The sequence below is a fragment of the Magnolia sinica genome, chromosome 19 (assembly GCF_029962835.1).
Source record: "Magnolia sinica isolate HGM2019 chromosome 19, MsV1, whole genome shotgun sequence".
In the NCBI taxonomy this organism is placed as follows: Eukaryota; Viridiplantae; Streptophyta; class Magnoliopsida; order Magnoliales; family Magnoliaceae; genus Magnolia; species Magnolia sinica.
Genome location: NC_080591.1, coordinates 15,256,333 through 15,328,421, shown reverse-complemented (window position 1 = coordinate 15,328,421; position 72,089 = coordinate 15,256,333). Strand labels below are relative to the sequence as shown.

Below are 72,089 nucleotides of genomic sequence, written 5' to 3'. Positions count from 1 at the left end.
CCCATCGCTTTGTCGAGCAAAACCCCATCACTTTGTCTATGGAATCTCATTACTTTATTCCACAATTAATGCTGTTACTCTACCTAGTGGAACTTTGTCACTTTATCTAGTGGAACCATATTACTTTGTCTAGCAACCCTATCACAATCTGGTTAAACCCTATCACTTTGTCTGGTAAACCCATCACTTTATTTAGTGAACCATGTTGCTTTGTCTGATAACCCCATCACTTTGTCTAGTAAAGCTTCGTCACTTTATCCGGCAACTATGTTACTTTGTTAAGTAAAACCCCGTCGCTTTGTTTAAACGAACCACATCAGTTTATCCAACAACCACATGCCTTGTCTTGTGGAACTCGTCACTTTATCCGACAATATCGTCACTTTGTCTAATGGAACCCGTCACTATGTCTGGAAACCCTGTCGCTTGTTTAATGGGACCCAACACTTTCTCCACCAACCCCTTCACTTTGTCTAGTGAGACATGGTCACCTTGTCCAACAACACATTACTTTGTTTAGCGGAACCCTACACTTTATCTAGTGGAATCTTGACAACCCCATCACTCTCTTTGGTGAAACCCTATCACTTTGTCCAATAATCCCTTCACTTCTTCTAGTGGAACCTCGTCGCTTTTTTTCCCATTCAACTCCATCACTTTGTCCTGTGGAACTATGCCACTCATTTTTTTATCTAGTGGAACCTCATCACTCTGTCCAACAACTCTGTCACTTGTTCTAGTGGAACTTCGTCACTTGTTCTAGTGGAACTTCGTCACTTTGTTTAGTAGAATCTCATCACTTTATCTAGTAGAACCATGCTACTTTGTCTAGTAGAGCACGGTCACTTTGTCTAGTGGAACCACATCACTTTGTTTGGCAATCTCATCACTTTTTGTCCAGTGGAACCTCATCACTTTATTCGGTAACCCTGTTACTTTGTCCAATAAAACCCTGACACTTTGTCTAGCAACCCCATCACTTTGTTTAGTTAAACCTATTGTCTGTCTAGCAACTCAATCCCTTTATTTAGTGGAAGCACGTCACCTTTTCTAGTGCAACCTCCCCACCTTTTCCAAGTGCAACCTTGTCACTTTGTCTATCAACATGTCACTTTGTCAAGTGGAGTCCCATCACTTTCTCCAATAACCTAGTCACTTTATCCAATAACCACTTAACTTTGTCTAGTGTAACCAAGTCACTTTGTCTGGCAACCTCATCACTTTGTCCAGTAGAACTCCACCACTTCATCCGTCACTTTGTCCAATGGAACCCCGTTACTTTGTCTAGTAAAACCCCATCACTTTATCTAGAGGTACCACATCACTTTATTGGTAACCTTCTCACTTTATCTAGTCGAACTCATTACTTTGTCCAGTAACCCAGTCACTTTGTCTAATAGAATCTCATCACTTTGTTTGGCAAATCCATCACTTTGTCTAGCAGAACCTCATCATTTTGTCTCATTTAAACTTGTCACTTTGTCTTGTGGATCTACATCACTTTATTTGGCAACTCCATCGCTTCATCTAGTGGAACCCCATCACTTTGTCCGACAACCTTGTTACTCTTTTTAGTGGAACCACTTCACTTTGTCTAACAACTTTGTTATTGTCTAATGGAACCCCATCACTTTGCCAGGCAACCCCATCAATTTGTCTGACCTCAATGTATGTCATTCAATGATAGGCCAAGGGACAAAATATCTATAGCTTCATTTTATGATTCAGGTAGACGACATGATTGGAAATAGTGTACAGGACAATGTCGCCTCAAAATTATTTCCATTAGTGTGGCCCAATTGATTCACACGTGGGTATGCTTTTTGGGCAGCAAGTGAAAATGTTTGTGTGTAATCTAATGATTGGAGTGAATTTCATATAAGTATCATGGTGGGCCCTATAAAAATCAAGCGTAAACGTCTCTCTCCTAATTATTTCATTTGGTGTGGTTAATCAGAATCACAGGTTAGCTTGATTTTTTTATCTCTAGACCTAAAATTGAAATCAATATCTAATACTATGAGTGAATTTTACATAAACATCACAATGTACCTTGTCAAAATCAAGAGCAATATCCCTAGTATTCCATTTTATTTCTTATCTAAACAAAAAAACTCTTTGTACAAGAATACGACTTAGTTACGATCCAACCTCCAACGATGTAGGTGAGACAAGGTTCCATGAGACAAAATGACAGGGTTCTATTAGACAAAATGATAGATTGTCAGACAAAGTGATGGGGTTTCACTAAACAAAGTAACAGAGTTGTTAGACAAAGTGATAGGGTTATTGGAAAAAGGGTCCTACCAGACAAAGTGATGGAGTTTTACTAGACAAAGTGACGGGGTTTAAGTAAACAAAGTGACAAGGTTCTAGTAAACAAAGTGGTAGGTTATTGGATAAGGTGGTGGGGTCCACTAGACAAAGTAATCGGTTGTCGGACAAAGTGACATTGATCTACTAGCACATCACTTCTACTAGACGAAGTGATGTGCCTGTTGGATAAAGTGACGGGATTACACTTGATAAAGTAACGAGTTGCTAGACAAAGTGACCAAGTCTCACTAAATAAAGTGATGGGGTTGTTACACAAAGTGACTAGTTTCCATTGGATAAAATGATGGGGTTGCTAAATCCAAGTTTTGTGCTGGTGGTGATGTTCTAAATATGACCCATTTCGTAATCACTAATAGATGTCTCTTTTCTAGCCTGCGACAAATCCTTTAATGACAAGATATAATACATTGCAATAGAAATTTTTTTTCGGTGATATTAAGTTAATGTAACGAACATTTTATGAAACTCAATTTTGGATCTTTGTTTGATGATTTTTACTCAATTGTTATTGACAACTTTCATTTTTTTGGAGAATTGAGCATTATTAATGACAATTGTAATGCTTGATTTTTTAATTAATCAAATCATGGGAGCTAATGATTCAGGATGTTTGTCAGGCAGGCTAAATCTATCATTAGTCTCAGTTTTGCCTTGGTTACTTAAACTGAGACTACAACTCCCATGGCTAAAGGCTTTAGCCTCGGTTGTTGAGAACTGAGGTTAAAAATAGATTTAGTTTTAATTGGAGGCAACTGAGGCTAAAATTTGGATTTAGTCTCAGTTAGAAACAATGAAGGATAAAATTTTGATTTAGCCTCATTTTGAGAAAACTGATTAACTTCACTTGAAGAACCGAGACTATAAAAGTTATTTTAGACTCGGTTGCTAAAATTGAGGCTAAAGCCTTTAGCCACGGGGGTTTCAACCTCGGTTTAAAAAACTGAGGCTAAAGGCTTTAGCCTCAGTTTTTAACCTTTTTAGCCATGGTTTTGAACTGAGGCTAAAGCCCCATTTTCTTGTGGTGTTACCTGAAAAGTGGCATCGTTCCACTAGATAACTTGATGGGATTGTTGAACAAAGTGACATAATTTCTCCAAACGAAATGATGGAGTTAGATAATAGAGACGAAGTTACATTAGACAAAGTGATGAGGTTACGGGATAAAGGGAAGGGGTTGTTAGATATTTTGAAGTGAATTTTGTATGGATGTAGATTACTTCCAACATCATGTTGTAAGTTGTCCTTCGCTAATAAGTTAGGTGGGGCCCACCGTGATGTTTGTTGGAAATACACCCCTTCTATCCATGATTTGGAAAAATAGATGAATGAGGTGGATTTTATAGATGGTCGGTCTTTATTTTACATAAACATCACATTGGGGCCCACCAACCCATTTGCTTGTAGCAATGGTCAGGACTCAAAGTGCAGAGGGTAGCACACATGAATTGTTTGCAATTGAAAAAGTGGGTCGCACAAATGAATTGTTTGCAATTGGAAAACAATGCATTTGGATCATACCATCCATTCAATTTTATGGATCATTTTAGTGCATGAGCACAAAATTTAGGGAGATCCAAATCTCACCACTCCACACCACAGGAAATGGTTGACACCCACCATTAAAAACTTCTTGGGTGCTACAAAAGTTTTGGATCAAGCTGATATTTGTATTTTATCTTCAACCATGTCTTTGTGACCTTATCAATGGGTTAGATGGCAACTAGACATTACACTGGGTCCTAGGAATTTTTTTAATGGCAGGCATTTAATCATCCCTGTTTCCTATGGTGTGGTCGTCCTGAGATTTGAATTTACTTCATTTTTTGCCTCATGCCATAATAAGATCCGGCAAAATGGATGGATAGTGTCAACTGGACTCATCCATCTTGGTGGGACACAGTTTTTTCAGTCGCACATTACCAACATCGGTGTTGTATGCTACATTATGTGATGTGCGTCTTTAAAAAGGATCTATACTTTGTCGTAAGCCCAAATGCTCTTAAGCCCGAATGCCGCGATGTGGGTGATGCCTGATGGGCTCCACCTTGATGCATATATTGTGTATCTATGTTGTCAATTCCTTTTTTCAGTTCATTTTCTAAAATGGTCCAAGAATGAAGCAGATCTAAATCTTAGGTTTACCACACCACAAGAAATAGTAGTTATCAGCCATTAAAAACTTTTTGTAGGCCACAAAGGTTTTGGATCAAGTTGATATTTGTGTTTTCCCGTCATAGTCGTATGGTCCATGTGACCTTATCGACAACAGGTTGGATGACAAATAAGAATTATGGTGGACACTATGGTGGCCGTTTAATGACCACTGTTTCCTATGGAGTGGTCCACCTGAGATTTGCAACTACTTCATTCCTGGAAAAATACGCTAAAATGATATGGAAAAATCAGATGGACGGAACAGATATACAACACATTTATCAAGATGGGCCATGGGTCCAACCTACATCACTGGATCCTAGGTGGCAGGTATAAAATGTCAGTGAATAAGGGACTGGAATGTAACATTCCTTGTTAATCAGCAGTAAATTATGAACATTTTTCTGCTTCATTAAATTGTTGTGCTGATGCCAGCATAGAAGATGTGCCCAGTCAAAATTCAGGGAACGGGAAATTTCTGTTCCCATGAAACAGATGATCGGACGGGAAAGAATGTGGATGTCAATCATAAATTTACGTATGGGGCCAACATGATGTGGATCTTTAGCCAAACCGGTTAATCTGGTGTAACTAGCAAGGATGACGAACATGTAAAAATCACGGTGATCTGAGACTAAGGTGGGTCACATGGCATGAACTTGAAGTCTTTGGACCAATTTCACATTTTTAGTGCCACCCATCATATGAGTGAGGTTCATATAAAAAACTTAATTAGGAGGTGTTTGGCGTAGGGTATTAGATGGGATTAGGTGGAATAGAATTGCATTTGGCTTATGCAATTCCATCCAACATTTGAAGAGGATGGGAAAGGTTGGGATTAGGTGGGATGGAATTGCATTTAGTCCCATGGAATTGCATTTGGTCCCATGTACGATATTGGTGGATTTTGAAATCCACGCACATGTGGGCCCCACATTGATGCATACATTTATCCATGACGTCCATCCATATACACCGTTTACATGTGACATTCTGGTTATATATGTGTACTAGTGAACAACATCCATTGTGAATTTGGTCCGTTGATTACAATTCCATGGTCCACCAAACATGATTTTGCTTAATTTGGTATTTTCCCGTAGCAAATTTTTTATCCAAACATGAGATTGGATGGCTACAATACCATGGTATTTCCTAGGGGTGCACACGAGCTGAGTTAGCTTGGTTAGCTCGCTCGACTCGACTCGAAAAAGCTCGATTCGACTCGGTTCAAAGTTGAGTTCGAGCCGAGTGGAGCTGATTTTTTTAGCTCAAAAAATTTTTAATCCGAGTTTGAGCTTGCCCGAGCTTGACTCGACTCGGATCGAAGGACGGGCCTGGGCCCTTTGCTTGACGCCCCCTCCCTACTTATCCCGGATGATGTCAGAAGTCTCAGCGTGGCCAATTTTTTGGGTGAGGATGGTCTCAAATCAGACACCCTATTTCTCCTCCTGGATTGGGTTAGGGGCCACATTCTTCAAGGTGGTTTCTGCTACTCCATGGGTGATGATCGTCGGATTTGGCCCTTTGACTCGACAGGTCGATTCTCAGCAAAATCTGCTTGAGGCGTTATTAGAGTCAGCGGTCCAAAGAAGCTATGGTCTAAATGGGTGTGGCACACAAAGGTTCCGTCGAAAATCTTTATTTTTTTATGGATGCTCTTGTTGGGGGCTGTTCCTATTGACGTGGCCATCCAATCTAAGGGAGTCCAGCTGGCCTCCAAATGCTCTTGCTGCAGTTCAAGTCTTAGTCTCAGCCTAGCCCCTGAATCGCTGTCCCACCTTTTTTTGGATAGTTACATGGCAAAGTCGATATGGAAGCATTTGGCAGATTCTTTTGGCATTCCTATTTTTTGCCACCAGTCCCTCCAAGATTGGCTTCATTGGTGGTGGAATAGACCCCTCCCTACTAATAGCAACTCAGCCTTCTTCTGGCTTTCCTCGATTTTCAATCGTTGGGAAATTTGGAAGTCGAGAAATAGTGCTCGATCCGATGACTGGCTGGTCCATCTTCCAGCCCTCCTTTACCAATCCAGATGGTGGATTGAGAAGCTGTTCAACATCCCTCCTAGGAGATCACCCTCCTCAGCGACGGGCCAGCTGCCCAGCCCCTCCCTTCCGCCCTTCTCCCCCTCCGTGGTTCGATGGAAATGGCCTACGGAGGGTGTCTTCAAGCTGAAAATTGATGGTTCGACTATTGTCAACCCAGGCCCTGCTGGGGGTGGTGGGATTTGCAGGGACAGCCGCAACAAAATAACCTTCTCTTTTTCTTCGGGATATGACAATACCTCCAATTATATGTCTGAAATGAGGGCAATGTATGAAGGCTTGGAGCTTTGCGTCAACCTATGCATTGTTAATGTGGATATCGAATCGGATTCCAATTGGCTGATAGGATGTATCTTAGGTACTTTCAGCCCTTCTTGGTTCTGGGGGTATTGGTTGGTTAGGATCAAGTCCCTCGTGAGTAGGGGAAATTTTCAATTCTCCTACATCTTGCGCGAGGCGAATGGGCCTACTGATGGGCTGGCTAAGGAAAGCAGTTCTAAGCAGGCCAGCAAACTTTTCAAGGGCCCATTTGAGCTTCCTCACGCCATTAAAGGCAGCATGTTCCTGATAAAGTTGGGTTAGGTTCAATTAGAATGCCCCGTGACAACTCAGTGTATAATATATGATAGATTGGGCCCCTCCTTTTTCTGTGGGCCCTATTTGAATGGTCCTTTGTCCCCCCTTTGTATCTGCAGCTTTCTATTAATACAAAGGTTCTGTTAAAAAAAAAAGAAGAAGAACCCCAACTCGAATCAAACTCGGGTCGAACTAGTTGGGTGACTCGGTTACTTTGCTATTGATGTTGCTCACCAAGTGTTTGATGAAATGACTCAACGAAGTGTCAGCTAGTGGCAATGAAGGTATGTATATGAAACAAATATCATTTTTTCTTGATTTTGATGTTGCCTACAAGGTGTTTAATGAGATACTTGTAAATAGTTGCTGCTGTTTTACATACAGTGAGAAATTGAAATTGCACAGCATGTGTTTGTGAAAATGCCGATAAGGCTCGATTTTGGCTCGAATTAGCCCGCGTTGCTGACCAAACTGAGCTGAGTCAAGCTGAGGCTAGCTCGACTCGGTTTGACTCGGTGTACACCCCTAGTATTTCCTTACATTTAATCATTGTGCAATAATGATGTTAATCCTATCTAATACAATTCAATACCAAAGACCAAACACGCCTAAGGATTTTGCACCGAGTGTCACCTGGTTTTTATAAGCGCCCTCATTTTATTTTTCAAGGTATTTTAGGAACTTCTTGAAATGTGGGAATGACTAGATTAATCTAAGTATCACATCATCCTATCCCAGGATGAGATTCAGTGGGATTTCTAGTTGATTTGGAAATCCATTGCATTTGTGGCTCTACATTAATGCATTTGTTTTATCTAAGCCATCCATTTATATGCCTCTTTACATGTGACAACCAAGTTGCATATGCATATAGATAACCAACGTCAATTGTCAAATATGTCCATTGATTATAAGTCCATGGTCCATCAAATGTAGGTTTCACTTAAAATAGTGTTACCTCCTGATTTTAAATTTGGCTATGTGTGATGTGTGCTGGCATGCAAAAATCCATTGCGTGGCTCAATTCCAACCGAGCAACTTTGACCCCAAATGTCAAGAGAGGTAGATACTTCTGAATTGAGCGCATATGACCAAGATATGAGGAGACTGGTTGCCTATTCAGCAGTTCGCAAGATGTTGTTTAAGATGATCAGACAATTATCGAAGGCTAGGGTTCGTCCTTTGTAAACGGGTCGCACCTTGCCTTCCGTACGAAAGGACTTTTAAACACAAATGCAAGCAAAAAGGAAACACTTACAATCGAGTGCATGGAGTAACTGCAAAAACAACTTTCTAAGAGAAGACCACTTCTATTGCAATGGAAATCATCAACATATGAACATAGACTTGAATTACAATTACTCCTAATATAAGATTAGGCTACTTGGTTACACTAAGGAACGTAAAAGGGTGATTATGCTAAGCAACATAAAGATAATTAAAAGATAGATTTAATTTGATTGTTTGATTGGGTTGGTATGAAACACTTAATTTGCTTCGTTGAAATCTTATGCTATTTATAGATCTCATTGTAAAAGTCATCTAGATGCTTCTTCCCCACATTTAGTCGATATCAATCGCGTCGGCACCACTTTGGCCTTCTAGACTCTTCTTGGACACTTGTCCTGGTAACTACCTCAATACCACTTTTCTCTCGACTACATCATCCATTCGAGCTTCTCGGTCATGCGCTGTCTATTGATGATGTGTTGCACTCTGAAAGCGACGGTGGTCCATTGTTTGATGCAATAAATGCAATCTACCTCTCTTCCACATGTCAGCTCCCTATTGAGTTTGCTTGACTAAGATGGAAATTGAATGACGGTTTTGCTCCTTTTCCACAACCATCATTGTGACACGTTGCACACAATCAAATTGTACGAGGAGTCATGATTATTCTTCCATTAATGCGCATGTTTCTGACTTATATATAAGCACTTTCGAATTAATTTTAAAATTTTATTTCCACAACTCTTGCTCTCTACATCTCTCCTTCCTCTCAAATCCTCCAAGCTCACTTCTTTTATTGTTAGAGCTATACACGAGTTGAACCGAGTCATGCTTGGCAAGTTTGGCTCGGCCAATAGCCAACCCCAGCTCGAGCCGAGTTTGAGCTCGAGCTTTCGAACCGAGATCGAGTTTGTGCTTTTAGCAAAACAGTTTTTAATACACCCTCCTTGCCTCACGCTTCAGCAGTTAGTAGAGCTACCTTATGGTGGGCAACAACGTCCACGTATGATCGCATCTCGTCCCTTAGGGGCCTCTTACCATATATGATTTTAGGGGAACTTTGGCTTGCAAGAAATGCAGCTCGGTGAGAAGGATCCTCATTGTGTGCGGACAAAGTTATTTCCTGGGTCAATCATTGGATTAAGCTCTTAGCCCCATATTTTTCCCTTTCGAAAGTCTTCAATCGCATCACAACTAACGCTCTTGATAGGTTGGAGCTAGATGGAGTGGCGACAATCTTGAGAAAGGTCCAGGTGGTGAGGTGGCTTCGCCCTCTTTTTGACTAGATTAAAATCAACATGGATGGCTTAGCCCTCAGAAATGCAGGCCTATCGGGGGGTGGCATATTGGTAGGGACAATGCGGGGGATTTCGTCTTTGCCTTCTCATCTGACTATGGTTTTGGCTCCAGTGGTAGGGTCGAAATCAAGGCTATCTGGGAGGGTCTTTCCTACTGCGTGGGTTTGGGTTACACGAAGGTGGATATAGTTAGCAATTCCAAATCGGTGGTGGAATCCGTCACCAAAAAGGATGCCCCTTCATGGTCCATGTGGTACTAGTGGATGAGGATAAGGTCCCTTATGGACGGCATGTAAGTTACTATCTCCCACTCCCCTAGGGAGACAAACATTGTGGCTGACAGGCTCGCTCGTAGGGGCAATGACAGCTAGTCACATAGGCTATTTCGGTCCATGACTGAGCTGCCCCTCTCATTAGAGGTCTGATCTTCCTAGATAGAGTTAGATTAGGTTGTTTGAGAGAGATTTATTGGTTGGCTCCTTCTCTCGTTTCTTTGGTTGGTGGACATGTTTTTCCTTTTTGCTAATAGGTCCGCCTAGGTTATGTACAGATACATCTTCATGAATATGAAAAGCCCTTTGTTTAAAAAAAAAGAGTTTGTGCTTTCGAATCGAGTTCGATTTCAATATGTTAAGTTTGAATTCGAGTTCGACTTTGAATATAAAACTAAACGCATTAACATAATCAATTGTAATTACATTGTTCACAACATTAACCTAATATCCTGCATAGTGTCTTCCTGTTAAACAGGCCACGCCATGTATAGCCACATGCCTTGTATAGCTAATTTCCATAGATAGATGATTCTATCTTTATCATTTACCTTGTATAGATGGCTATAGATCTCTATATATTCAACCCTTTGGGTTGTCTCAAATGCAAGAAAACTAAAGGAGACTCGTTTATCTTTGATTTCAGTTTCTCTTTGCTTTCATGGTATTAGAGCTATACCATCTCAGCTGATCTGATCCGACACCACCATCTTTAGCTGCACATCCTGATCCAGCACCTCCTTCAACACTGACACCACCTCTTGATAGATCCGGCCTTTCTTGCGCTACCAAACCTCTGCATCACCACCTCCAGATAGATCCAGCCCCCTACTGCATCACCCATCCGACCACCCCCAGCCCATCCGATCACCCCATCTCCGTTCGCACATAAAATCCCCAAGTCCCTTTCTCCCTTATTGTTGCTGTTGCTGCAAGGTACCTCTTTCCTTGGTGTGATTTACATCCATTTAGATCTATGGACAAAGACTCTTGTACAGAGGCCCTACAATGTAGTTTCGATGGTACCAACTACAATCTATGGGCCATCCACTTTCAGAATTTCCTCAAGGGTAGTGGTTTGTGGGACTAATTGATGGATCTGTTACTGTCCCCATTTCCACAGATGCTGACAAAATGGTTGAATAGGAAATAAAAAATGGACGTATTATTACCTGAATTCTCGATTCGGTTAATCAGTCAATTGTTGTTGATCTTACGCCACATCGCACTATTAAGGCAATGTGAGAGCATCTCCAGATAATTTATAAACAGAGTAATGTAGCTCGGTTATACCACTTGAAACAAGATCTGATTCACCTTACTCAAGATGACAAAAGTATTCAAACATTTTATTCTACCATTGTTACAATTTAGACAAAGATGACTACGATGGATCTAGAATTTCCTCATGACTTAAAGATCTTTTAAACAATGCGCGATAGTGTGCGAGTTTGACAGTTTCTTATGAAGCCATGTCTAGAATTTGAGCATTGTACGGTTGCTCCCTTGAACCATAGCCCAACTCATTCATTGAATTCAGTCATGAATGATTTATTGGCTGAGGAATAACGACTGCAAGTTCTCTCTCCCACGTCCCCAACTCAAGAATCATCTGATCTGGTACTCGCTGCATCCACCTCTGCACCAAATCGTAGTTTCACTCATTTAACTTGTCGCGGTTGTAACAAAGTGGGACATGTCTTCGCTTAGTACAAAGATTGGTGCGCTTATTGTCGATGGACTGGTCATTCGAAACTGCCGTTCACGTGTCTATACATCCTCTTTCGGCCGTGGACGTGGTGGTCGAGGTCATGGCTGCGGTCGTGCTCTTTCTACTACTTCTGCAACTATTTCTCCTACTTCTGTTAGTGATACTGTATCTTCTATTTCTGCTGATGGACTTTCCTCATCTTTGACTCCTGTGATGCTCCAGCAGATCGTGCAGGCCCTTTCTGTGGCCGGTATGTCAGGTATATCCTTATCTTTTACATGGTTCTTCGATTCGAGTGCTTTCAATCATATGACTGGTGATATATTCCATCTTTGTGACATTGGTCCATACACCGAAAATTAGGCTATTTCTATTGCGGATGGCACTAAACTACTCATTCAATCTGTTGGATCATTGACTTCCTCTCCTTCTGCCTATTGCAAGTTCATCTTTCGTGATGTGTTTCATGTCCATAACCTCTCCTTAAATTTAATTTCTGTTGATCAGCTTACATCTAATAACTTCTTAGGGTCGTTTGTACGTGCTGGACTTTGACCCATCTGTCACTCCGGCTCATTATTTCTTTATTCCATCTTTATCAGATATTTGTTTGGTAAATATATTGTGGAGACTCTGGCGCTTTTGAATGGGTCATCCATATTTAGATTGATTAATTCAGTCATTTTCTTTTGGCATGTTAGGAGCTATTTCTCTTAATAAAGTGATTTGGATTATTCTTGTTCTTCCTGTTGTCTTTTAAAAAGTAAGTGTATTCCCTTTCCTCTAAGTACTACAAAATCATCATATATGTTTGAACTAGTGCACACGGATGTCTGGGGTCCTTCACCAATTATGTCTCTTTCTGGGTTACGATATTATGTTATATTCATTGATGATTTCACACGTTACACATGGATTTACTTTCTGCACTCTAAGTCACAGGTTTTTGAAAAATTCAAGTTATTTCACTCTATGGTGGATACTCAATCTTGGATAAAATTAGTTCAAACTCTCCACTTTAGCTTAAGGGGAGAATATCTCTCAATAAATTTTTATACATATCTTCAGGGTCATGGGATTATTCATTAGACCACTTGTTCTGATACTTTACAATAGAATGGGTTGGCTGAACAAAAAAATCACCATATTGTTGAAACTGCCAACACCCTGATGATAATTATGAGTGTTCTTCGTTCTTTCTGGGCGAAGGCAATGTTACATTCAATCTACTTCATTAACCGGATGCTAATAAAAGTTCTAAACAGTAAATCTCCCTACTTTGTTCTCATTGGCTCACCTCCTACATATTCTACATTTCGTGTTTTTAGTTGTGTATGTTATGTTCACCTGACATCACGTGAATGCAACAAACTATCTTCAAAATCAGTCAAATGTATATACTTGGGATTTGGAGAAACTCAGAAGGGTTTTTGTTATTATGATTCGGTTTCTTGTTGTATTCGGATATCATGACATGTTGTTTTTCTTAAGCATATTGCATTTCATTCATCTGTTCCTCCTCCGCACACACCAAACTCTCATAGCCTTACCGCCTTTCCTGATACCACCTATTACTCTCCTTACTGTACTTATTGCCAATCCAGAACCCACCTTGATACGTCATTCCACTCGTGTACATCGACAACTTGGTCGCTTGATATACTCTATGTCTGCTATAAATGCTACTCTGGATACTGTATCTATTCCTATTTCATACACTCAGGCAGCCACTCATGATTTTTGGAAAAAGGCTATGGCAGAAGAACATACAGCATTGGATGATAATCATATGTGGGACATTATCACTTGATTTACTAACCAACAATTAATTGGTAGTAAATGGATTTATTCTGTAAAGCTCAAATCTGATGGATCATTGGATCGATACAAGGCTCGGCTTGTAGCTCAGAGATATAAACAGGAACACATAATTAATTATGATAAGACATTCGCTCCTGTGGTAAAGATGAAAACTGTTCGTACTCTTCTGGCGATATTATTCGTTCATTCTTGGCCACTCACTCAGATGGATGTGAAAAATGCTTTTCTTCATGGAGACCTCCAAGAAACCGTATATTTGAAACCTCCTCCTGACTCTTTAATCCCCACCAATAAGGTATGTCGCCTAAAGAAATCTTTGTACGACCTCAAACAGGCACCTCAGGTATGGTTCCAACGCTTTCACGATGTTGTTATGGGTGCTGACTTTACTCAAAGTGGTTATGACCTATCATCATTTTTGCGCACCACTGATCGCGATATTGTTATTGTTTTCGTATATGTTGACGACCTACTCCTGACTAGTAGCAATGCTACTGGCATTTCGGTATTAAAGGAAGTTCTGAAATCATCCTTTAAGATGAAGGATCTCGGCTATCTAACATACTTTCTTAAGCTTGAATTTTCACGTTCTCAACATGGGATCCTGGTCAGCCAGCGTAAATATACAAATGATCTTCTCACTTTGGCCTCATTGACGGATCAGAAGATAGTTCAGACTTTCTTAGAACTTAACGTTCAATATGACCGTGATGATGATCATTTTCTTGCGGAGCCCACCTTATACCGCCATTTGGTTGGGAGTCTAGTTCACTTAACAATGACTCACCTTGATATTGCCTATGCTATCTAACTTGTCAGACAGTTTGTTTCAACTTCTCGGACTCTTCATATGACTGCGGTGTTGCGCATCCTACGGTACCTACGTGGAACTCTAGATCGATCACTGTTCTTCTCCTCCACGGCAACTCTAGACCTTCGTGCTTATTCGGATACTAACTGAGCCGGTTACGCTCTCACACGAAGATCGACCAGTAGTTACTGTGTTTTTCTCGGTTCTTCTCTCATCTCTTGGAAGTGTAAGAAGTAGACCACTGTTTCTAAATCAAGCAAAGAAGCCGAGTATTGAGCAATGTCAGTTACTTGTAGTGAGCTTGTCTGGTTACGTGGACTTCTTTCCGACTTGGACGTTCATCTACAGAATCCTACTCCACTCCATGTAGATAACCTGAGTGCCATTTAGATTGTCTCTAACCCTGTTTTCCATGAACGAACAAAGCATATTGAAGTTGACTGTCACTTCATCCGAGAGAAGTTTCAATTTGACCTTATTTCTCTTCCACATGTCGCATCTCATGATCAAATTGCAGATATTCTTATGAAGTCCCTCACCTCTGCACGCCACTCATTTCTAGTCGGAAAACTATTACTTGTCCTTGACCAGCATTAGTTTGAGAGGGGGATGTTAGACAGGCTACGCCTTATATAGCCACATGCCTTGTATAGCTAATTTCCATAGATAAATGATTCTGTCTTTATCATTTACCTTGTATAGATGACTGTAGATCTTTATATATTCAACCCCTTTAAGTTGTCTCAAATAATAAAAAACCAAAGGAGACTAGTTTCTCTTTGCTTCACTTCCTGACATTTAACTATAGGTTACTACATGATCTGAGCCGGATCTATCACTTTCACCGTTTGATCAACTCAAGTTGTTATCTAATTTTTCATATACATATTGATTCATCTCTTTTGAATCATAAGGTCAAGAGTGATTTCCTTCATGATCTTATACAGTTTGAACTAAAATTTTTAAACTATTTTTTTTTGTGAGAAGATTTATACATAGTACCCAACGCCAATATGTGCTCTGGTCCAATCCCGTGGTGCAACCAGCTCAATTGGAATCACACAAGTGGTTGGCCAACTGATCGTAGGGGCTATCTGTTGTGATCCATTGCACCGTAGTAAGGAGGAACTAGTCCTAAAACAACAACCTGGTTGTGCTCGGCCCCTGCTCAGCAGCACAACAGATTTGTCAACACTACTGTAGCAGTTCGGATATAGTAGTGTTCCTCTACCTTTTCCCTGATCTGTCTGCAAGCAAATTCTACTCGGTTTACAGTTCTTAGCCTTGTATTTCTGTAATAAGTTTTGCCTAGTAGCTCCTGCCTAACTGGTCCGACTCCTAAGATCGCAAGTAGAATGAGCTAGATATGGGGCCTTAGCTCGGTTAGTACCGGCGGGTCGGGCATGTAAGACTGATTTCGGAAGGTAAACCCAGCAGATTTGGATACGGGGCCTTAGGTCAAGGAGTTCTCTTTCTCTGTAAAATGATCCTAGCTAACCTTAGATCCTGTTTGGGAGTGTAGATTTGGAACCCCCTGGATTTGGAATCTTTCCCTGGTGTTTGACACCCTAGATTTAGAATCTTGCAATCCAAAAGTAACTATGCATGGTATATTTACAGGGTTTGAATTAATTACTAAATCAACTTTAATATCTTTGGCTAGTGTACGTATGTGATGTTTGACACAATGGTTGTAAAAAGCCCGTTAAAATTAATATATACTTTGCCCGAAAATAATGAAATTCCAAGTCTCGGATGGGCCACAAGCACATGATCACATATATCCAAGTGACTAACCAACATTTTTTAGCCGTTTATTTACATGGACAATGTTTGGACGGCGCAGATTATCCAATTAAAGTAATTATAGTGATGTAGTTGACAATCTTATTGTTTTGGGACACCATCGATGGGCCATGTGTCCAATAGATTAGTAGCCTAGTGACACATGTTATGCATGCAATTCTTGGAAGGATTTTATATGTAATCAAAGCTTCCACCTTAGATTTCAAATCCCCTGGATTTGAAATTCCCCAATTATTTTATGGTGCCAAACATACGAGGAGATTTGAAATCCCCCCAAATCCATTGTGTATGGTTAAGGTTGTAACCTGGGTTTTGGTCAACCCAAAATAACCAAACTAACCCATCCTGATTTCAGCCAAAATATATTGAAAATGAACATTGATCGATGGCATCAAGAAGATTGAAAATGAAAATACCATACTGAACTTTGAAAAAGAAAAAAAAATATATGGAAAGGAAAAAAAAAAAATGTTAGCCGAAGAAGTAACGCCTTTCGTAACACAAAGACATCAACTGATCCAGCGACACATGATCGTTTTCTGTTGACGATGTTCTGTTTAACAATTCGATCACTCCGGGGAGCCACACAGCATCTCGCACATGCTTTAGAGTTTGTGAATGCGATAGCTTCCGCCCCATACATGAAATATCAATCTGCGGCAAGTAAACATATTAGCAAATGTGATACATGTAATGCCTCTTAATGTTGCATCAACAAAACAAACATTTATCACTAATGCAGGATCAATGTTGGTGGGCCACATGCAAGATCAGCCTATTTTGGAGATAAATCACCAATGAGACAGCCAATAGTTGCTTGCACCGTCAATCCAGTGGTAGTGATCACAACGGATTCAACGATGATGGGGCATCTTGCCTTTCATAATGCTTCGTTATGAGATAGATAATCAAAATGCTGATATAACATGGCATGTACCTGCATGATAAAGACCATTCATCTAGTGAACCCTACCGTGGATTGACCATGTCCCAAAAATCACACAAGTTCCCAGAGAGCAATCAGGAGACTCGCCAATTGTCGACCATTGGTCAGATAATTTTCAACCAACCATTTGTAATTCTCCAAGTTTCTTCAATTAGAAGCTATTGTCATTCAACTGGTGCAGATTGGGGTGAGTGAAATCAGAGTTCTTAGACGTCCAGATGGAAGCGGATTGCGTATTAACTCAATTTGCTACAGCATACTGTGTAAATTCAGTGGGGCCCACTGTGGATGTGGCCATCCATTTTTTCAGCTCATTTTATGGCATAAGCCTAAAATTGAAGCATATCCAAAGCTCAAGTGGACCACACCACATGAAACAGTGGAGATGATGACGCTCACTAGATGATGACGCTCACTGTTGAAACCTTCCTAGGACCCGTAGTGATGTTTATTTGTCATCCAACCTGCACACAACATCACACAGACATGGACAAGGGGAAAAGACAAATATCAGCTGGATCGGAAACTTCCTATGCCCTAAGAAGTTTTCAACTGTAGGTGTTCAATTCACACTGCTTCCTGTGGTGTGGTTCTCTTGACCTTCATATATGCATTGATTTCGGGCTCATGCCCGAGCTGGTAAAACGGATGGCCAGCATAGATAAGACACATACATCACAGTGAGCCCCACAGATTCTACCAACATGCTATAATCCGCTTCCCATCCAGATACAACTATGCCATTTGTACGGTTGAAAGAGTCTAAGCATTTTTCAAGTTATCAAAACTAGGTTATGTTACTTGGGTTTTGATAGGGTACGATACCACTTTACCATATTATGGGGTGGGGAGACCTTAGAATGATACACCCTATCTTCTCACCAAAAACACGTTTTTAAGACACAAGAGTAAGGACGGCAGTTGCGCTATACCGACATGGTCTAGCCATAAAACTCAATGGGGCCTACTGCAATGTCCTTGTGGCATCCACTTCATCTATGTGATTGCTAAAGCAAGGCAGATCCAAGACTCAGGTTGATCACACTACAAGAAATAATGGAAATTGAATGCTCACCACTTGAATTATTGGGGCCCACCAAGATGTTTATAACATTCGTAAGGTAATTCCCACCAGGATGAAGGGAAAACACATATCAGCCAGATCCAAAACTTCTGTTATCCAAACCATTCAATCTCAAATGTTCCTGTGGTGTGAGGCATGCCATTCTAACATGAACAGGAGAAATTGATGTACGGAGTGGATGTCACACGGACATCACGGTAAGAATTTGTGTTACACAGTCTCTGTGTAAGGTTGTTACAAGCGAAACCCGTTTTCCCCCAAGAAATGGTTCATCAGGTTGCTGGGTTTTCACTGATTACAATGGTGCAGCCCATCGGATGTGGATCAACCTCATTTTCATGCTAGGTGTTCTTCGTGATGGCCCCCACCATTTGCATCGCTTGGGTGTCATACACATGACATGTCGTTAAGGAGAAAGGGTAAAGCATGCTACCCTAGTATTCTATGGGTTGCATGCGATCATTACTCTCTCAAATAGTATGTTCTGGCATGCATGCTGTGCGAGGACGCATATGGTCTGCCACCCCCACAAATGGAAATTTGTGGTCAGAAGATGGGTGCGGTTTGCTGTGATGTTTCTGAGAAATCTACTCCGTTCATCAGTTTTGCCACCTCATGTTAGTACATGAGCCTAAAAATGAGAAAAAACTCAAGTGGGCACACACGACAGGAAAGAGTGGGGATTGAACATCCACCATTGAAACATTCATGGGCCCATAGTTTTGGATAAGGATAATATTTCTTGTGTTTTCATTTCATCCTAGTGGGAATGACGTTACGAACGGTTTGGATGGCATATAAACATTATAAACATAACTTTTGACTAGGAAGAGGTTTCAATGGTAGGCATTTCCTTCATCAATTTTTTCCTGTTGCGTGGCCCACTTGAGTTTTGGATCTACCTCATTTTTGGGCTCATGTCCTAGTTAAATCCATCTATGCCCATTAGTGATGGAGGATTCACCAAAATTTAGTCCATTCCAAATCTCAGGTGGTCCACACCATGCGAATTTAGTGGTTTTCGTCATGATCTAACATGGTTCACCATGGCGTGGCCAATCTGAATCCTGGACCAGCCTGATTCGTGGGATCAAAGGTGAAGATAAGGATCTGAAAACGATGGACTTGATAGATCTGACTCACACATCATGTGTGGACCACAATAGACCCAGTAGGCCAATGCTTCTTAGAGAACTACAGATCACCATAGTAGCAAGTACAAACTAAAAAACACGTGCGTAGTCATCAGCTGAAAACCTCGAAAAAAATACAATAAGAATGCGATTCAATGAAATGAGAAGGAGCTAGATGATACTCAGGCTGTGTATGACGCTTTATACACAGGCACCCAGAAATTGTACACGTGGCACATATTAACTATAATAATATAAATTAGATTGTACAGCGTCCCGTGGCGAAGTTACGATCCGAATATCAGATTGGTTGATCAATTCCATCCTCTGATTTGTGGAAATAGGGCCGTTGGATATTTGTCATTTATTACCGTCCAATAAATGTCCAATCCGATGATCAAATAATGAAATAAGCTAATTTTGGGTTCACGATACTTCTACACTGGCTACTGTAATTTGAACGATTTAATTGGACTAATTTTATGCCACGTGTGCAATTTCTAGGTAATATATAAGTTCCTGTGCATCATCCATCACACTCTGGCAGAGTACCAAAGTTTTTACTTAAAATATAATTAAAAGGTGTGTTACGGGAAATAATAATAATAATAAAAAAGGGAGGAATTCTCAGCAACGCACCTTCTTACGCGAGCACCCGTGAGAACCTTTGTACACGTGTGCTATGTACAAAATCTGAACGGTCCACGTGATGAGTCACCCATTGAAACCTCTCAAGACCAAATTTCAGCCCGATCCAAAACTTTGGTGGGCCATGGAAAAATGAAATAGTTTCCTCCCTTGATTTTTATTTATCTTTTCCATGGTCCCTTACAGTTTTGGATCAGGCTTGAAATTGGGTCTGTAGAGTTTCAAGGGGTGCCGCATCACGTGGACCGTTCCGATTCCGTGCACATGACACGTGTGACAAGGTGCGCACGTGTGCTAGAAGGTGAGCAGGTGAGCATTCCTCATAATAAAGGTTTGTCAAAACACGATTTTCGGTCTTTGCAGATGGTATGCACATGACCTGTACAGCGATGGTGTATACCTTATGGTGTACAACTCAGCCACAGTAACAGTTGCATACATGCATCTCAATCTGGAGATCCAAATTATGGGGCCTACCATGGATGGACCAGGGACTCATGGGTCCATCGACTGGAAGATTTTAACCATAGGATTATAACCTTTGAACGCATTGTAGGCGATTACCCATTGTCTTATCAGTCGTCCATTTGTTGGACACCAAATGCATGGTTAGGATTCTCAGCCATATTACGGACCGGATTGACGTGCATGAAAAGCAGATGAGCTGTCACTATCGATGATCTGTGGCGGATACACGCTATCACGTACCAGAAATGTTAGATATAACGTTGCATGTGAACTTTCGTGTTCAGGGCTTTCTTTCCTGCTGACGTGTCAGTTGTGTAAAATATCCAATCCGTGCCAAAGGTGGGGCCACACATGAAAGATCACCTAGGGCAAAAATTGGACCAGTCCACTCATATGGTGGGGCACACATGTACCACTTGATTCAGATCAATGGTCGTCCTTTGATTTTGATGGTGCAGCCTACCTGATGAATGGACCATCGTAATTTTCACTCCAAGTGATCTTTATGTTCTGGGCTACCGTTTGCACGGCTCAGATGTCATACAAAAGCAGCATGTTTTTCCTTTTTCCTTTTTGTTTTTTTAACCTGCAAGTAGTACGTAACAAGTAATATGCTGGTGGGAAGGAAGCATTGCACGTGAAAGTTCACATACAACGTCGTATGTGAAGATTTCTCGTCGCACAAAGTACAACATTGGTCGATGGGAGTTCATTTGATACTCTGGCAGAGTGTGATAGTTCCCACGCATATGTCCCATACGTTTAAAACAAATCAGACCATCCAAATTTGTGGCACAATCTAATGTAGAGGTCGTAACCTTAAAAATAGAAGATTACAAGATCCAACCGTCTGATTAAGGGATTTTTTTAATGTTGAATTCTAACCATTGAATATTTTCATTTTGACCGTCCATTACAGACCCAATAATCAGCTGGTTAGGACATTATTTCAGAGTAACTTTTGATTTATGATCCTTCTAAAGTGAGGTTCTGCAAGTTGGATGGTTTATTTTGAGTTGCATGCGGCATATGCAATTTCTAAGAGCATGAGTATGAACCATCACACTCTTTCAGAGTATGTAAGTTCTCAATATTCGTTTATAGTATACCTTGTACGACATTGAACCTTTCAAAGTAGTAAAATAAACACCCGAGTTATGTTCAGAATCAAAGACCCCACGCTAGATGGTTAGATGTTGCAGTTGTGATCTCTCCCCTCACGCTAGATGGTTAGATGTTGTTGTTGTAGCTGTGATCTCTACCCCCACGCTAGATGGCTAGATGTTGTACTTCTGATCTCTCCCCCCCAAGCTAGATGGCTAGATGTTGTAGTTGATCTCTCTCTCTCTCTCTCTCATTGCTAGATTTGCATCAATTATTAGAGAGCCCACATTTGGAAGACCAAAATAAAAACAAAAATTCAATCGATTTCATTTCTAACCCTTTTTTTTTTGTTAGCTTGTTAGTACACCCCACTGTCAGTTCACACTTCACTGTTGGCCACCCCCACTAAAGATCTATACCAAGACCTCAGTGTTGAAATGAGGTATCTTTCACTCAGTCTACCACTTGAGCTATGGATGAGGGTGCAATTTCATTTCTAACTTATAGTAGCAACAGCTGTGTTAATGCCTGTCGAGAAGGTTAACTCACAGGTCCAAATCATCATCATCTAAGTCTTATCCCAACTAATTGAGGTTGGCTAGTTATTTGAATCCTTTTCCGTTATTCCACTCTATCGAGGGCCATAAGTTCACCACTATTGTGGCCCACTTGAAGATTGGATAGTTCTGATCAAGAGTATGGTCACGTGATGATGCAACACATATTACAAGTTAGCACATGTGATTGATGGCTAAAAAGTCTACCTATCAAGCCGCTAGAGGATGGTGTATTAATGTATATCAAGGAACTTTAGCACTTTGATACTTCTACTCCGCATGGGAATACACTGGGCAAGGGTAAAGGGACACTCACACCACAAATAGGCCGAGCTTGCCTCCTTGATGTAGAGTGGGCCGTAGACACTTTTATGGCAAAGATTTTTATGGTAAAGATGGACCAGAGAAGGCTTGATCGGAGGCGGAAATAATCCGGACCATCAGGACCTTAAATTAACCGTATCTCGCAAATTGAGATGAGTTTTTCGGCATATTATATATGATTTTGGAGTAGGAGGACCTACTTAAGCCAATCAACCTAGCTATGCTGGGTTGCCTATGCCGGATTTGCGAGAGTCCATCAGATTGATGGTCAAAAGTCCCATTTAATTTCATTTTTATTATAAATAATAATTTTTAGTTGGAGTGTAAATTTTGACCCTTTGAGTTGTAGAAGAAGTCGTGCCCAACATGAAAATGGCTTAGAAAAGTTAGGAGAATCATGTGGCCAACAACCATAAGTCTAGTAGGAATAAAGGTCGTCTATAAATAGTAAGTTTACTATTTAGATTAAGTCATGTTTTTAGGGTGCTCTGTGGATTCATGGTAACCTCAACACGTCCTTCCTTGCGCCACCCCTATATTAAATGAGACATATTTGCTGCTCCCAGGATTCGAACACTTAACCTTCTGCTTTGATATCATGTCAAACAACCACTTACTCAAAAAGCTCAAGCCGCTAGAGGATAGTGTATCAATGTACGTCAAGGAACTTTAATACTTCAACAAAGATCAAATCCATAACTTTCTTTCTTCTCAATTACCTTTGTTATATGGGCTAACATAGAGTCCTACACAAGATCATGAATGTAGATCATGGAATACATGGATCTACATCTTCAGTTAAAGATCTTCCACGTAACGCAAAGTGTGAATTTACTTCAACTGAGTTCAGGCCGTCATGTGAAAGAGGAAACAAGCTTAAAAGGGATTGATTAGAAATGGGGCTTAAAGAAAGAATAATCAGTGTTTTTAAAAGAAAGAATAAGTTAAGAGTTAATTAGGAGGAAAAATCGTGGGAAAAGGATTAATAGGAACGATTGGCCTAACCTTAAGTGAAAAATCAATAGGAAACACTATTTGGAGTCATCTTGCTTTTTTCACTAGGAAACACTATTTGGAGTCATCTTGCTTGTCATGGGGGGGGGGGCTAGGGAAACTCGAGTGAAAGTAGGGGTGGAGGGTTTTGTACTAGAGATGAAAATGAAAAATAGATGTTATAATTATGGAGTCTTGTCAAACATGGAGGAAAACTGAGCATCGTTGGATGGCTTGCAAATCTTCGGAGAAATGGGCATCAAAGGAGTGCACATTGAGAGTGATTCAAAAGTTTTAGTAGAATGCCTTGATGGAGGAGACGGTCCACCCTGTGGTATTTGGTACAAGTGGGTGGAGATCAAAGAGCACCTTAGTATGATCAAGCACAAGGTCTCCCAATTCAAGAAAACAATGCAGTAGCTGATGGATTAGCAAGATTCATTAGCAACAATGGTGGTGATACAGGATTCTGGATGGTGGTGATAGAGTAATATTCTGGGTCGACGGCATTACCAAGGGAGATTAAGGTCAAAGTGGTGATGGATTGGGCAGGTATTTGGAATTTGCGATAGGATTTGACATTTATTGTTCCTTTCAGTTTGATTTCAATAGGCTTCAGCTCATGGTTTTTATTTATTTATTTATAAATTTTATGTTGGTCGCTGTCCGGTAATTTTTGGGATCGAGTACTCCTTACTGTGTATAGTTTAGAGGGTGTTGGCTGTAGAGAGATCATTGTTTTTGACACGCTGGGACAGGATTTTGCCCCGTTTATGGATGCATACCATTTGCCTTGATCAATACACTACAGGTGGTGTGCTCCCATCTTTTGATTAAAAAAGTGTTTGATAATTAAACTTCAATGGCTCTCGTAAGGGTAATCCGAACTCATTTGGTATCATTGTTCTTCATGATAAAAAGGAGATTGCACATGGCTTTCTTTTGTTCTGCACAGTGGGGTTAGGTAAGATGAGGCAGAGGCTATCACTCTTAGAGAAGTCATGTGAATCTTTTCCCAAATTTTCTCTAGGTCTCTAATGGTAAGAAGAGGCTTGGTGAATAAAATTTATATAGGTTTCATTAGAGAATTTGATCTGTTGAAACTTTCTTTTGTAATGAACGATACATGGGACAACCTTGTAGGATAAATTAATATTTTGTTGATCCCCGATAGTTGTGGGAAAATGTTGTAGCCAGCTCCCCAACAAGGGTGTGTGAGCCATTTGGTTCTTTGTATTGAGAACTCCATCCCTCCTTTTTAGTGGCTTCCTTGCCTTCTCAATAAGATTTTGTTAATTCTCTCAAACAATCAACAAGGGATTTTTTAATTTGGAATAATTGGGGGCGTTTGGATAGAGTGGAACCTCTCACATGTGGTTTGACTGAGGAAGTGTAGTCCGTGATAGAGTGGCAATGTGTAACAGGATTTGTGTAGTCCAAATTTGTTAGGATAAAGCTTAGATGAATGATGGTGTTTGGAAGCAAGGAACCTGTCACCTTCAGAAAAGGTGTCCATAGGCTTCTGTGGTTTGGATGACTCAAGTATTGCAAATAGGGGTCTTCACTAGACAAGAATTTCATATAAATTGCATATTCCATGTCCAAAGGGTTCTCTAGAATACACCTATCCATGGAATAAGGAATACACAAAAATTTCTCTCCACTATGCAACTGTAATCTAAGAATGCATGGCTCCAATTTCGAGAGAGAGCATGTTAACATTTAAGAACAGGTGTGGATCTTACAGACATATGCCATGTTGGTACATGCACCACAACTCACCTCTTCAATACATTTTTAAGGAAAAATTTTCTTTATTGAATGAAGAGAGCTATATAGAGGGAACAACCATTCGGGCAGCCCATGGCCTCAAAAAACACCAAAGGGCCACCTATCATATACCTCGACCTGAAACCCACTAAACCACTACAACGGGCCCTATCTCTCTCTAAGAGTTCCCAGCTCCACTCGATCTAGACCGAGACCTACTCGTGGGCTACCCCGCATCTCATGGGTCCCACAGTGAGTCCCACATTGTGGCCATCCTACCTCTTACAGGCCCCACCTCGTGGGTCACCCCACCTCAGTGTGGAGATGCACTTGCATCATTCACCCACACCGGTAAGGAGACTCGAATAGTAGTCTCCTGCTCCGATACTACTTGATGTAGGGAGAGTACCGATCAATGCACCAAAAGCCCCAAAGATGTTGAGGAAGCACCAGAATATCCCTTTATCTTGGCCCTCCTAAGCAACTCGACCAAAACCTCCCTGTAGACTACGCCACATCTCACGGGTCCCACCCCATGACCATCCTACCTCTCATAGGCCCCACCTCGTAGGCCACCCCGCCCTAGTGTGGAGATGCACGCATCACATCCATGGAACTGTAAATGTGGGAATCCAAACCAAAACCATAACATCAATTGAACCCCTAATACATGATGTGGATATGGATTTTCCCTTGCAACCCTTCTTTTGTATATCCAAATGACCCATATAGGAATAACTTTGCCTATCACTAAAAGGACTAGTTTCTAGTTTGGGCACCTAATCTTTTAATCTAGTAAATTTATTCTCACTTTAACTGACTTTATTTTGTAGGCATTCATTTGTCTATTACTTCCATATCCCAAAAGAAATTTCATCGTTCGATCAAACAATTTAAAGTTATTTGATTTATCATCATATGGTTGTTGCAACTGCTATCCAAATTGAAAACATCTTTGGAGAATTCCATCATCTTATTGAAGTCCTTGTTCTAATTTGCAAAATCACTCGTTCACTTTTCTTTATGAAGGGGAGAAAAAATAACTATAATTTCCAACAATAACATAAGCAGGAAGCTTCAAACGTCCATTATAGCTAGTAGAATCAATAGTTTTCAATTGAAAAGCCTGTGCAACTGCATTTTTCTAATTACCTCCATGGGTGTTCTCATGTGACTTAAACAACCCTACAAACTTATGCGATTCTGCATATTATCAATTTTTTTTTTACTCTATAGCAGCAATAGAATAATAAAAACTTTTAATATCTTGTGATTAATCAAATCCTTGTTGTGAGGATAATTTTATCAAAATATCTTAAATCAATTCTTGTTGCTTCTTCTCCAAATTCTCAAAACTCCATCTAAGTTATATAGGAAAACACTGAAATTTATGTTAATTCTTGTTGCAAAATAATCCAACCTTTTACTCTAAATTGCAAGATGTTAGGAAAATCACCCCTTCCATGCTTTTTTTTTTTTTTTCTTAAATGAAAAATAATGTTTTGGAGTCTATATACTTCTTGCAATCTCATTCGGAGTTTATTGACTAAATCATTAAATGCCACTTTAACAGTTAGTTCTTGAAACCATCTTATTCAAGTTCTAGAGGGCTTGAGAGAAAAACGTACCTTCATCTAAACATTTTGCTCAAAATTCATATTTATTGGAAATTGGAAGATAACTGAAGAAATATTGCTTTATGTGCCACTACAAAACAAAATAGTGTGTGAAACTACCCATCTACATTTGATTGAATTGTTGACTATTCATAGCTATTACCTTGGCACCAAAGAAGAGTTTGACCCAATGCATCCATTTCTATCCTAGTTGATCTTGATTTAACACTAGAAGTATATTGATTGTTCTCTGAGAACCGAAGACTAATAAAATAGTCAAGTTGTCTTAAAATAGTCTATCAAACTATATATAATACTCATAAGGCTTTTGAAAGGTCACACCTAATTGAAACAAGGTTTAAAAGTTTCCTAAAAAATGTAGTAAAAGATTTGGCTATGAAAACCAGAAATGCCAAAAAATCGGATACAGATCAGTTCATTACAATACAGTTTTACTTGAAAAGACCCGGACCATAGAATATTGGACCAAACACCATGGCGCTAGCTCACATCAAGGCATGTCCATCTGTTGGTTGGGCTATGAGTATTTTGGAATATCAACAGTTTTTCATATCCACTAAACAGTTGGGCCACAAGTAGTTTTGAACAGGGATAGTTTTGCAATGATTCCAATCCGATCACTTTTTTCACATGCGTGTACTGGGTAAGGGCATTTGCTTGATGAGGCTGATTTCTAGAATCTTTAATGTCGGTGCCATATCCTCTTGGGTACAACACACTGAAGAAAAAAAGCACTACTTTTTTGTCAATGATTTCTGTCTGATGATGGACTTTTAGTTGATATTTTTGGGCAATGGGTAGAAGGGTTTTGAACTATTCGGGCTGGGACTATTGGGCCAGGCCTACTAAAAAAATGTGATTCTGCTAGAACCAGATTGGCCCCATTGGCAGCACCAATGAAAGGTTTTAGAAATATGCAGATTTAAGATGAAGGTTTTAAATGTTTAACATGGAATCTGAATTGGTATTTTAAGCTTAATATAAAACCAGTTGCGTCGTAGAAGAGCTTATGATATGAAAGTATAAAATGTGTCATGTTTTATTCATAAGGCATAAAAAAATACATGAATTAAACTGAAAGAAAAAACTACCTTTTTGTCAATGGTTTCCATTTTATTATGGATTTTTGGTTGATCTTTTCGGGTAAATGGTTGGAAGGATTTCGTGTACTGGGCCAGACCATTAAAAAAATGATTTTGCTAGGTCTAGAACGGTGGTTGACAGCACCAATAAAGGTTTTTATATGGACACTTAAAAGGAAATTTAAACTTAAGAAAAAATGACAACTTTAAGATGAAGGTTTTAAATATGTTTCACATGGAATTTGAAATGACAATTTAATCTTAACAAAAGAAACCAGTTGCATCATAAATAGGCTTGCTATATGCGAATAAGTATAAAATGTGTATTATCTGCATTTTGATTCATGAAGTATAAAAAATATGCAAATTAAAACCATTTTTTTGAATTATACTCTGGACAGAGTGTTTCTAAATATAACAGTACGTATAACACGCGTGTATTATATGCGTATTTTCTAACTATGAGCTGGCTTTCTCCGTTCACGTTTTCGATACTTCCGATGATAGATACCAACAAGAAAATTGCTAATCATACTTGCACAGCTTCACTCTCACACCTTACCAGCCGCCGACATAAGTGGAAAATCCAAAACCGCTCATCAGGAGTGCAATACCATGGAGATGACCTGGATAATCCTAACCACCGGATTTGAGATAAAAGATGAACTCTATCCTTTTCATTGAATCCTGCAGTTGGGGTTTTCCTTGGACATGGTCATCCCCATGGTGGGGTGCTCCTTGATGATTGGCTCAGATGTAATCTCAAGATTTGGGGTCTGACTAAGGTTAGCAAGACTAAGATAACTAAAGACGAATTGAAATGGATAAGCTGCTCCTATTTCCCACATCTCTATCCAACAACCATCTCCACCCAATAATAAAAATAAAACCTAAGCATGTAAAATGCATCACAAAAACATGGATAACACATAACAATGGGACAATACAATATAGGTTTTTACTAACGCCAGCCCAGCTACACGACATGAGAGGTGTCAGCATGGCACACGGGCATAAAATCCAAGCCAGTCTATCAGGTGGGTCCCACTGGATAGATGCTCTAACCCCAAAACCAGGGCTGTGTACTCGTTCAGGTGGACTAAAAGTCGGAAAAAAGTAAGCAGACTAGGAAAACTCAGAGAAGTTTTTACAGGCACCCATTTCTTCTGATGAGTGGGAATTGTGCGACCCACCTGAAGGACTTCTTCTATCTCATGTTCTTGTGACATGCTGTCACTCGTGAAAGCATGTAGATGGGGTGGCTTATACACGCATGTCATCTTAGCAAAGCTCTACAACGGAATAATCTATGTTCCGTTACATTTCAAACTAACATAAAATAGTAACATCATATTTATGCAAGTATCATATGCAGCACAAATACAGCATAAGAAACAAACCACCCAACTAAATTCAAACGCATGCAACCATGCACATGCAACGAATAAAACAAGAAAAACCCAACAAAATTAAAAACCCCACTATGAATTCAAAGCTCAAAAAATGAAAGAGAGAGAGAGAGATTACCTCAGCCTCGCTCGTGAGACCGAGCTTTCTAATCAGATATGTCTTGACCATGAAAATCGTCACGTTTTCATCTCTTCACAACGAAATACACGGTTATGATTAAAAGCATGAGAGAGAGAGAGACAGCACGGATGCTTGTAATAATAATGGCTTCTTATTAACGTGCGCACTTACTTCACTCTAATATAAGCCTTGGGTATTTGTGGTAATGCTTCACCCCCCAATCTCCTGCATCCCCAAAAATAAATAAAAATTAAAAATAAATACCATGCTGTCTGAATGGGGGCCCCGAGCAGCGATGTGCCCATGAACTGAACCCTCCATCTTGTACGGACGAGATAAGATCGACCCATTTGTGATCACCACCCATAAATACAAATAGACGGTTCCGATCATCCATTCAGATCTTCAAACGGGCCCCACACCATTACACAAGCTGGACGGACATGCAAAAACCAACTCCCTCCAATTTCCATACCCAAAAACAAACAAACAGAAAAAGAAAACCGCCTACCGGCTATCGGAGGTACGGAGGCAGAACCAGACCCCACTTCCCGGTCTCCGCCCGCACGGACCACTCCCGGTCCGCGGGACCACCTCCCCGTTGAAAGGGCCAGCCAAATCCATGTGCCATGGCGATGATGGTAATGATGATGATGGCAATGATGCCGAGCATGACCCATGTTGCCCCAGCACCATGTGATGGTGATGATGGCCATGATTAAAGTGCGCTGGTGGCGCCAGACACAAACCTGCTCCACTCCTCCTGACACCACCTCCATCATCATCATCATCCCCAAACCCTAACCCTAGCTCCAACCCCAGGTCAGGACCCCGGCTCGGGAGCGAGTCAGGTCTAGGTTGACTCGGACTCGGACTCGGACTCGTCCTCGAGTTCCCAGTCCCGAGCCCGAGCTCCAGCCACTCGTCGTTGTCGTCTTCGTCTTCGTCGTCAGGTTCTTCTACAAGCTCGTGGCTGCAACTGCGGCGCTTCCAAGACATGGCCGCATGCTACTTTACGCCGGGGGTGCGCTTTTCTGTCTCTACTTTTGGAAAAACAGCGGCTTCGGTTTCGCCCTTTATGGAACGGCAAATTCCGGGCTTTTTCAATTTCTTTTTTATTTTTATTTTTCCAAAAATCCTTTTTTTTTCTTTTTGGAGATTAAAACCCGAGCACGGAAATATAGACGCGCGCGGGTTTCGCTTGTTTCCAAGGCGGTTTTTCTTTTTTTCTTTTTCTTTTTATATTTTTCGCTCTTTTCCTTTTTTTCTGCTTCTTCTGCTTACACCTGCACAGTTAAACTACAGATTTTATTTATTTTTATAATTATTTTTAAAATAAAAGAAAAGAGAAGAAATTGAAGAGAGAGAAAGAGAGAGAGAGAGAGAAAGAGGAGAATCTCAGTACCTCCGAAGATAAAATCTCATCTCACTGCTTTCGTACGGACACCTAGACATTCTTTCCGTCGTCCGATCTATCTTATGGGCTTCTGTTCTCTGCCGTCCGATCCCAGTGGCCGTTCATTGTAATATCTGCAATTTCGGGTCTCATTTTCTAATAAAAGATAAGGATTGGATAAATGATTTTTTATTTTAAAAATAATAAGGGATATTTGTATCTGGACCGTGGTTTCATCTGTTTACTGCGGCTACCTGAAGATTCTTGACCGTTGGTGTTTTTTTCATTTCAGACAGAGACTCAGCGCACCGAGAGCCACGTAGGTGGAACTTTCACGAGATCCATTCCGTTCATCATGTAATCTGCCTTATGTTCACCTTGCAAAACAAAATCTGGCCATCCATAAATCAAGTAGGCCAAACACTTGGAGAAGTTAGGATAGGAGGCTCAAATTTAGTTTTTTGGTGGGCCCACCATGGTGTTTATATGCCATCCAATCCATCGATACCATGGGCCTCGCGCCACGTCAGGATGAAAGAATTGCCCACAAGTCACGGTATTAAAAAACTCATGTGGGCCATATCAAGTGAATTAGAGTTTTTTATTTTAATTTTGCTGAGTGGTCCATCCGAGCGTTGAATCAGTCTGATTTTTGAGATCAAGATTAAACAAGAGTTGATCCACCTTATGGACGGTGTGGATTTTATGCACATTAATCCTTTTCCCCCACATAAGAGAAAGTGACCCCGGTTGGATTTTATACGCCCGATGTACGCAAGCGTTTTCCTTTTAGTACGGCTAATACACACACGTTAAGGTGATTTCAAGACGGGTTCATCCTATGACTGGGCCCACTTAAATGAACGGCTTGGATCCCCTGCACTACGGATGACATGTCATGTATTAAACGACGCACGCTCGTTCTGAGCACGCCGCACGGAAGTTTTCGCTTTAGCCGCGGGGTAGAATCGATTGTATGTGTCGCCACCAACTGGTGCACACATACTGAAATGGTTCACAGATTTAAACCGTCCATATTCTCTTCACCATCACAAGTAAACTAATTGCATATAATCTCTCTTTAGTGATGATCATCACCTTTGATTTTTGGAGATTGAATGCCAGCCACGGAAATTTTCTCTTCGTTGTTTTGAATTCATCTATAAATAGTAACAATAACATTCATCCATTCAGCTCAAATTTCACATATAAAACGTACAGTACAACGGTACGCAACATGGACGGCTCCGATCATTGGATCACTAATCATGTGTGCTCCAGCATGTGGTCATAGCGCTTGAAACTCAGTCGCGATGGACGAAAAACGAATTCCTTCAGGAAGCTGGACTACTGCGTACAATACAGTTTACGAAAACATTCGCAACTCATCCACTGTGTACGTGGAAAACATTATCAATCCAAACCGTCCAATGCACAAGTGAGAACAAAAGAACTCAACCATCTAATTTCACCCAATGAATTTGGATCACAACTTGCTACTTCCAAACCGTACATTCATTGGCCACCAAATACACGGTTACGATCGTTCTCCCAATTGATATCCCATCTATGTTCGTTCCAAACTGGGCCCCACCAGTAACGTGCATGCATTCCATACGGATCATCCCACAACATAAAAAATAAAAATAAAAATAAAAAGAAGAAAGAAAAATCATATAAGGGAAAGATTTACTACCGACTGATATCTAATCCATCCCATCCTCGTCCTCTATCCATCAACTCAAGAACAATAAATAAATAAATAAAATAATTTATTATTATTAGAAAAAGAAAAGAGCGGGAAAAGTAGAGAAAAGAACGGACCTGTTGATTTTCTCCTCCGAAATCGCCGCTGGCTGCCGATGAAATCAGATATCCCCCCGGCTACCGCGGCTCCCGGTTTATATACTCATGAATCGAGCCTTCTTCCTGGTGACCGACACGTGCCCGTTTTCTCGCTCTTGCGAACCGGTTTATCGATGCCACCGGCTAGTGTCGATTGTTGAGGACGATTTCGTTTTGCATCTGTCGCGACGCAAGATACATCATCTGTCGCTGGCCATTCCGATGATTTGAACCGTCCATATTATCTTTACTATTAAGCTATTTTCTCGTAATCAAGGTTCGGAGATGATCCTGACCTTTGATTTTTAGAGTTGAATTAGTGGCACTGAATGTCTTTTCATTCTAAATTTAGTGACGGTCACAATCATCCGTTCAGCGTAATTTTGTTAGGGTGGTCTGTTACAAGAGTGAAAATATGGTAAGGCCGATCATCAGACCACTCAGCATGTGGGCCCAGTGGTTAGCACAGATGCTGAATCATGAGTCCCAAAAAGGCAATCCATCAAGACAACGAGGATTTCATTAATCTTAACCGTTGATTTTTAAATTTGAATGTGAGCCATTGAAAGTTTTGTTTTCATTGTTCTAACTGCATCTACAGATAGCAACTGTCAAATAATTCATGCAGCGTAAGCATGTATAGTATAGATATCAAGTAATGGACGGTTCCGATCATCTGATTACTGAAGCATGTGTGCCTCAGTGCACCGCCACACACCCGTGTCACTTAGTCGCGACGGAGGCAAAACGTGCTGCTGTTGACGGATGGGCGAATTGCCTTCATATCGCGAGATTTTATGGAAGGCGCTGCATGCATTTTAGGGGTTTGTTTTCGCAGGTCGCCTCGGACGGTCATCCACCATTCGTCGCTCGATTGACGATCATACGGACTGTCTGTATGATGACCGAACCGTAGATGGGCCACTGTCCAAATATAATGCTTACAGACAATCCTAATCTGCCCATCGGTGGAATTCCAATGAACGGTTGAAATAGAAAATATCCAACGGTTCACATTCAGATGTATGGTCCCAATTATCTCATGATAGGTTTCTATTTTTATTTTTATTTTTCTCGCGCAGATGTACCAAATGATGAAATGATTCAATGGGATGGTCAGCTCTCGTCTCATCATAAGAGGACAGAAGTCGTGATTGGTCCACTTCAACAGACAGGCCCATGACTTTGACCAGTCATCCACCAGATCCACGTTAAAATGCAATGTTACTGAAATTGCATCATTGAATGAAATGAATCGGTAGAGCTGCTGGACCTGTCATATGGTAGAAATTCTCTCCACCATACACGTGGCATGTTAATCTATATACTTGGACCGTCCATTTCTCCCACTTTGGATGGGCCATGGTTCGGTAAACGTAACCAGTTAACAATCACAATGAAAAGGTGATAGCAACGTTCCTCACATGTCCATCCAGTGTGGGGCCCACCACGATGGGAACGTCTCTAGTCCGCATATGCCACTACCACATGTAGAGTGGGGGTCGGCCCACGAAATTATACACGATGACCCCCGTATGAGCTGACCTACGTCTACATGGTGGTGGCCACCTGATGACCGGCTTTACCTCACTCACGTGTTCCTCATTTCCACGTGTGAGAACGAAGGTCAATGTGCCATTGGAATGGATAACAGGTTGCCTGCCATGACGTAACCGTGGGTCCCGCAAGATGGATGGTTTAGATTGCTGACCAATCAGCTTAACCGGACTAGAACGTGTCTAATAGCGTCAACTGAGGCACATGTGTCGAGCCGTGCACCTGCTAATATGGAACACGTGTGTACAATATAGGCTTTCAATTTGGCTGGAAATAATGCTTAAACTTCTGCATAAAAGATAGGCCGTTTTGCGGTTAGAGTTGTACACGAGTTTAACTGAATCAAAGCTTGGCATTGCTTGGCGTGGCTAGCTTGGCCTGGCCAATAGCTAACCTAGCTTGAACTCAGCTCAACTCAGTCCTTGAGGGCCCGTTTGGCCGGATGGATTGGAAGGGATTGAATGATATTAAGGTAAATGGCATTGATTTCAAGATAATGATGGTGTTGTCAGTGGATTATCTTAAGATCTATGGAATTGCTCTAGCGAGTTTATTTGGCACGCCCGGCCAATCCTGAGATTAAACCTTTCCATCCCTCGAACCAAACACGTCCCAAACAAATTTGAACAGATTAGGGTGGATTGGATGGGATTTAAAGGTAATGATGGTGTTGTCAGTGGATTGTCTTAAGATCCATGAGATTTTTATATTCGGGGATCAGATCACTCAGTCTGTTTGGCACGCCCGGCCAATCCCGAGATTTAACTTCTAATCCCTTCCAATTCGCCCGGCCAAACGGGCCCTAAGTGTGTCTTGCTTGCTCATTTCGATTCAATCAACATCTCAAGCTAATTTGAGCCGAGTTTAAGCCAATTCAGATTTCTCACAAAATGTAAAATGGTAACAATATTTTCTAGATATTTTATCAAACATCCATGCGGGCAATATCAAAATCAAACCGCCAACATATCCACTCCTTCCTTGCCACGCGTTGTTAGTCATTTTATCAAACACTTGGCAAGTAACATTCATATCAAAATAACCAAATCACCGAGCTGGTTCAGTCCAAGTTGGCTCAAGTTGAGGTTCGAACGGAGTCGAGTCGAGCTAAGGTAAGCCCTCAACTCCAATTTTTTTTCTAGCTCCATGAATCAAATCGGCTCGGTCTGAATTCAATTTTGAGCCGAGGCAAGTGGAGCTTTTCCAAGTTGAATCGAGCTTGACTGAGTTAACTCAACTCGTGCTACTCAGATGGGCTACAATATAAAAACTTAACTAGCAGGTAAAGCAATTTTCTCAGCCGTTCATTTGTCTTGTATACTGTGGCCCATCGGAGCTGTACAACATCGAGATCTTTATGTAAGAAGATAGAAACAGTGTATCCTATCAAATGGAAAGCTCAGATCTCGCACCCGTACGTATTCCATGTTAGGATATATGAGAACATATGTATGGGTCCGGCTTCACACGCGTAGGATCATGTATCACGTTAGAAAAATAATTAATTTAAATATAATGTTAGAGGAAATATTTTGTACTCTGGCAAAGGGGATGGATGATGCGCCGGCTGTTGGAAATTTACTTTTATTTGGCTATTACGGTTAAAAACGGAAAAACAATCTATGGTCTTATTTGAAAAAACAAGTGTCCACAAATCAGAGGTTGATCCTTTTCAACGGTTCTGATTTTTAGGCCCTAATTTACTAACGGTGGGTTACACAATTTAGTCTGTTTTATTATGCGTCAGTGTTTTTCACGTTTAGACACCCAGATCCATAGCTCAACTGGCAGACTCAGGGGAGATACCTCGTTTCAACACTTGAGGTCTTACCCTAGTGGGGGTGGCTAACATGGAGCATGTGTACTGACATGGGTGTGTACTAACAAACTAACCCAGAAAAAAAGAAGAAGTGTTTTTCACGTTTAGCATTTCTAAGTGCCTGTGTATGAAGTGTCATAGCCAGCCAGAGTATCAAATAACTCCACTTAATTTTCTGGTGGGACCGTCGGAAGGTAAAGAACACCGAAGGGTGCATGCGCGGCAGTGTCGGTTGGAAGTGATTGATGACGACAGCATTACCCGCTAACTCCTTCAATTGCGTCACCTAACGCCGTTAGGGAGCTCTCTCAAACCACGTGATCAGGTAGGGGAGTCCCCGACGTCGACGTTAAACAAGTAACGGGACGTGACGGTTTCGCCACGTATCCAAGACAGGGAAGACGAAAATAGCGTGAAGCCCTTACCGAGAAAGTGGAGCTGGATTTGCATGAAATTACTAGTCTGCCATCCTAATTCCAAAGGAAGAACGCAATCATCGCCTGCCTGTCTTTCGGTACACGTGACATGCATGAGTGAGATCTAAACCGTCAATTTGATTTTTGTAACGCTGAATTGGCTATAATTGAGAATTTTAACTATGTATCGGAGATTTTAATCCACAGAGATGAAATAATTAAAATGGACGATTAATAACACATTATTTTAGTTAAAGAGGGATTACAATTGATTTGCAATGGTTGTATACCTCCCAACGTGTCTCATGTGCACAACACGCAGGCCGTTCAAAAAATTGGACGGTGTGAAGATTTTTAGGCTGAAAAATCGGGCCGCATGATTACTTTAATAAATTTGGACATGGTTTCCCTGACAATTAGTATTCACTGTATTAACCAACCAAGGGTAAAAATAGAGTTTAAGGGACGTAATAGATTGTAATCACTTCCTTTCAATTCGTTTATCTGTCTAAACCACTCAACCTTGCCTGCATCAATCATGTAATTATGACAGTGCCATAAAGTCTACAAGGAATTGTAACACCTGTATATTTTATCATATTCGATTTTAACATACATGCAGGTCTTATTTCTCAATAATCATACGAAGTCATGTAAAATTTTTTTAGAAACTAATGAATTAGCTCAATCACCTAAATCTTGAGCTTAATCTCGTGATTTTTTAATTGAGGGATAATATCTATACGACTCATCATTGATTAATCAATAGAATATGAATGTAATAAAGATACACCTAAAACTAAAGACAACTAATGGACTAGATATGGACTATCTCATCCATATAAACCAAATTAACCAATCACCCATAATCGCTTAAGAATCAATGGATAAGAATAATTAGAGTTAGGTTGACATTTTTGTTAGTGCATCAATTTTATTAATGATGTGAGAGAAGGTGTCTTAAGTCGGTTGAGCCTCCATAGGAAGAGACTAAATACTGAAGATTTGAAGACTTGAAGCATTAAAGCCGAAGACAACATGTACATTATGAGGTGCCTTGGTAAACCTAGTCTTAGACCTCTTTAGATTTGAAAATAACATACATATAGATGATTCTCTTAATAGGAAAATATTTAGACTCATCTAATCATGCCTCAGGCCCTTAATGAACATGTTAAGTTAGGCTTTAAAGATGTGCAAAACCATTGTTAAAAAAAAAAAGACTAAACAACAATTTTCAAGCGAATCTCAATTCCATTGACAGGCCATCAATGGGTCTCCAGTAAACCCTCGATCGATCAAAGATTCAAGCTCAATTGATTAAAGATAGCTAGATATGTCCAATATGTAAATTGTATTAATCTAAAGTTTCTTGATTGTATCGAAGAGTCATTCAATCCATTGAAGGGTTGTACAATTGATCAAAGGTGCAATTTTTACCCATTTTTCACTATTGCAAATCGATTTCTTTATAAAAGTCATTCAGACTTTGCGCATTTGGATGAGTTTTTAGTGCTATTAAAGCTTATATGATTTTTCACTCTTAATCCCTTTCCTAAGATTCTAAACTTAAGAGATCCAAGTCATATTCCTCGAGATTTACCACTCTGATGAATATTATATCTAAAGAAGGTGCATTAACGAGACTCAATTTGACAAGTAAAGTTGTCAATTATAAGAGTCCATGAACTTTTTCATCATGTAGGATTGAGTACAGAGTTTGTGACCCAAACTCGCGTAGGTGATCTTATGTAGGACCTTATTGCCACCACATGGGTGAGTGCGTGTGTAAGTCCTTATTGAGGCCTTCGACGAGACTGTACGTGTGTTAAGTCCTTATGTAGGCCTTCAACGAGAGTGTACATTTGTCAAGTCTTTGTGTAGGCCTCCGATGGGAGTGTACGTGTGTAAAGATTAGGGGTAAACCTATTGAAAACTCGCAGGATAGTGAAATCTGGTACATTCGAGGAGAGTGCGTCCGTCTGGAGTAGAGTAGGTAATTAGCTGAACTACTATACGCCTTTGTGTTTGTGATTGTTAATGTTTGTAATTCTATTCGTGATTATGTGTTTAATTAGTTGAATTATATGAATGCTTGAATTGGATTGTATGCTAGGCACTTAACTTTTAAGTATACACAAATTACTATATCTATCACATAGACTAGTTGCTGAATTAGTTACATTTATTATAGTCTATGAGAATTGGACCCTTATGTCTTAATTATTTATAATTAGTAAATTAGTTAATTAGAAAAAGTATCTTTAAGTGGTCTTATTCACCCCTCCTAGGACTTAGGCCCTAATTATAAGCTTTGCTAAGGTTCTGCATGTTGTGGTAGATAATCGACGCAATTTTACTTGGTATCAAAGCACGTTGCCCTTGAAGGACTTAACTGTTTAGAGCGAGATCCGTTGGGAGCTTTAGAAATATGTTTACCCATGAGGGGAATGTCGTCACACGACCATCGGATTTTGATGGGTCTAACTACATTCAATGGAAGGCTAGGATGAGGGTATTATTGAGATCCCTTGACTTATGGCTTAGACAATTGTTAAACAAGGATGGACTATGCCCATAGAACAAGTTGTGATTAATAGTAGATCCATTAGTACTCCCAAAGATCAATTCATATGGAGTGTTGATGAGAGATCTTTGTATACCTATGATGCCAAAGCTTTCAATGCAATTTACCGTGCCATTTCCCCCCGATGAGTTTAAATGCATTTGTACATGTGAAATATGAAAGAAAGCATGAGACATATTGAAAACCACCCCCGATAGGACTAGCACAATAAAGCGATTAAAGCTTCAACTCTTAACCATATAATTTGAAAATATTAAAATGAAAGAATATGAAACTTTTATAAAGTTCTATTCTAAATTGAATGATATTTGTAACTTCATGTGGGTTTTAAGGGAGAGAATTTCGGAGGTCCATATATGTACAAAAATACTTAAATCCATTCGAGATATGTTTACTTTGAATATAACATTGATAGAATTGCTTAACATTTATACATATCTTTATCCATTATACATTTATGATTTTATCTTTGGAAATGCGATTAGTGTAGAAAGGTGTGCCTACTGGACTCTTTGGAGCTCATTTCAGTTGTTTATTATGTTTCAGGAAACACTAGCGTGCGGCGATAGGTGAGCAAGTACTGTGAAACTCCTCCATACATAGTTTAAGGGTTTTCTCTTTTGTTAAAATGTAAATCAAAATGAATTTTATACAGGAGTTGTAAATTTTGGACTTTATAAATGTATTACCATATTTTAGGTTGTATTAATTAATATATACCTTGTTGGTAGAGGTGTACACAAGTCTATCCGAGTCGAGCTTGGCACAACTCGACTCGACTCGGCCACTTGCTGACCTCAGCTTGGACTTGGCTCAGCTCGGTCCTCACGCTTGACGGACAGCTCAGCTCGGTTCAGTCAGCGACTCGAGCCAGTTCGAGCTGAGTTCAAGCCAAGATAACCACCCTTCCTCTGTGCATGAGGATCGCGATTCTGGAAGACCAAGAACGCCACTTCCAAGGAAGAGTCAACCTGCCCAAGACGCTGTCAACCACTAGCTTCGAGTCTAATTCAATGACGATGTTGGAGAAGCCTCTGTTTAGGGACAGCAGGAGCCCATCGTGCACCACGCTCAGCTCCGCTCTATTATTTGTCCCATACCATAGCCTGCCCCAAAAGCAAACATGAAATTTCCTTTCTCGCCTTTGACAATCCCACCACCACCAGACAAACTTGGGTTCTCTCTTGAAGAGCCATCCACATTCAGTTTTACCCAATCTTTTGTAGGCCTGATCTAACAAATGATTTCAACTCGCTCCTTATTACACGAGGAGGGAGGGGGGCCCAGATTTTCCCATACCCAGGCCCTACGCAAACGCAGAAAGACGGAAGCTTCTGGCTTATGGATTAAACAGTGGATCCACCAGTTGATATTTGCAATGTAAGAAACCACGTTACATTTTCTTTGGTCAAACTTGGCGTCATTTCTTGCACGCCAGATTTCCTAAAGAATGAGACTGGGGATAATCTTGCGGGTGTGGACAACATGCCCCCCAACAATGGACAAAAACCACCACTGCCTGATCTTGGCTTCTACTAATTGAGCTTAGAGGAAACTGATCCCAAAAATTCCTCCGTAGTGAGCCCAGATTTTTCTCGCCAGTACGCCATCCAGAAACAGGTGGCTGATTGTCTCTAAATCTGGCCTAGAGATATGCTCCTCTCCACAACAGATGCACTTGGAAGCGATTGATATACCTTTCGCTCGGATGTTTGAGTCCACCGAAATCGCATTTTGGAACAACTTCCAAAGGAAAACAGAGATCTTAAGAGGGAGATTTGCTTGCCAGATCCATGAAGACCACCTCCTACCATTGGATCTCTGTCTGCATAGGTCTCAGGCGGATTTAACTGAGAAATTAATTTTCAATCCTGTCGAGGGGCCATGCAGCAGTCACTGCCCTCAAAGGTAGCAAATCCCCCATGAAAAATGGCATCTACCGCCTCTTGAGGCGGGAAGGAGAAAACTGAAGAAGGAGGGAGTGGCCCATTAGAGCCAAGAAAATCCTTAATTTGCAACGCTTTGAGCTCATCTGGAACCGATCTGATCATCCTTTACAGCAGGGGGCCCAGCCCTGTCCAGTTTTCATTCCAAAGACTAGTGGATCCTTGACCCACCAACCACTACACGTTCTGCTCCACTAAGGGCAACAACGATATGATATTGGCCCACAAAGGGTAAGCTGAGTGGGATAAGGAATCCCTGTGGGAGGGATCAATATCCAAGGGGTGCTTAGCCCTCATAAACTAAACCCAAGGCCCTTTCTCTAAACCAAACCTCACGTCCTTGTGGGAGGGATTTATGTACATAAAGTCACCCTTGCTGCCTCATCTTTCTCTTCTCTTTTATCACTATCATGCTTATCCTTGATGACTTCTATTCTTGTGGTTCCAGCTTTGTCTCGAGGGACTTGCCATTCTTCTCCTTGATCGTAGTGTGATCATTGTAGCCTTGCCTGTCATCTTATGATTTTCCTCCTTAGTTCTCTCACAAGTATTTTCCCGAGCTGTTAGTACATTCACTATCGCCTTTGCATTTCTTTCTTTTTCTTTCTCGATCACTATCTCGCCCCAATTTATCATTCTTTTTATTATGGATTTTATCGTGTAACAACTTTCTATCGGGTGCCCTACCAAACGATATTACTGGCAAAAATCCCTTTCTCCTATTCTCATTGCATCTTCAGGGCGCTTGGATGGAGGTAATTATATCGTACCATGTTGGAGCATAAAATAATGAAGAGAGATAGAAAGGGGTAGAAGGATAGAAATTAAACATGAAGTGAAGAAATGAGAAAGAAACAAATTCTTCTACTTTCATACTATTAATGTCTCTAAGAAGTAAGAGTGCATGCAAAATAATAATGAATAAAATGATATAATTTCCTCACACTCCACCTTCACAAGTACCATGATAAGTCATCCCCAAGTGATACTAATTGTCCTTGGTAGTGAGGTGCCAAAGCAGGTGCACCCCACTTGGACCATCGGGTCCCTCACATCTACCTCCATCTGTCCTAAACAATAGGACATCCTACTTAGATCGGTTGGTGGACCTGCGTACAGCCACTCGTCGGTAGGGTCGATGGTAGTGATTAATTGAAATCCCGTTCCTCCTACCCAGACCGACCAATGGAGGGATGCATTTATTAATGCCCTAACGGCCTATCGTCACACCTCTTCTCTACCCGTCTTAAACAATGGGGAATCACTAATATCCAGAATGATCACTTAGGCTTGGACTGACCGATGGGGGATCCTAGTTGGCTTGATTGTGGGCGGGCATGGGTTCTTTTCCCTTCCATGCCCTCTTCTCATCAATCATATCCTAATACAAACATTATCACACATATGTCCATTTACCATCCCAATTGTCATACACCAACCCACAAGTGTGTTGAGGGTCAAATATTGCATATTAGACCCCAATTATTACTTAGTTTTACGTATATGATAATGCTTAACGTTATATTTTAATCATGTTTTTGTTACAAGGTGAATTTAAGAGCTTGGATTGAAAAAGGTACTAAAAGTATGAATTTGATGCTCAAGAATCACTAAGGTAAGGGACGGATCTTAGGAGACCGAGATCGAAAGATTTACATGCTAAAGATCCGAGAAAACCAAGTGATTAACGATAAAGAGACTTAAAAATCGTCCTAAATGCAAGATCACAGGGTTCCCACCATCCGTTTGGCTCAAAACTTTATATCTAGCCTAAGGACCATAAAGTAACCGTACACGTAAAATTTCAGCCATTGGATATTTGTGAAAGTGGCCCAACGGATAGATCAACCACTAAATCATTGATTTGGGGCCCACCTGATATCTGGATATGCTTAAATTTTGGTCTCAACCCCTTGAATTAGATGAGAAAGAGGACGGATGGAATGGGTTCATCAAAACATCACTGAGGACCCCACCTTGAGGGTGCGCGTGTGCATAACACACATACACAAGCACTGCACTCGACCAGATTCCTAGTCAAAGAAGAGCTGACTCGACTTCCGCCCGGCTTCGCATCTAACTTCCGCACGCTTGGACGTTGGGACATGTAGTGGCCCACCACCATGGACCGGTTCGTTGATTTGGACCGTTCATTGTGTCCAGGGGGGTGTGACCATAGCCATGGTGTCTTTTTGCCACCATGCAAGCGATCGCAAGAAGATCACCGTTAAATGCAGGATGAACGGCGGGAAGATTCGATCCCTTAGACTGCACCAAACTCAAGCAAAACCATCCATTCTTGACTAAAATTTCACCATGAATCTAATGGATGGGGTGGATTTCTCCGAAAACATCACTACGGGGCCCATCGAGAGCTCAACGCAGCTCTCGTGCGCATGGCCTGCGTCTGGGAAAATTAAAATTTTGTGGAAGTTGTGGCCCACGATCATCGATCATTTCGACGATCTGAACCATCCAAAAGATGCACAAGAGGGCTACAACCCTAGCTAAAAGTCAGAATCAAAGGATGAGTTGATTCAGCGTCCCAAAAGTCCTCCAAACGCAAGTCGCTTTGTGTTTTACTGCGCACGCTGATGTGCTTCGTAAAAAGCTTCCACAGGAGTTTCTCCACCAACTTCCAGCCACTGCCCTACGTTATTTCTATAAAAGGGGGAGCGCAAGACGTGAGAGGGATCATCCCTTGGACGTGGAGCAAGAGAGAGAGAGAATGGACGGCACAACATGAGTTTTTCTTCTCCTTTTCTTCTTTAGCTTCTTCTTTCCTTTATGTTTTTAAGAGCCTTTAGATCATCATGTCTATGATGAGCTAAACTTCTTAGCTAGGGTTAAGAGGTGAAGCTTGTAGCGTGATTGGGATGTTGGTTTTGTTTTGATTCATGTCTGGTTGAACCTTATGGATTCTAGTTTGATTATTAAGGAATATTTTTAATTTTTAATGGTTTGTTGTGACTCAAATTATAATAGATTTGTGATAGCTTAAGATATCTTCTTTTCATGTATTAAGATTATGAAATTAGGCAATCCCATTGTTCATCATCGTCTTATGAGCATGGTTGGGTGATGAAATCCTCATAATCTTCTCAATTCTCTTATGATTGGTTATAAGTTTGGTAAATTGTTGTTGTTTGCCTTGTCTCCTGGGCATGGTTAGGTGATGGAATCACTTCCAATCTTCACCACTTTTTTTGATGATTAGATCCATGAGAAGTTCAGAGATCTGATAAATCTCTTCTTACTAATTGGATACGATAGGACTTTGATTCCAGTTGTGTCCTTGAATCATGTAAGGTAACTTCTTGATTGCTACATGTGGATCCTTGACACCCTAGTTTCCCACCTTTGAATTTTATAAGTTTTAGTTTAATAATTCACCATTATTCTCGTACAATTCTCCTAATTTAGATTACATCTTCTTCTAGTTCTAGTTCTGATTACTTTCAGATTACGTACAAGGTTCAGTCCCTATGGATTCGACCTCGGTCTTACTGAGATTATTACTACATCACGACCCTACACTTGGGGTTGTGAACAAAGTGCCAACCACCATCCATACTCCACCATCACCACATGTGAAGTAAGTGCAAATGAAATATCATGATGCATATTACATATGAGAGAATGATATTATGATTAATGACTTGAATTCAAGTATTTTAACAATCAATTATTTTGTTACCTTACCCGTCCATGGGATTACCATTTTCATAGAACCATGAAACATATCCGGTGGACATTCATACACCATTACTACCCATTTCCGTTTCAAGTATAATGTGTGACCTATAGTTTGAGCTATACACGAGTTGAACTGAATCGAGCTTAGCCTAGCTCGGCTCGGCTCATCCAATAGGATACCCCAGATCGAACTGGCTGGGCTCGGTCCTCGAATTTGATGCAACTTGGGCTAGCTCGAGGCAAGTTTGAGCCGAGCTTGACCTTGATCTTTCAAGTCGAGTTCGAGTTTGAGCTCGAGCCTACGAGTTGAGTTTGAGTTTTATAGTTATATATATATATATATATATATAAAATTTCTTTAAATATATAAATATATACAAAATATTTATACTAAGTGAACCCAATCCGAGTTGAATCGATTCGATCAGAGTCAAGTTTGAGTCAAGTTTTGAGCCGAGCAGAGTTGAGTTCGGTCTAGTTCGGACTCGGCTCAAAAAAAATTTCAAGGTAAAAGAAATATGCTCGACTCGGCTCGAACCTAGTTTTAAGCCGAGTCAAGTCAAGCTTTTTTGAATCGAGTCGAGCGAATTAATTGGGCTAACTCGATTCTTGTACAGCTCTACCTATGGTCCTCAGAATGTCGACTTTACACAAGTATGAATATCATTCCACAATATCAAAGAGATCTACGCATATTGCAGGTTACAATCAAAACTAGCCTATCGCACTAACCACTTAAACGCAAGGGTTAGTTGCCTAGTTGGTGGTTAACCTACTAAATTACCTAACTACGCCCACATGTACATTAGCTCAAATGTACGGTTTATGAGTAATTGTGCTATAGGGACACCCTAACAACAATTTGTATTATCTCATAAAAGTTCTTGGACATGATTTCTAAGTGCATGGCCCAAAGGTTCCACTACGTGGTATATTATCCCCTGTGTCCAAATCCTATTCCAAGTGTTGTTGCATCCATGCGTGCTAGTAAGAGCAATATAGACATGAGTCCCACAAGCCCGTGTAGGCCCTTAACAATGGTATAGGGAAAACGGGCTTCGTGGCTTGGAGACCCCAAGACGAGTTAGAGCGGGTCTACTTATGGCTACTTTCCTATCGACCCACAACACTTAGGCAAGGTTTGGAATGTAGTAAACATTTGTTTGGGCCCAACTCATTTGACATGGTGGACCACTCAATATCACAAGTTCCTTAGGTTAAATGGGCCACACAATCATATAATATCCGTACAATCCGATGGACCCACAATATCAGTAAATTTACATGGTTAGTGACCCGCACCACATCACAAGGCCACATGGCTACAAGGTCCCACAAATTTATATAACATGGTGGCCTCACAATATTATAAGTTACCTAGTTAAGAGGTCCAATATTCATCACAAACATATGTGGATAAGGGTGCACCTATGCCTTACATGATCTCCCATCCAACACAATTTCTAATGATTGATTGACTACACTTCCACTACATGATAACATGGTTAGACGACTGCAGCGTAGGAAACTTCAAGTTGTCAAGTGGTCGAGGCTGAAGAATGGGTGGATCAAATTAAATGTTGATGAGTTGTTGCTTGGGAACCCAGGACCATCGTGCAGAGGTGGCATCAATAGGGACGGCAAAGGAGATCTTCTCTTTGCCTTCTATTCCGGTTATGGTTTTGGGTACAACTCTAGAGTAGAAATTAGAGTGATCTGGGAGGGCCTTTTCTTGTGTGCCAACTTGGGTTTTCATAAGGTGGAGGTGGTCAGCGACACTCACTCTCTCTCTCTCTCTCTCTCTCTCTCTCGTCACCTTTCTTTCAGAGATCTCGAGTGCTTCCTAGTCCATGTTATATTGGAAGACCGGGATCCAGGTGTTCAGGGGAGTTTTGGATTTTTTTTATTTCCCACACACCCAAAGAAGCGAATGCGGTTGCTGATAGCCTCGCTAAGCTAGATAGTGTTTCCCAATCACATTATGTTATCAACTCTCAGGCGGATCTCCCCTGCATCCCTAAGGGCCTTCTACTCTTGGATAAGGTGTGATTGGGTAACCCAAGAGTGAGATACTTTTCCTTATCTATCTTTTTATGATAGGCGGGCCCATGTCTATTTTTTTGTTCTCGGGCCTGCCCGAATGTTCCCCTATTTCTCTTATCAATGAATAGATTTTCTTCAATATATATATATAGAGAGAGAGAGAGAGAGAGAGAGAGATGGGCATCTCTAACATGCCCTCATTTCAATTATTAATTAATTAACAAATGATGCACTTTCTAAAAAAAATTAAAAAAATGTTGGATGATTGCAAGGTACAAAGTTAGGAGGCACATGTACATCACATGATTAAATGGCTATACATACATTATAATTTTACATGGTTACATGGACCCAGGTACATGACATGATCACATGGTTAGTGGCCACACCTACGTTGGAATTTCGGCGATCATGCTGCATTTAGTGGCCCACTCAATATTTACACAGTTTGTGGGCCCACAATGCTCCACGTGTATACGATTTAGTGGGGTCCACTGTCCGAATGGACTGCGTGTATACTATACATCATAGTGGAGTATTCCACTGTCCAAATGGACAGCTTGCACAGGGAACGGATTGGCTACTCCCCCTGCCACCGGCCAATGGCTGATGGTCGGTGCTCTATGGACCCCACCATGACGTATATGTTTCATCCATGCCGTCCATCTATTTTTTTAGATCATTTTATAATGTGAGACTAAAATTTAGTTATATCCCACTCTCAAGTGGACCACATTACAGGAAAGAGTGTTGAATGAGTGTCTACCATTAAAAACCTTTTGGGGGCATAAAAGTTTTTGATCAAGCTGATTTTATTTTTTATTTTTTCCCTAATCTGGGCCTGTATGACCTAATCAACAGGTTGAATGTCAAATAAAAAGTACAGTGGGCCTTAGGAGGATTTTAATGGCGGATATCTAATTACAATTGTTTTCCTGTGGTGTGGTCCACCTGAGATTTATATCCCTCTCATTTTTGGTATCAATCCATAAAATGACCTGTAAAAATGGAAGAAATACGTACATCATGGTGGGTCCCACAGAGCACCGACCAGGCGACCACCAGCCACCGGGCTGGTGGCAGGGGGAGTAGCCAATCCGTTTCCACTTGCACAGCACGACACGGTGGGCCCCGCACAACAGGTTTGGATGGTGTACAAATGCTACAGTGGGACCCACTGTCTCGAGGTTAGCAGCCAGCACGCAGTGGCCCCACTTCCCAACAGCCACCCAAAAGTTTTGGATCAAGCTCATATTTGTGTTTTCAGTCCAGGGAGGTTTCAACGCTGCACGATCAATTCCTGCTGTGTCCAACGGCAGTGGGGTCCACTGAAGTCCAGATATGGGTTCATACAAAAATGATCTGGGAAACCAGATAGACGGTGGATCTGTGGCTTCACAGACCAGTGGCCCACGCTAACATGGTAGGGTCATGCCCTAACGTGGTCTTGCAGAATGGATGAACTATGTAGATGAAACAGATACATCACGGTGATCGGGTTTCAACGCTGGGCGTTGGAATCTTCTCTTATTATTAATATTTTTAATACAGATGGACGTGGTAGTTATAACCCACGTACACCATGGGGCCCTTAGGAAGGTGCCAACGGTGGGCCCCACTGTTTCCAGCAATGGGGTCCACACGCTGGACCCTAGGTAACCCCAACGGTATGGGTTATTGTCCCTATTCTTTTGTGGGGTGGGGCCCACTAGATGGACGGTGGGGCGTTGAAATCTTCTCTCCTTACTTTGTGGGGGTGGGGCCCACTATGTAGATGAAACAGATACATCACGATGAGCGGGTTTCAATGCTGGGCGTTGAAATCTTCTCTCTCTACTTTGAGTGAACAGGGTGATGTGTGGGTTTAATTATCCACACCGTCCATTCATTTTTCCTTATCATTTCGGGGTAAAAAAGTGGAAATGAGGTAAATCCAACACTCAAGTGGACCACACCACAGGAAGCGGCGGTGATGATGATTCTCACGATTGAAACATTTCTAGGGCGCGCTGGGATGTTTATTTTCCATCCAACCTATTCATAAAGTTACATGTAGGGGTGTACATCGAGTCGAACCGAGTCGAGCTGGCCTCCGCTCGACTCGGCTTGGCCACTAGCTGACCCCAGCTCGAACTCGGCTCGGCTCTGTCCTCAAGCTTGATTGGCTAGCTCGGCTTGGTTCGGTCAACAGCTCAGGCTAGTTCGAGCCGAGCTTGCCTGTGCAGCATTTTCACAAACACATGAATTGTGAATGTAAAATAGCAACAATGGTTTTATAGATATTTTATTAAACACATTCTAAGCAACTATAATGTCCTAGATTTTCGTTATTTTGAAATTTCAAAAACTTTTGAAAACTTTCGATATGACTAGCCTACGTGCTGTTTATTGACCATTGACGTTCGAAGCGATCTTATACGCGGGTGATACCGGTAAAGAATCACACAAATTCGATTAATCAACCATAAGAAGCCAACAAATCCGACCGATTACTTAAAAACCAAGTTTAGTCACATAATTTGGTCACATGGGGCCTAAATCTAGCTGACTTATTACGGACTAATCGAGGCAACCGTAACCAAATAAAGACCTACCAAAAGTCGAGACAATTAGGGGTCAGATCTTAATTAATAAACCAGACTAACACACATATCCTTTTAGGTTAAGAACTAACGATTGAGGGTGAGTATAATCGAATCGTCATTTCCACTAGTTGCGAATAAGCCACAATATGAACTTAGCTAATCCAAACCCTCATCACTGCGCACGAGAAATCTCGCCACCCAATTCAGTCTAGAAATGCCCTGATTATCTAAACAAGCTCTAGACCACTCATTAGTGGGCCACTAAACCCGAGACTATAGAAATATGTTCGTCTTAGTGGGCTTGATATTCACCGCGAGACATCGAGCTGAGAGCGTGTCTCAAATCGTTCAACTTAGACTCGCATATCGAGTGCTTGGGTTGTGTGAATACCTTATATGAAAATATGGAACTTAAGAGAAATAAGTTTATTTGTTCTTTCACAAAGTTGTAACTTTGGGATTGTCAATTTATGACCAAAGTCGGGGTACCAACTAAAGATATTTCCCCACACATATCAATATAGCCGCGGCCTCGATCGACCATCGGTGATCGTCGAACAGACTTCTGATCATACCCGTCGATCAGCGCATCCAAATGGCGGGCCGATCATATCCATCCATAAATCATCATTAGGGCTAACTATCCTATGGTGTATATCGACATGTACATCCTATAATGGGCGCTAGAGGTTAGAAACACTCTCCCATAGGGCTAGTATAATGAAAACTTAGCCCTTGAGGCCATTTGCACAACTTCTAGAACTATATAAGGGCTTCATTTGGGCACCTCATCTCTCCATAGGAATTTATATTTTTCAAAGGAGAGAAAGAGAGAAAGAGAAAGAGAAAGAAGAAGAGAAGAATAGTGAGAGTAGGAGTGGGGAGGCTTTAGTGCTTCCCTTAATCGGTTTCTTCCAATCAAAGCCCTAACATCGATCATTTTCTTCCATCGAATCCACCTCACTCGTGATTGGGAGGTAAGAAGCAAATTTTAATTCTCAACTTAGGTTTTTGTAGGATGAATTGCATGAATCTTACTTAATTATTTTAAAATTGGTATATGAATTATTTTCTCAAAATTTCTAATCTTATGAGTGTCATGAGTCGAGCGGATCGTCACAAGGTGCGGACCATTATCTCTAGGTTATCATTTATTGACCCTTGAGGGTCTCAGTTAATGATATAATTGCTTATAGATAGGTCGGTGTATGTTATCAAGTTTTGATTGCAACATGTGTGATTACTTGTTTATAGATGCTCACATGTTTGATAAAATGTCTAAGTGATTGCTCACATGTTTGGTTGAATGCTTGATTGGATGTGTTGATTTGTTGATGCTTACATGTTTGATTAGATGCTCTAGTGAATGTATTATTCCATAGAGGCTCACATGTTTGATAAAATACCTAGGAGATTAGATGAGCGTTCTATATATGCTCTCATATTTGATAAAATGCCTATGTGGTTGTATCGTTAAATCTATGTTGACGGCATGACGAATTGCTAAGTTTGTAGTAATGCTTAAGTTGCTTATAATGCTGGGTCAGTCGGTAAATTACCCAAACCAAGGGATGACCCTAGTTAGGTCGGCCACCTTTGGCTTGTTTGATCGACCCGGGTGAACACGGATGACTGACAATAGTTGGACTACATAGGATGCTTGCACCCAATGCCGGCTGCGTCGAGGTTCTTCAAGGTCAATCAAATTAATCCACTAGCCGACTGATCATGTATGTTCATAATGTATGATACGACTAAATTGAATCTAGGATACCACGTTCCCAATGGATGGTCCATTCATAACCGTCAGTGCGATACGATCCTCCTAAGACTCATGAGCCGGACATGATGGTATGGGATACCGTGTCTGAGTTGTCGGCCTATGCTGGGGTGACGAGCCTCGCATAGTGACCAGTGAGCACTAATGGAGGTGATAGGTCATTGTTCGAACGACCCTCGTCAAATTACCTGGCCGATGGTTCCGTGCCAGAGTACCATTTGAACAACTCGGGCGTGAATGGAATTGGGTGATGAGCCATTTCCTTTATGTGTTTTTGGTTTTATGTAATAAGCCCGCACCTCTGTAACGCCCCAACCACTGTTCGTCTGGGATATGGTCCAAGCGGGGGTTGAGGTGAACCGTTTGATTCGGACCCCCTTTGAAAATAGCGCTCTAGTCGGTCGGGGCAGCGTGTTGTGGGCTGTTATAACCTCGAAACTGAGTGATCATACTCAGTTTGGGTGACGACCCATACTGGGTTGATCCTCATGCATTTAGGTATTACACTGTACCTTTGGAATTGTTGATTTGTGAGATAAATAGGTGACACCTAAATTTGGATCAAGGGATACTGGTAAGGAGTCGCTACGTGCAGCAAGAGCCACGTGATCTGGATAAGGACTTGTGATATAACGTCGGTATCCTAGCTTTGTCAATATGTTGGATGAATGAAACTTAATAATTACTAGGCTAATATATGCATCAATCACATTGCATTAGATAAGATGTGGCGACCTGGCGTTGGTGTCGTGTGTTGAGGGAGTGTTGGCATTTGCGAAATAGGCATTGAAGTCGCGTGTGAGGGAGTGTTGTTTGGAAATGGCATGCATCATGTCATATCTTCATATGTACATTTAACAAGAGTATTTAAGAATTGTTTGATTTCTTGTTTATCATTAACTGTGTTGATTGTGTTGATAACATGTGTAACTTACAACTAATGGAACCATCGAGTTAGCTCCTCACTCCCACCTGGGACGGTGTTTTAAAACACCAACCAGGCATATCATTAATGTAGGTACTAGTGAGACCTCAGACAGGTAGGCTTATATCGGTTTGTGCCAACATCGTAATGTTTTGGAGAATTGGGCGTAAACTGAAAGCTTTACACTTTAATCATCTTGGGTATGTATATTGTGGCTTGTATAACCCCCATTTTGGGCAATCACCAGTATTGGGATTGTATTTTTGCTCTTAGCCATATATTTATTGACTATTGTTATCTTTACATCGCTTTTCATCTGCTAATTTGAATTGCGCTACTCTGATTATTTGTGTGTGAAATGAATTCGAATCTAAATAAGGATACACGTGCGTTTTCATTTGATTAACACATGAGAACTTGGGATTGGAGTCTATGTACTTGGTGCCGATTTTCGGGGTGTTACAGCAACATAAAAAAAGGATATTTGTTTCATATACATACCATCCTTGCCACCAGTCACACTTCGTTGAGTCATTTCATTAAACACTTGGTGAGTAACATCAATATCAAAGTAACCGAGTCAATGAACTGGTTCGATCCAAGTTTGATTCGAGTTGGGTTTGATCCAAGTCGAGTTGAGCTGAGCCAGCTCGAACTCATTTTCGATCGAGCTCAAAAAATCAGCTCGACTTGGCTGGAACTCAGCTTCGAACCGACTCGAATCGAGCTTTTTCGAGTCGAGTCGAGCGAACAAACCGAGCTAGCTTGGTTCGTGTACACCCCTAATTACATGGACTCGAATGAAGAGAAAACACAAATATCAGCTTGATCCAAAACTTCTATGGCCCCCAAGAAGTTTTCAACAGTAAGAGTTTAATCTCCATTGTGTGGTCCAACTGTTTCTTGAATTTTCTTAATTTTCAGGCTTATGTCCTGAAATGAAACGAAAAAATGAATGGACGGTGTGGATAAAACGCTGTTCGTTCCTGTTGGAGACAAGCGGGGGTAAGACGCAATCTGCGTTCCCGGGATGGTTAGAATAGTCGGCCCCACAGCATGTGGGCTCCAGGGAGTGTCAAAGGTAGGTCCCACAGAAAGTGGGCCCCTCAACATTTTCCACGATGGGCCTTCAATTCCTCACTTTTTCTTGTTGAAATAAGGCCCACCGGAGCTTTAAATCTACCTCACTACATGCTGTCCTTGCAGCGTAGCCCTACGGCAGGGCTAGGATGGTTGGAATAGTCAGCCCCACAGCGTGTGGGCCCCAGGTAGCGTCAAAGGTGTGTCCCACAACAAGTGGGGCCCAATTCCAGTTGTAGGCCTCCAATTCCTCACGGTTAATTTCTTATTGAAACGAGGTGTACCGGAGCTTTAAATCTACCTCATGTTTGGGCAGGGTCCCATGCTCTAAAATGAGTTGTCCTCTCTTGATGAATAGTGTAGGTAAGGTACATGCATCTTGTGGGCCCCATGGCCCAAAAATGAGGCATCCAATTTGGTGAATGGTAAGGATGGGATGCATGCATTATATTGGTCTGATCCGATGGTGGCCCACCAAGCATGTGGGAGGCCGGATCATCTCATACGTCAAATGGCCGATCAGATTGGTGGTTCACCAAAGGAGGGAGGGCCAAAATAGCACATACATCAAATGGGCCACCACCAACACAATCAAGAAGGAAAATCAAAGAAATTAGAGAAAGAGTGTTGGTGTCCCTCTACTAGATCCGGTCCGTCTGATGCCTTTGGCCACTTTTATGGTGCACCAAAACCCTCCAATCTCAGCCACACACTCTCCCTTCTACATTTTCCCAAATTCCCTACTCTTTTCTCTCTTGAAAATTCTACAGCTTCTCTCTCACTTTCATTCTTTTTCTAAGGTAGTAGCAAGTGAAAATGGCTAAGGAGTTCTCTCTATTTTTAGGAAGAAGTCTAATAAAAGTTACCATGGTTGCCATGTGGAAGGTATGCTTGAAGAGATGGGACCTTAGTGGCCATTGTTCATTTGCTAAAGAATAGGGAGGGCCACATGTATTGGTTGTTAGTGAGGTACTGGGAAGAGAGAGTGCTAGTGGAGGGTGTAGTGAAGAGTGATGTGTGGGTAAGATAAGAGAGAGAATATTAGTGGTGTTGTAGTGGAAAGTGATATGTGGATGAGATAAGAGAGAGAATAAGTGGATGTTGTTGGAGTGGGCTTGGCTTAGGTGATTCATAGGGCTCGATCAACAAGGTACGAGTCATCACCTAATACCGAGTATGAACCATCAATTCAGAGGTGTGGGCTTGTCACTCAAAACTAAATTAATATAAAGGAAATGACTTGTCACCCAATTTCATTCACGCCCGATCGTTCAAACGGTACTTGGCACGGAACCATCGGCCGAGTAATTTGACGGGGGCCATTCGAACAACATACCATTACCTCTATCAATGCTCAATGGTCACTATGGGAAAACTCGTCACCCCGGCATAGGCCAACAGCTCAAACATGATGTCATATATTACCATACTTGGCTCATGAGTCTTTGGGGATCGTAACACACTAATGGTTATGAGTAGACTAAATCAATGGTAATGGTAGTATCTAAGATTCTGTTGAATGTTATACTATCACCAATCACAAAAATGATCAAGCTTGCATTAGACTGATGCGATTGACTACGGAGGACTTCGGGCAAACCGACATTGGGTGCAAAGCATCCCGTATAGCTCCAACTACTACTGATCGTCCGTGTTCGACTCCAGTCGGTCGCATAAGCCTTGGATAGCCTCCCTAAAGCAGGCTATCCGCATATTTAGATAATTTACGAAGCTCAATCCACCGCAATAACACAATTCAATCATAGTTAGTATTTGTAAGTATTTAACATTGAAAAATTCTAATATTAAGAGTTTCATATCATTCCAACATTTCATCAAGCATGTTATCAATTTAAATAGAAAATAAATGTTTTTAAGTATTTTAAAATGCTAAGTAGAATCTTTGGGGTAGATCTTCACCTTAGAGTCAAAATCCTTGACTTGGATGTGACTTTAGCGTTGGGAATTTGAGAAAAACACTCCAAACCTAAATTAAGTACAAGACTATCGTTAATGATGTTCATTTAATCCTAATTAAATATTAAACATCGAATTATGGCTTAAGTAACTCAATTGCAATGATCTCTCAACTCAGTTCGATGAATCGGGACACGAAATCGAAGAACAATCGAAATCCTAACGGAGTCGAGCTTAATTATGTCTCCCACAAGAGTATGGACCGCTCCAATCGATAATTGTGACTTAAAACCCTAACATACTCAACCTTAACATTAGGATTTACAAGAATCGACGAAAACAAAAGGGGGGTTCTAACTTCAATAGCTCAAAATACAAGAAATGAAAGAAAGAGATGGAAAGACATGTAGGAAACCTCTTACCTAGCAAGGGAGTGGAGAACCCAATCTAAAATCTTTGGATTTCATTCATGAAAGACATGAGACTGGGCATAGAGAAGAGATCTTCCTAAATTTGGCGAGCACGGGGATTAGACGGTGTGATTCTTCATCGGGCCCCACCATCTCTCTCGTTCCTCTCTTCCTCTCTTTCTCTTTCTCTCATTGTCTTTGAAAAAATTCGTATGGGGAGAGGGAGAGTGCAAATGAGGTTCTTTTATGGAGCCAAAATTGATGAAAATGGCCCTAATGATCCTTTATTCGTTATACTAACCCTGGAGGGGGTTGTTTCTAGCCAATAAGACCTATTGGGAGGTGTACGAGTCAACCTACGCTATAGGATAAGTGTCTCACTAGGCGATCTATGTTTGGACACAATCATCCAATGATCGGCAATGCCGATCAACCGAAAATGCCCTAACCTACATCGACCGAGTGTCAACTGAGTCTATGACTATACGGATTTGTGTAGGACATTAATCTAAGTCGTTGCCCTAAATATGATCACAATCTAACGGCCCGAAAGCCACAACTCTGTGAAAGAGCGGAGAGCCTGTAATGCCCGTAACCTTGTCTGTACCATTTCTTAGGATTTAACGGCCCTCTAGGTCAAATTCTGGTGACCCGTGATGCATAAATAGCATTTGCGCGTGATCCTAAATCGTATCCTATCAACCCAAGTCGACTCAAGTTAAGACTTGTACTATTGCGATCGTGTCGTCGCTGCAGTTCCAACGTCACGTCTTACGCACTAATGCAATACCCAGGCCAGGAGTTATGGGCTCGCGTTTATTTCTAGGAAACGTCATGCATTGCGAATCCCGAGAGATTCTCTACCCAAACATCACATCGATTAATCAAGTACATAACCCATCACTCCACCCATCAGCCCATCCCTCTCTTACACAAGTCATCCCCAAAGTCAATTCTTCCTTACACCACTATGGCGACCCAAAATTCGAGGACTGAGTAACAACTCAGCTCTCAAATTCCCAAGAGCCATGTGTACATAAATGAGTCATAAATGCATACAATTATTAGGTATTAGAAACAATGAAGAATTAAACTAAGCATCAAATATTAATATTAGATCATTCAGAAAGGATTCAAGTGCCACTAAGTTAAATAAACATCTCAACATAAATTCATAACTATCCATGGACAAATAAATTCGATGATCTAGAATGTCATCGCCTAGGGACCCTGTCCCTTCTACATGTCAATCCCCAAAATGATCCGGGCTCTGACCAAATCCATAGCCATCCATTGCGCTATTATGGTCCGCCAAATGCTTGAAAATACGTTCGTTCCTCGTCGTTGTCGGCACCGACATCGTCTAGTGCTTCTGCTCCAGGGTACCTGCATCTATATCGAATTCTGGTTGGTGTTTTAGAATACCATCCCAGAGTGGGAGTGAGTAGCTAACTCGGTGGTACCATTAGCAATAGGTCACACAAATTATCATACATAAAATATATTTAATGAATAGCAAACAATATAAAATCCTAAATACTGTAATTAATACAAATGCATGGCTCAATGATATGATGTATGCCCCTCACTACCAACTCTCCCTCAAGCGACGACATATGACGTTCGCAATGACCAATACTTTCTCAAATTGCGACCTCAACTGCCTAATCGCTACAATAATAATGTAAATGTCATGAAATATGTTAGCCCGGTTGATTAATTAGATTCATTCGTCCAACAAATTAGAGAAACCGGAATACTCTTAGTGAAGTTGTTGCCCTAACTTGATTGCACGGCTCAAGGGTCGTGGTCATACGACTCTTACGATCCTTAGCCCTATATGGGGTTGTTAATCCCGGAAACCATAATCTCAGATGAAACACAATTGAGACTTAAATGTCCTACTCAAGGTCACTATGGGGAGGTCGTCACCCCAACACAGGCCGACAGTACGAGCACAGTGTCCCATACCACCATTCTTGGCTCATGAGTCTAAGTGCTCACTAGACACTATGAGGAGGCTCATCACCCCAGCGTAGGCTGACAGCACGGGCATAGTGTCCTATACCACCATCCCCGACTCATGAGTCTTTGTGGGACGTAAATTATAACTAATAGTGGGCACAATGGTCTTAGGATACTTCGGGTTCATACAGGCATGATCAGACATGCATGGTTAATGTAAAAGGATGGTCGACTTAAGAGTTAATATGTCCCGACGGGCTGAACCGTAGCTAATCGGCTCATGAACACTATCTCGTGTAGTCCAACCATGGCTAACAACCTATAGTTCAACTATTCGTGCCAGATTACTTGCGGGCAGGTCCAACGAAAGGGGTTGCCCAAGTAATTCCAGGTAATCGGTATAAGGGTTTATGCAATAATACACAACATGTATTATTAAATTCAGAGATAATTCACCCATGGCAAGCATAAATCAGCAATTTAAGTACATGGACATCAATATATCAAGTTCCGCTAACCCATACGAGTCATGTTCATCATGTTCCAACATATACAACCATAAGGGCAGCCATGCATCAATATACAACAACTAGTCTTCCATGAGTTAACATAAATCACATAATTCAGCTATAAATCGAGGAAATCAAGCAAGTAGTTCAACAAATCAGCAATGGAACAACATTCCACGCCTTTACTCCTAGCATAATTGACATGTAGCAACAATTCAACCAACAATCAACAATTTACAGCAATTCATGTCAATATTTAAACATAGTTAGCACCAAATCAGGAAATCAACAATCAACTAATATGAATTTGGGAAAAGTTAGATATTTGCACCCTACATGAGCATGCAGATGCACAAGTCACAAATTTGGGGTATTAGGGTCTAATCCCCTTCCATAATTTCAGCAATTTCTAGTCCATTATCCTAATTATGCTGCCTAAATGAAAATTTAACAACATGCACTAACAATGCACCACACACATTCACAAAACCTATGCTAGGTACGATAAAGGTAATGGTCTGCACCTATTGTTGACCAGAAGTTGCTGAGATCGTCCTAACGGTGCCGGGTTTGCAAGCTTGACGTGCATGCATGTGGCTAGAATTTAGTGAGAAATGGTCTAGAGCTCCATCTTATCTTGGATTGAAAGGGGTTTCGCTCCAACGGCAATTGGGTCGGTGCTTTCCGGCAATTGAAAGGTGTAGGTGTGGAGATTCCTAAATCCCAAGCACCACAAACTACAATCACCACCCAATTTTCTCACTCACTCTCTCTCTTTCTCTCTTTCTCTCAGAATTTCTGTGCTGAAATTTCAATAAATGAGGGACAGGGTTGGACTTTTATATGTTTACAATTATATCAGTCGACCCTACTATTGGTAATTTCCTCCAATGGCCCAGTGGGCCCATTTTTTTAAATCATTGGGGCTGTCATGATGGCCCCCTGGCCCATTTGATTTATGGAACATGTACCCCATGGCCCGATGAAGGGTCGGGCAAAGTTTGATTGCAAACGGATGCGAGGTTTTGCCGTAGCGGCCCGATTCGCGATCAACGGTCACCGTTTCGCGATCAATGTTTAGATTTTGTGGGTAAGGGCAGGGAATTATTTCTGACCTTCGGTGTGAATTTAGAAGAAATTCAATGGCTGAAATACCCAAATTTGCTGACTCAAGAAACAGGGTCAATTGATTTAAATTTCAGAATTTTCTTCTTTAGGCCTGGTGACTCGCGAGTTTCTAGTGCTGGCTATATGGCACAGTTCACCCATTTATGGGAATCGTCTGAGCTTGACATTCATGTGAGGTCACAAGCCCAGTGAGGCCCTTGGCCTGCCAAAGTGTCGGAGTTTTTGGTCCTTCCTCGGGCGATACAGGGCCCGTACGGACAGTCGCCACATGTAGCTTGGGCACCTGGCTCTACGGCCAGTGCTTGGTCCTGCCACGATTTGATTTAATCACATCGATGGCTAAATTTAGATTAATTTATCAGTAATAGACCCACATGTGTGGTCCAATCATTTGGTCTTGCGTCGGTTCACACGTGAGCGCCTCAGGACACTGTTCCTTTTTGGACGGGGCGTTACAACCACTCATCCCTTCCTTACACACACCCATTCTTCTCATCCCATCCCTCTTACAATACCCTCTCCTTTCTCATTCTTTTTACCATTTCCTAAGCTTCCATGAGAGAAAAATTCTAAGGAGAAAGAAACTAGGTGTGGCTCACTTCCTACCCCCCTAATCTCTCATCTCAACCCTTCAATTCTCATCTTCCACCATAAAAAAGAAAGCCTAGGAGCTAAGGAGTCCAAGGAGCTAAAGAAGAAGACAAACGGTGGGTGATCGTAGGATTTTCACCATGAATCTTGATGATTTGAGGGCCCACATGTGGTGGGACCCATTTAATGCATGTATTGAGGGGCCCATAGTGGTGGGGTCCATCCACCACGCCGTCTCTCTCTCTCTCTCTCTCTCTCTCTTTTGTGATGGAGTGTGGCCCACCTGATCCAGACCGTCCATGTGTTGGACCCAACCTTGCTGCCTATCCATTGGGACAGGCCTGGATGAAGGAAAAATACAAATATCAGTTTGATCCAAACTCTGGTGGGCCACCGCGTGGACCCACCTTGATGTATGTGTGTGTGTGTTGGACGCACCATAATGTGTGTTCCACATCCACAGCGTCAGTCCATTTTGGCTAAATCATGGGCCCACCTGATCCTGACTGTCTAGGCATTGGACGTCCAGTAGTAGCTACTGCTGGACCGTTTGAAGGGAAAACAAATATCAGCTTTATCCTAAACTGGTGGGTCCCACACATGTGGACCCACCTCAATGCATGTGTACATCCAGCCATCCATCTGTTGGATGCTGGGCCAGCAGCCCAGCAGTCTAGCAGTCCAGCAGCTGAAAGCTGCTGTATTGACGTCAGCAAGTTTTATGGTTGATCATGAGGCATGTGTTATACCAGTTGTCCATCTGTGGGTCCCACCAGACGTATATGTTTCATCCAGCCGTCCACCCATGTGGACCCTAGCCATGACGTATGGGTTCATCCCCACTGTTCAGCTGCTGGACGGTGGGACTCCACCTGATGTATAAGTTATACATCCACGTTGTTCGTCCTTTGCTGGACACGTGTGGGGGGTGGGGTCCACCTTGATGTATGTGCTGTATACCTGGACCGTCCAGATGGGCTGGATGGTGGGGTCCACCATGCTGTACGTGTTTCAGTCGCGCCGTTCGTCCATTTTCTGGATGTGGACCCCACCATAACGTATGTATCCTATCTGCGTTGTCCAGCGGCAGTGGGGTCCACCTGATGTGTTTCATCTATGCAGTCTAGTGGCAGCAGGTCCATTGTGATGTATTTTATCCTTGTTGCCCAACAGATGTGGACCTCACCGTGATGCATTTTATCTACATTGTCCAGATCACGTGGGGCCTACCTTGATGATGTGTGGGCCATCCAGACCGTCCAGATGTTTAGGGCGGTACTAAACGCACCATGATGTATGTGTTGTATATCCTAGCTGTCCATCTGGTGGCGGGCCCATTTAGAATGTGTGGGCCCACCTGCTACTTGTGCAAGGCCCACCTTGATGTATATGTTACATATGCTGCCCATCCATTTTTACTAAATTATGGGCTGTCCCATTAGGCCCATTATGATGTCTATTTGGCCCATGTGATGAGACCCATTATGATGTATATAAGGCCCATATGATGAGGCCCAATATGATGTTTCTATGGCCCATATGTGCAGCCCAATATAATATTTGTGTAGCCCATAAGTGCGGCCCAATACGATGTTTGTGTGGCCCATATGTGTGGCTCAATCTGATGTTTGTGTGGCCCACATAGTATGGCCTAATATGATGTTTGTGTGGCCCATATGTGCGGCCCAATATGATGTTTGTGTGGCCCACATAGTGCAGTCCAATATGATGTTTGTGTGGCCCATATTTGCGGCCCAATATGATATTTGTGTGGCCACACAGTGCGTCCCAATATGATGTTTGTGTGGCCCATATGTGTGGCTAAATATGATGTTTGTGTGGCCCACATAGTGAGGCCCATATGCATGGCCCAATATGATGTTTGTGTACGTGGCCCATAAGTGTGGCCCAATATGATGCTTGTGTGGCCCATATGTGCGGCCCAATATGATGTTTGTGTGGCCCACATAGTGTTGCCCAATATGATGTTTGTGTGGCCCATATGTGTGGCCCATTTGATGAGGCCCAATGTGATGTATTTGTGGCCTATTTGGAATGTGCAGGGCCCACCTTAAGGTGATGTACTTATGACCCATTGTAATGTATATTTGGCCCAATGTGATGTATATTGAGCTCTTCTGTGAAGTCCATTATGTTGTATGTGAAGCCATGGGCCCCACTATATGTTAGGTTCTATGTGGGCCACTCCTTGGGAGAAATGTTGGTTAAATGTCCACATTGATGGACAATGATGGTTAAATGTCCACATTGTAACCTTCCCTTAGACCTTGTTAGGCCCATTCTCATCCTTCTTTAAGTAGGTTAACCCTAATCATTGGGCTCCATTTGTACGACCCATCTATTATTATCGGGTTAACCCAAAATGTTAGGCCCCCATTGGTTGCTAGTAAGGTTATTTTAATCTTGGAGTCTATCTAGGACTTATTTAGGCCCCCTAGGACATCTAGCGGGCCATATGATAGTATGGTGAAGGAAACCCATTCTGGATCCTTATGATTATAGGTAGGCCACCTAGGCCCAACCTTGTTATGAGGAGAGTTCATCATCACTGTAAACGGAGGGATCCGTGCTATCAGATTTGCTATATCTACAGTCAAGGATTGACCCTCATGTTATGGATCTGTTGTCCATCTATGGACCCCGCCTTGTGTATAGGCCGATTATCGATGCCGACTATGAGTACGTGCTAATATAACATCATGATACAAGCCATTGAGATGGTATGAGGCCTATTGTGATCGTATTAGTCTCATTCTCATTTTCCCTTAGTGGGATAAACCAAATTGATGGGCCCCTATTATTATTAGTATAATCCATCTCACCTTATTAGGCTGTCCCAATTCTTTGGGTCCCCATTAATGCTAATAGAAGTACCTAAACTTGGAAGCCCACTCTTAGGCCCATGAGTAGGCCAACTAGAACCATCCTTGTTATGAGAAGGATGTATCATCACCTCTGGCCATAGGTAGAAGAATCTGTGGTATTAGAGTTGGTATATCCACCGTTGAGGACCGATCCTCATATCATGGATTAGATCTACTGTCCTTCCATGGACCCCGCCATATATAAGTCGAAATTAATTACGACTATGTTAGTATATGCACTGAGTATGTGTTAGTATAACATTATGATTGTATAAGGTCATTGTAAGGTTAATTGTGATCGTATGAGGCCCATTGTGATTGTATGAAACTCATTATGATTGTATTGTGATGGTACAAGGCCCGTTGTAATTGTATGAGGCCCATTATGATTGTGTGAGACTCAATTGTGATGCAAGAGGCCCATCATATGTGTGAGGCCCACCATATGTAGGTGATTATTTCACACCACCTATTTACCTATATGGGCCATAGGCCGTCTTATACCAGCCCACTATGAGCTATGTGATTATAATCATGTTTGGTATACTTTATGATACATGCCCATACGCATAATCCATATGCTTGTTATGAGGAGTGATTGAACATAGCATGTGCCATTGGGCTGATTGTTTATAAGACTCCCTCAGAGACAGAGTTGCCTCACATGAGTGCGTGGTACGCGCAGGTGTGATGCATGACTGGATGGTATGACTCATACATCTCGTGTTTTGTGATATGACCACCATACGCCCTAGCGACATCGGGGTCGTGGCCTCCACATGCATGTCATGGATGGCCAGATGGGACACCAAAAATATTTGGTTCTAGCATACGGGCGCGATAAATGTCCCGTGGTGAAAATTCTTAAATCTCCAAAGTTAAGGGATGCTCTAATGTCTAGACCGAGTGGATATATATGAGCGCATGAGGGTCGTATACCAGTAGGCCGCGTTTCCCACTGTGTTGTGGTCGGTTGGGAGGGGATGTGGCCTTACCCGCTTGAGGGAATAGGCAATGTTAGGCTAAGTCTGACCAGCTTGAGGAATGGGTCCGCTATCAATGAGCTGAGCCGATATTGACAGGCAGATAGTGAGGTCTCTTCCACTTACCCAGTTGTGCGCTTAATGGGGCAGCAAGCTGACATAGAGTGTACTAGACCCCGGTGATGATCCCAAAAACATAATGTATTGAGATGTGGAGTTGCATATTCATCATTTGACTCATTCATTCATTCATGCACTATCCACTCGGGCTGGTAGTGCGTAACTAAATCATTATGTGTACCTTCGTAATGACCAGGATTTCGGTTGGGCGCATGACCAACCTGAGATCAGGAGTTTATCACATTAAGTCTAATTATCTAAATTTAGATATGGGACTAGTTTGGATAAAAGTCTCTTATGATGGACCCCACAGCTTGCGATACTACGTACTATCATCCCTACTTCACACTCCAGTTTGGTCATTTCTTTCGCACCGCATATTGCATTGCATCCTCAGCACATAGCATTTAGTTTACTATGCTTCTGTATTGCATAGCCTGAATGAGGTTGATGGTATTATGGACTTGCCAGGATCTACATATTGCATTGCATCCATGGCATATGACATTTGAGTTACTATGTTTCTGCATTTATATAGCCTAGATGAGGCTGATGTATTTGTGACTCTTCAGAATTACATATTGTATTGCATCCTCGATATCTGATATTTGGCTCATTATGACTCCGCATTGTATAGCCGTTCTGTATTGCATACTCTGATATTGAATGACTTATAACCTTGCCAGTATTCCGCTTACGCTGATATTTGTGTGCTTGACAATTATCTTGTGCACACACGTACACCACCTTCTAAGCTTTATATAAGTGTATGCACGATAAATGCATGCAGGTGATGATAGGACATAGTCGAGCTGAGGCAGGAGCGTGCGGTAAAGCTTCCGGAGCTTTTGACATTTATCTTGTATTTCCCCTTCATGTATTATACTCAAGTTTTTTATTTTAGTGGATATGTGATGATGATGTTGCCCTTATGATTTGGGTAAACTTGTGGTTATACTTATTTATAAAGAAATTCATGTTGAAAATCCTCCTTGTAGAATTCCAGGATCGGAATCTAGAGTATGGGTGCTGGAAGCCGAGAATGGGGTACTACGGAGGCTGTCGGCACCAGATTCGGCGATTGAAAATTTTGTGAGCTTGGTTTTCGAGTTTGGGGAGTGACAGATCCCAATTCACTTAAATTTCAGGTTTTTGCGTAGGGCATTTGTATATTCTATGCACCCGACCTTCTTTCCAAGTTGAGTAGTTCTAGACACTATACCGGCTTGACATCTACAATAGACGTCAAGCCTGGTAAGACGGTCGTTATTCTATGGTTTTAAGTCTAGTGGGCCACTAACGTGCGATATGTATCTAATCTAGTGAATCCAGGCATTTTCGAAATGAATTTGGTAGCGAAATTTCTCATACACAATGATTGGGGTTTGGATTAACTAAATTCATAGTGTGGCCTATTTGCAATTAGCGAAAATGGTGATTCGACTCTAATCATCCTAATCGAGAACTCTATTTCAACTATACTAGAAAATACCCAAATTTGTATAATGTACTAAAAATATAAAATATTAATTTAATCATATGGGATGATTCCTAGTATGATTAGAAATAATTCTTAAGAAGACACTGAATATAAAAACACTAAGATGGAAAAGATATAGGCGGTCCATTGGCCACCTGAAGTTGCAGAAAATTTTTAGTTTCAATAGGTCTATTGTTTATAATATTTTTGATACTTTTAAGGGCCAAATTATTTTTAAAATTTTTACATTAGTTTATCATTAAGTATAATTTATCCCCATCAAATTGCATCTCATTTTGATTTCTATAAGAATTTTAAAAATTCTAGGAGTAGCAGCTGCCGAAAACCAATGATTTCGCTATAGTTTTCAAAAATCTATGAAATTAACATATTTTTAGTTTTGTTATTATTTATTATTTTTTTATTTTTTTATGAAACTACACTTATCAAACTTCAATTTAGATCTTGAATCACCTCAATCTAAGTTATAGAAAAATATATATGAAAATTTAAAGTCAGTGCACTGAAATTGTCAAAATCCAAACGTGCAGAATATTGCTGAACAGAGTTACTTTGTTGCATCGAGTGGGACTCGGTGTAACCGAACCCTGCTGTCTAGATTTGCTCGGTTGCTTGATGTTTACTCGGTACAACCAAGCAGTGTTGCCCAGTTGCCCCAGTTCCACTTGGTGCAACCGAACCTTGCTATTCATATTCTTTAAAATTCTCAAAATTGACTCAGTCGGGTGATTTTAGTGGATCCAAAGTCACTCTTTTTCATCCCAAACATGTGTAAATACATACACGGATATGCACTCAAGTCGATAAATCAAAAGTAATGATCATTACCTTTGATTTATCGACTTGAGTGTAAGAACCAAGTCTGGAGATCATTGTCTACCCAGTTATAAAAAGTAGAGAAGGGCCAACTAAATGAAAAAACAGTGGAATAAAAAAGGGCTACCTATGACATGTGGTTAAATGAGAAAGAGAGAGAGAGAGAGAGAGAGAGAGAGAGAGAGAAGAAAAGCGATAGTGTCAAAGATGTCAATAAAAAAACAAAAGCTAGAAAAATAAGTGGAAAGGGAGTTGGGTTCAGAATCAGTGACTTGTATTATTTCGACCACTGCTGGGTAATCGTCACATTTAACCCTATGATGGAAAGGCTGACTTTTATTGATGATGAGTTGGAGTTCATTGAGCACATTAGAAACTTGACTTTTGAATGCATTTTATTAGTTGATTGATGAATGAGACCTTGGTTTAATTGTTTACTAGTCATATTAGGATTTAGAATGACAACATCTTATCCTTGTGTCTTTGAATTCTATTATACATGTCTTAGATTACACAAAACGTTGTTTTTCTAAAAGACGTTAGGAGTTTGGGATCTATATTTAGTTTTCGTGTGTTTTGCTCGGGACTAGCAAAATGCTAATTGGGGGGGTATGTTGAATATGAAATATTGCATATTTACCTACAATTGTGCATTGGTTTTATATGCATAGATGTGATACATTAATCTAATTATATATGCTTTGCTTTGCGATGTGATTTGGAGAGTTAAGATTTTTTTTTCAATATAAAAAAGTGATTAAAGTAATGATTTAAAGCCCAAATAATAATCAAGTGAATGATTGGATGTTTGGAGGAAAATATTAAAGAATTCAAGTGCCAAAGATCCAAGAAAATCAAGTGCTAAAGTTGAAAAATCTAAAAAATCACACAGTTAAATAATAAAAATAACTTCCTGTTCAATTCTATTTAAGGCAGGTTCGGTCTAATCGAAAGTTCCAACAACAGTCTAGCAACAAATAATAATTTTCAAAATAAATTCGACTTGACCATTCGATGCGACCAAAGTGATGTTCGATCCCACCGAAGATAGGTTTGGCCCGATTAGATGGAGATACAGAGTTCAATGTAGTTTTTGTAGAAATTCGGCTGCAACCGAAGGTATGGCGAGCTGGATTCGGTGCGACTTCATGCGACCAAAGGTGATCGTTGGTGTGACCGAAGCATAACAAAAGTACACGAAATTGAAGTTGGTGTGGGATTCTCCTATTTAAAGGAGTGATCTAAGTAATTCAAGAGACGAATTAGGGCTTAAGAGAGATTAAGATGTGGCGGAGCTTCTACGAAGTCATTCTTCTTCCTTAATCTTTTGGTTCTAGTCTATTTTTCATGTTTTTATTTGAGTTTAGTTCAACTATGATAATGATTGGATAAATCTCTTAACTAGGGCTAAGAGGTAAAACTTTTAATTATTTTTAATATTTTAGTTTAATTCAAGTTTTATGGTTTGAATGTTGAACAATTCATTAATTTTGGTTTGAATAAAGCTTTAGTTTTATTTTACTTTGATCAATTATCGACTCTGGACACTTTGGATGATTAGGAAGGCTAAGATTGTTTGCTTATCTATTTTACAATGGATTGATCTGTAAACTTTATGAATTTATCATGGACTACGGGCATGATAGATAATTTGGATTACCCGTGATCAATAACTTGGTGCTTCATGTAAAAATTGAATTAATTAAAGTTCATATTTGTTTTGGTTTGTGAATTCTGAATCAACTGCTATATTATTTGGTTGGATAAGATATGACTTCGATTTTAGATATGTTATCTAATTGAATCAAGCAAATTAGGCATTAAGAATAAATATAAGTGGATCCTTAGCGCTTCAATATTTTATTTTTATTGATTTTCTCTTTATAATATTTAGATTTTCACTATTGCTTCTTTAATTCAATTTCCATAGTTCTAGTTTGACTTCTAGCTCTATAGTATTTTGAGATCTGATACTAATATAAGTCATTGAGTATTTGATTTCGATCTCACCGAGTTAAAACTATACATTACAACCCTGTACTTGGGGTTGTCATCCTTTTTGATCGATCACCCACCTTACATTACTCTATTTTTCCTTTTTGCATTTTTGCTTATCTGAAGTTTCGATACCCTGCAAAGTATGGTTTAATGTAGTCTCGAAGTTTCATTCATTCCTCCAAAAATAAAATTAAAAAAATCCTATAAAGTAAAAAACAACACATTGTGCGGGTAAAAAATGATGTCTAACTTTTTTTTTTTCCCCATCAAATGAGACCTTTATCAAAACTTTCCGGTGCAAATCAGCTACAAAAATTACGTAGGAAGAAGAACTTTGTAACTCTCCAATCAACGAACGATTATATGATTTCTCCAATCGTTGAGTAATTACATAGTTTCTATCAAGTTGTATATTCTAAAATCTTATTTGACTAATGGTGACTCCCGTATAAACATATTCTATCCGAGTCAATAACTCATTGGCATGTTATCGTCGATGCTTGAAATGAGCAAAAACGGGCCAGACGTGATCGTCCGCTCTGCATGCCGGCGTTTATGGATTCTTGTTTTTCTGGGGACAAGGGGAAGGTTTTTTACTTCCCTTAAAAAAATGAGGAAGCTAATGTAGCATTTTGGTTCTTCCTCATCTCCACAGGTAAAAAAGATGAGGTGGCCTTGGAAATATATAACATTAGTAAGGACAATTTTGTCATTTTAGAATGTTCATGGAATATGAAAAGCAGCATGGAAAGCATGGTTTAACGTTAGTTTCTTCGCTTTGGTTTTGTCCAAATTAGGAAAAACAAACCAAAAGCGGTTTAACTTTCTGGCTTTTGAAGGTCTGAACCACGTGAACCTTGAAAATGACGATACTCCTCAGGTTTTTCTAAAACTGTGCTCCTTCACCATTATAGAAGGCTGCTTTCATACATCAAAACACATAGTTGCATTTGGACTCGTTGGAATTGACATTAAGTATCTGTACAGTCTATCAGGTACAACCAACTCTTCATGAAATATTAATGATTAGATGATCCAAACCATCCAGTCTCTTGCATGAAGAAAATAAATGGACAGGATCATTTACAGAAGACTTTGTCAGTAACGGATGTTTAGTAGCATCCAATCTCTTTGATTTATAACACAACAGATTGAATGAGAGTGGACTGGACCTAATAGACGGTCCAGATAGGTGATGCCAACACCGATGGAGAAGATTTCCATGCACAGAGCCCATCAGATCACTACTCTCTTCAGGACCTTTATATCTGAATTAGAAAGACGGGTATACTCGCTCATCAAAGATGGATACGGTGCTTCATGGTGAACGTGTGCATGATCTTCGCCATTCATCAGGTGGGCATGCTGGGGCGGGGAACGCATGCTGACACCGCAGGGAGCCATCTCGCCACGGGAAGGTGCTGTGTGGGCCCTACCATAAATTTTGTGTTTTATATATGTTGTCCGTCCATTTTGGATCATTAAGGAAAACAGAGATGATTGAACGCCCACCATTAAAAACATCCTTATGGCTATTGTAATATTTATTTGCCATCAAACCTGTTGATTATATCACACTGACCTGGATGAAGGGAAACATGATTATTGGCCCTAATAAATTTTTAATATGGTGGTCGTTCAATCACCTGTGCTTGCTTCCTGTGGTGTGGCCCACCTGAGATTTGGATTCGCCTCTTGTTTTTTATTTTTATTTTTTATCTTTCTCTAAAATGAGCTGGCAGAATGAATTGATAGAGTGGATAAAACACATACATCATGACGGAGGTTATGGAGCACCGTCGCTACTGATAGTGTCAGTATGCAATCCGCGTCCGGTACATACGCTGCTGCGCAAAAATCTGGATGATACAATCACCATGCAGGCGACATGTTAACATTGAATATGGGCGGTTGAATATTCTTATACAAGTGAGGCATGCCTATTAGTGGACCACTTTGTTTTATGAGCCAAGGCATGAGCTGACCATTTCTTTACCCTATGCTTAATTTAATAAAAATCTATTTAAACAGGAAATTACTTGCTTTTGCCTCTTTAGAGTTGGACGTGAACTGAGCTATGGTTAACTCGCTCAACTCGTTTGGGCTTGGATCAAAAGCCGAGTTTGGGCAAGTCAAGCCATTTTTTTAGTTAAAATAAAAAAAATAAAAAAAATTGAGCCGGGCTCAAGTTGACCGAGCTCGACTTGTTGAACTAGAAGGCATTTCTCATCTTTATCTTCCACATTTCAAAGTTATTATTCCCAGTCAACTTCTTTGTCTCATACTTTACATTTATCCATTCATTTTCATGTCTCAAATTCAAACTTGAATCCCAATGTATAGCTTTGATATTATTCGTTGAGAGCCGTGAAAGCAAATCCGAATAGAATCACAGAAGCAATAGATAAATACAAATAAAGCAATATAGAGAATACACAATTTTACATGAAAAAATCACTACGAGAAAAAACACAGCACAGAACAAAAAAAATCTACCATGAAAACAAATTACAAGAGATATAATCGACTTATAAATACGAGAACCCTTCTCTAAACTCCACATTCTCTCTAAAACAAGCCTCTCCATCTTCTTAATTATCCTAATCCTGCATTATACCCATAATAGGAAACAAATCGCATTATTACGTAGATCCGCACGTTTCATCGATCTAAAGCTTTTATCGATCGACATCGATCGAGCAACTTGCTTGATCGAGCCTTCATGTTTAATCCTCAAAAGTATCCAACGAGCAAATTAGAAAATTCAGAAAATTTTGATCAATTGATGACTCCTATTTGATCATAGATTAAAGACACCCAATTTCAACACGATCAATTCAATTTGAATACTATTGATGCTCCAATCCATACAGATTCTACTGCCATCTAGTAGCGCATGAGCTTCAACCTCCATGTTAGTGACTACTCCTTAGTTTCCATATATGATGCATGAGCTTCAAACTCCATGTTAGTGACTACCCCTTAGTTTCTATGATGCATGAGCTTCAACCTCCATGTTAATGACTACCCCTTACTTTCTATGATGGGCAATAATCAATCATTTTTCTGTACCGATCTCTGACCACTCCACTCTTGCCTGAGGCTCCTTTGAATGAGCCATCCACATTCAATTTCACCAAAACTTTCCTCAGTCTTTCCTATTTCATCACCAGCCATTTGCTGGGGTGGAGTTGTTGCATGACTGGTTCTCAGAATGGTCCCTCCCTTGCCTCTCAACCGGCACGTGGTTCCTAACACGGATGCGATCATTGACCTGCCTTGCTTCCCAGGACCCATACATGCCATGGCTTTTTGGCTAAAAAGCCATGGTCCCTCTATAATCTATATATAAAATCAACTTTGTCCATCCGGTGGTAACCCTTACATTCTCAATACAAATAGAAGCAATTCGGTGAAAGATATCCATCATGGTGACCCCACACACAAACTTATGATTGACATCGCACCCCTTGTTGTTTCTTCCGGTGTGACCCACCTAAGATTTTTTATTTTTTTATTTAACTGAGGGAAATTTTATTAATATAGAAGAAAGGCTGCACAAAAGAGGACTACACATGTGAGAGATCCGACAGCGCAAAAACCGCCTTGGACCTCCGATCATATATATACTCCTATGAGAGCTTTTTCTGATATTATCCATTCCCACCCTCTCCAAAATGAGAGGTCCTCCAACCGAGTTAGGGAGTCAACGACAACCTGAAAGGTTTGGCCAACTTGAGCCTCGCTGCGTAATCTGAGAGAGTAATAGCTCTAGCAAAACTCATCTCTCCTTGGAGAATTACTTTTCCAAAAGATATATTATATTGAGCATTGGATCCTTTGTAAGACTTGTTTTTTTTCTTTTTTCACCTAAGACTTGTTTGTTTCACTGATTACTTTGGTAATGTAAACAAATTAATTGTTGTTATGATTTTATCATTATTAAACCAAATTAATAAATCATAGATTAACATAGATAGAGAGACAATATCAAATTTATAATTATTGCACTTCTTTGACATATTGAAAATCTTTCGGTGTATTTAAAAAATAAAAAATAAAATAAATTTACACATACACACCCCACACACTCACGCTAGTGGAATTTCACCGCCTATGGATACTCAAACCCTTGACCGGGTGTTGAAACTCCCGAGAGTCTACCACTAAAGCAAGAGTAAGGATCCAAAAATCTTCAGTGTATATAGAAACATGAATTGTCAATAGAATAATGTAAAAATAAAATACACA

The 72,089-nt window shown here is 40.8% G+C and overlaps 1 protein-coding gene across 2 annotated transcripts; it reads right to left on the bottom strand.

Annotated features, from left to right (window-relative positions):
* Positions 1-16,400: 16,400 nt before the first annotated feature.
* Positions 16,401-32,693, bottom strand: LOC131235020 (uncharacterized). Of its 2 annotated transcripts, none has more exons than XM_058232097.1 (6): positions 32,561-32,693; positions 30,746-30,870; positions 29,852-30,639; positions 29,512-29,565; positions 29,338-29,410; positions 16,401-16,718 (listed from the first exon to the last, which is right to left on the bottom strand). In XM_058232097.1, exons 3-6 carry the CDS (start codon positions 30,337-30,339, stop codon positions 16,536-16,538), a joined length of 798 nt encoding a protein of 265 aa, XP_058088080.1. In that variant the 5' UTR covers positions 30,340-30,639; positions 30,746-30,870; positions 32,561-32,693; the 3' UTR covers positions 16,401-16,535. The 2 variants fall into 2 exon arrangements, with proteins under 2 accessions (XP_058088080.1, XP_058088079.1); XM_058232096.1 differs by having other exon boundaries at positions 29,852-30,626.
* Between the last annotated feature and the right edge of the window lie 39,396 nt (positions 32,694-72,089).

Bases quoted from the DNA above. Each gene is read 5' to 3' on its own strand.
- LOC131235020 (XM_058232097.1), bottom strand. From the start codon at position 30,339: ATGTCTTGGAAGCGCCGCAGTTGCAGCCACGAGCTTGTAGAAGAACCT. The intron at 29,566-29,851 runs GTAGGCGGTTTT...TTGGGGATGCAG, and splicing joins CTCCGTACCTCCGATAGCCG to GAGATTGGGGGGTGAAGCAT. The intron at 16,719-29,337 runs GTAATCTCTCTC...TACTTGCCGCAG, and splicing joins GTCTCACGAGCGAGGCTGAG to ATTGATATTTCATGTATGGG.